A 63,975-nucleotide genomic window follows, 5' to 3' on the forward strand; every position below is an offset into this window, starting at 1 on the left:
AAACTTGGGAAAGAATTTGGGTGAGGAATGTTAAATTTACACAAGTGCAAAATATGAGAGAAAATTTTATAAGATGTTTTATAGATGGCATTTAGACCCCAAAAGTTGTCATGTATGTATCCTAATGTACAGGCTAAATGTTGAGATGCGATTGTGAAGATGCCACTTATTACCATATATGGTGGACTTGTAAAAAGTTAAAGCATTTTGGATTAAAGTATGGTGGATCATGCAGAACATTTTGAAAAAGAAGATTAAGTTTACCCACAGTTCTTTCTACTAGATTTCAATATCCATTCTTCTATTGTAGGTATCTCTTCTTCTTCCAGTATTGTCCAATCAACAGTCTTGCTGCTGTTATTAAGTTCAAAATCAATTTAGTCTCAATCCCTGTACAATCCATTATAATTCCCAAAAGGAAAAATTGTGGCAGGAACTTTATCTTCTTCTTCAGTACATTTTGAATAATCCACCAAATTCTTATCCAAAAGACCTTAATTTTCTTGCAAGTCCACCAAATATGAAAATATGTAGCATCATCACAATCACACCTCCAACATTTCGCTTGGATATTAGGATACATACATGATAATTTTTTGGGATCTAAATGCCATCTATAAAACATCTTATAAAAATTTTCCCTTAAATTCTGTGCTTGTGTAAACTTAACATTTCTAACCCAGATTTTCTCCCATGTTTCCAACATTATTGGTTCCTGAATATTCTGTGCCCATTTTATCATACAATCCTTTACCAAATCCTTTTCCGAATCTATTTCAAGCAACACATTATACAATCTCTTTATATGCTCCTGGGAGTATTCTGGATTTACTGAGCATCATCAGATGTTACAAAAATTCCCTTTTTATCTTGAATATTTGTGGCACTCTTAAAATATGGGTGACCTTGTAGATGAATGCATGAATATATGAATGAATGAATGAATGAATGAATGAATGAATGAATGAATGAATGAATGAATGCCTCCCTTTTTAAGTTAAACTATTGGGGAAATTAGAGGTAAATTAATTCTGGAGCTATGGATATTAATTATATTTATACAATCTGGATTTTTTTTTCTTTTTCCAGCAGCTGAAGCTCTTAACTGCAAGAAACGCAAAAAATTTAAGATAGAATCTAGCTTTATCAATGAGAAGCCGTCAAAAACCTGTATTGCTAAACTAGGTCAAAAGTGTAAAATTACCCGTTATCAAGGTATGTTTCTCTTGACTTAAAATCTAATATTACTCAGATAAAAATATTCCATTTGCACATGACACACTCTTGCTAGTTAAAAATATGGTAGAGTATTTACAAACCTCTAGTTTTCTGTGTTCTTAGTAGAGCTAAAATTAGAGAGTGGGTATGTAATTTGTAGTTTCAACCTATCAAATCGAATCCTTCCATTTTTTACAGATGATTCCAATCTTGGTGACCACCTGTAACTGAGGCTCTCACCTCTTAGAATTCCCACCTAATTTGGTGAATTGGATACTAATATCTTGGGAAGTGGGGTGTATCATGATGTTGAAAGCTGTTCTAAAGAGATTTCTTGGGTATGTTCTTCAGGATTTGTTGCACAACCAATGATATCAATCTGCTAATCTATTTTCTTCTTTTACAATAGGAAAATCCTCAGTTTTAATTGCACAAGCCTGCACGAAATCTATCGATGAATGTCATCTGACATTAGGTCTAGTAAAACTTGGCGTTCTGGATATAAAATGTTGCAATAATAGTGACTTCTGCAATGTACCCTAAACAAAGCAGGCATGGTGTTCCAATATCACCCTCAATTCAGGACAATTTGTTTTCTCCTACTTTCCACTGTTTTCTTCCTCCAGGCTTCCGAAGGCTATGCTGCAAAAAATGATCTGATGAGTCCATCGCTTTAAAGATGAGATGGTTTGTTTCAGGTTGTAATTATAGTCTTGTAGGCATTATTGAAAAGGGACACGGTGGCTCAGGGACTAGGACGTTGATCGAAAGGTCGGCAGCTCGGCGGTTCGAATCCCTAGTGCTGCTGTGTAACGGGGTGAGCTCCTGTTATTTGTCCCAGCTTCTGCCAACCTAGCAGTTTCGAAAGCACGTAAAAATGCAAGTAGAAAAAATAGGAACCATCTTTGGTGGGAAGGTAACAGCGTTCCGTGCGCCTTTGGTGTCGAGTCATGCCGGCCACATGACCACGGAGATGTCTTTGGACAGCGCTGGCTCTTTGGCTTTGAAATGGAGATGAGCACCACCCCCTAGAGTCAGCAACGACTAGCATGTATGTGCGAGGGGAACCTTTACCTTTACCTTTAGGCATTATTGATTCCCGTAAAGGAGCATGAGTCACTAAAGGAGGTGCAATCCTTCAGTCTCTTCTTGTACATTCTTCTAAAGACTCATTCTCTTTTTATCAGGAAGATGTGTATGTATTATTAAATCAAATGATGGAACTAATGACAAAAATATGTCACTTTTCCAGAATTCAAATATTTAATATAGATCGCATATGAATATACAATGCTGACAAATAAAAAATGCCAGTCACAGACATCTGTTTATCGATATATTTATTATCCAATGACCCCAATAAACAGCACTGAGCAGTCCAATTGTTGATCATCTCACCATCGATCATTTGCATCAGCTAGATCACAATAAGGAAGTCACCTCAATCCCCAAGATAGGGATGGCCAAGATGATGAGGTCTTATCCAAACAGAGAAGGAATCATGACATCCCAGGTGGTCCCAATCCAAATGCCATGAAACTCAACACAGATTATCTGGTGTTACTTTCTGGTACAAGTTTCCTATCTAGGAGCAAGCTGCAAGAAAATAACATCTTCAATTCCTAATCCACATGGTTGGAGTTTGAACATGGTGTGCATCTTAACTCAATGAGTCTTTCAAGCATATTTGAGATTCCCCCCTCCATTTATATAGTTTGTAAAATATGAGAAGAAAACAAATCCGCCTTAAAATTTCTCACGGCTCGTGGATCAAGGTCACTATATTTTTTCTGAATTTCAAAGTATTCAATGTAGTGCTTTTTTCCACCACTAGATGGCTCTCTCCAATCCGCAAGTTTCAAATCAAAAATTTAACAAAATATCCAGTTTTGTGTATTAAATCCACTTATCAGATATTTTCCTAATTCCTTCTTTCTCTTCTTAATTTTTATATATTCCAAATTCAAAGTTTACATTCCAATTCAAATCCAATTGAAATATCCTTTACGGGGGTTTTCTATTGTAAGTTTTTCTTTACTCTTCCTTTAAGATTCAATTTTTTTCTTAAAGTTTATATTCAATCCTGTTTCAAAAATATTTTCTTTCAGGTTTCTTTTTCTTGTAATACTTTTAATCGCTCCAAATCCAATTTCCAATTACAAATATCAAACTCCATTTTGGGCTTTAGTATTTCTACTTCTGCTTTGTTCTTCTCCTTCCATTAACATTCCCCAACACTAATTAGCTGCTATTTCCACACTGGGACTCCTTTTAAAAATTTCCAATTGTTTCTTTATTACCTGTGAGTTGGCCACTCACTCACCCGGTACCAATACTCCATCCAAAACTCTGCTCCTGCACAATTCTTATTCTGGTTGCCCCAGCTTTATGACAGTCGCAATAGCTGCCACCCTGCTACCGGATCGAAGAGTTTTCTCTGACTTTCCGAGGAACTTCCCTGTTCCTCTTAGTCATCCGAAATGCCTCTCCTTCTTCACCATCCCTACAAGACATTTCCGGTACGAAGACCTCCAGACTGCGGTTTTTCTGGCTGGATTTCGCCAGGCTCATCAGAGCCTGTTATTATCCAGCCAGTCTCGCCACGACGCTTCCAGTTCTCCCTCGATGCTTCCGGTTCTCCCAACCCAGTCGTCTTGTTGATAGTTTACATAACATCTGACCTATTGTTCCACCATGGCATTGGATGGTTCTGCAGATCTGTTGGTAGGTGGAGGGTTTCCCTGGTCTGGACTTCATGGTGGCATAGATTGCGCAGATCTTTATGTAGTCCTCTACATCGGTTTTCATCCTTGGCCATCAGAATTGTCTTCTAGTCAAATGGAGGGTTTTTAAAAATCCAAAGTGGCCCCCTAGTCAAGAATCATCACTACGCTTCAGCACCAGGAGTCATAATAAATCTTCCTCCCTTTCTAACCCAATCCCTCTAAAGTTAACTCTATCTGGTTTTCCTTAAACCACATATTGTTTGAGAGCGCCACTTTTAGCTCTGCTGTCAACTCATCTTTGGGGAGGTTGGAACTGTGCCACGTTTGTACTCTAGTGCGTGCTTGGGCTGCTGGTTGGGTATCAGAGATCATGGCATGTACTACCTCTTCTCACTGGCTGTCAAACTGGGGCTTTCTGGACAAAGCATCAGCCAATCGGTTCCCCCCCGCCCCGCCCCACCCCAGAAATGTATTCTAGGTTGAAGTTAAAGTGTTTAAAATACTGAGCCCAGTGAACTTGTTTGGGGGAAAGCTTCCAAGGGGTCTTCAATGCCTTGAGGTTTTTGTGGTCAATCCACACTTCCAAAGGCTCCTTTACCCCCTCTAGGAAGTGTCTCCAGGATAGGAGAGCCCATTGCACCGCAAAAGCCTCTTTCTCCCATACCGCCCATCTTCGCTGAGTCTTTGCTCCACCTTTTAAGTGATGACATCAGTCCCAGAATGCATGCAAAAATATAAATGTCTTTCTTGTAAATGAAGTTGTTGGCAATTTATCTGCATTTCATTCAGCAAATGACAAGATTTGTTTTTCACTCATGGTATCTATTCATTTATCTGTCTTTCAATAGCTTAACAGATTGGAAACACTGCTTCAATTCTACATACTCAGCTGCATCACAACATTCTGAGAGATGCAGAATAAGCAATGCACCAATAAGCAGAGAACATAATTTTCAAATAAATAGAAACACTTTGTATACTTATGCCGGCGCCCATTCATAACAGGTCAGATCACGTGTTCTTATGGATAATGACTATTTGTTCATTGTCCATAAGCTTAATGCACAAAGCAATCAAAATTTAAGATATGGGTCATTAATATATATTCTATTATTTGACTTCTAAACATTTACTCGAAACTGAGTACAGAATGATATGGACTTCCCTTGTCATTGACCCGTAATTATTAAGATTTGTGACCTCTGTTAAGAATCTCTGACTTGCTCCCAAAGGCATTATGTGGGCATCACTCACAATCCCTTCCCAATCATTACTGTCCCCAGGTTTGCTAACAAGGCCTTATTATTCCTATGTAACATCATGATTTAAGAAGACAGAAGGGGAAGAAAATTCTGCTTCTCACCATCTGTCTTCCATGGGTTAAGTAGACAAAGATAGACAACAAGCAAGGTGACAACCCTTTATGCAGTTTTTATAAGAAGTAGCGATATTCGCTAATTTATTTCTATTCCAGAATTCTGCCTGTCTAATATCTTTATTTTCTCTATTTTGGAGCAAATACAAGGAATTTCAAGGATGTTTCCATACACAATGGAAGTCACAATGAGGACCCAGATTGTTGGGGGGGCAATAAGTTGACTTTGTAAAAAATATACAAATAGAATGAGACTATTGCCTTATACATTGTAAGCCGCCCTGAGTCTTCGGAGAAGGGTGGGGTATAAATGTAAACAACAAAAAACAACAAACAACAACATAGGCTACAGGAAGGCATGAGGGCAAAAAACTGACATCACTTCAGTTATAGGCCACATTACCTAAAACCTACCTGTTGTCACAGTGGCCAACCTTCTGAAAAAGGAAGCCCACTGATCTCCCAGCAGGTGGCCTTCAGAGGCACTCAGGGTGCCATCATGGCTGATAGCTTCTATGACTTCCATTAATGATTGCAACCCATTTTGAAGCAAGTATAGTAGCCAGTACCAGATCTCACAACAAAGGCCACCATTTGAAGCAGCAGAATGTGGAATAATTAATATAATGGCATAGGGCCGGGTTACTTACGGGACCGCAAGCTGCAAGAAAATAACATCTTCAATTCCTAATCCACATGGTTGGAGTTTGAACATGGTGTGCATCTTAACTCAATGAGTCTTTCAAGCATATTTGGGATTCCCCCCTCCATTTATATAGTTTGTAAAATATGAGAAGAAAACAAATCCTCCTTAAAATTTCTCACGGCTTGTGGATCAAGGTCACTATATTTTTTCTGAATTTCAAAGTATTCAATGTAGTGCTTTTTTCCACCAGTAGATGGCTCTCTCCAATCCACAAGTTTCAAATCAAAAATTTAACAAAATATCCAGTTTTGTGTATTAAATCCACTTATCAGATATTTTCCTAATTCCTTCTTTCTCTTCTTAATTTTTATATATTCCAAATTCAAAGTTTACATTCCAATTCAAATCCAATTGAAATATCCTTTACGGGGGTTTTCTATTGTAAGTTTTTCTTTACTCTTCCTTTAAGATTCAATTTTTTTCTTAAAGTTTATATTCAATCCTGTTTCAAAAATATTTTCTTTCAGGTTTCTTTTTCTTGTAATACTTTTAATCGCTCCAAATCCAATTTCCAATTGTTTCTTTATTACCTGTGAGTTGGCCACTCACTCACCCGGTACCAATACTCCATCCAAAACTCTGCTCCTGCACAATTCTTATTCTGGTTGCCCCAGCTTTATGACAGTCGCAATAGCTGCCACCCTGCTACCGGATCGAAGAGTTTTCTCTGACTTTCCGAGGAACTTCCCTGTTCCTCTTAGTCATCCGAAATGCCTCTCCTTCTTCACCATCCCTACAAGACATTTCCGGTACGAAGACCCCCAGACTGCGGTTTTTCTGGCTGGATTTCGCCAGGCTCATCAGAGCCTGTTATTATCCAGCCAGTCTCGCCACGACGCTTCCAGTTCTCCCTCGATGCTTCCGGTTCTCCCAACCCAGTCGTCTTGTTGATAGTTTACATAACATCTGACGTATTGTTCCACCATGGCATTGGATGGTTCTGCAGATCTGTTGGTAGGTGGAGGGTTTCCCTGGTCTGGACTTCATGGTGGCATAGATTGCGCAGATCTTTATGTAGTCCTCTACATCGGTTTTCATCCTTGGCCACCAGAATTGTCTTCTAGTCAAATGGAGGGTTTTTAAAAATCCAAAGTGGCCCCCTAGTCAAGAATCATGACTACGCTTCAGCACCAGGAGTCATAATAAATCTTCCTCCCTTTCTAACCCAATCCCTCTAAAGTTAACTTTATCTGGTTTTCCTTAAACCACATATTGTTTGAGAGCGCCACTTTTAGCTCTGCTGCCAACTCATCTTTGGGGAGGTTGGAACTGTGCCACGTTTGTACTCTAGTGCGTGCTTGGGCTGCTGGTTGGGTATCAGAGATCATGGCATGTACTACCTCTTCTCACTGGCTGTCAAACTGGGGCTTTCTGGACAAAGCATCAGCCAATCGGTTCCCCCCCGCCCCGCCCCACCCCAGAAATGTATTCTAGGTTGAAGTGTTTAAAATACTGAGCCCAGTGAACTTGTTTGGGGGAAAGCTTCCAAGGGGTCTTCAATGCCTTGAGGTTTTTGTGGTCAATCCACACTTCCAAAGGCTCCTTTACCCCCTCTAGGAAGTGTCTCCAGGATAGGAGAGCCCATTGCACCGCAAAAGCCTCTTTCTCCCATACCGCCCATCTTCGCTGAGTCTTTGCTCCACCTTTTAAGTGATGACATCAGTCCCAGAATGCATGCAAAAATATAAATGTCTTTCTTGTGAATACTTTTAATCGCTCCAAATCCAATTTCCAATTACAAATATCAAACTCCATTTTGGGCTTTAGTATTTCTACTTCTGCTTTGTTCTTCTCCTTCCATTAACATTCCCCAACACTAATTAGCTGCTATTTCCACACTGGGACTCCTTTTAAAAATTTCCAATTGTTTCTTTATTACCTGTGAGTTGGCCACTCACTCACCCGGTACCAATACTCCATCCAAAACTCTGCTCCTGCACAATTCTTATTCTGGTTGCCCCAGCTTTATGACAGTCGCAATAGCTGCCACCCTGCTACCGGATCGAAGAGTTTTCTCTGACTTTCCGAGGAACTTCCCTGTTCCTCTTAGTCATCCGAAATGCCTCTCCTTCTTCACCATCCCTACAAGACATTTCCGGTACGAAGACCCCCAGACTGCGGTTTTTCTGGCTGGATTTCACCAGGCTCATGAGAGCCTGTTATTATCCAGCCAGTCTCGCCACGACGCTTCCAGTTCTCCCTCGATGCTTCCAGTTCTCCCAACCCAGTCGTCTTGTTGATAGTTTACATAACATCTGACGTATTGTTCCACCATGGCATTGGATGGTTCTGCAGATCTGTTGGTAGGTGGAGGGTTTCCCTGGTCTGGACTTCATGGTGGCATAGATTGCGCAGATCTTTATGTAGTCCTCTACATCGGTTTTCATCCTTGGCCACCAGAATTGTCTTCTAGTCAAATGGAGGGTTTTTAAAAATCCAAAGTGGCCCCCTAGTCAAGAATCATCACTACGCTTCAGCACCAGGAGTCATAATAAATCTTCCTCCCTTTCTAAGCCAATCCCTCTAAAGTTAACTCTATCTGGTTTTCCTTAAACCACATATTGTTTGAGAGCGCCACTTTTAGCTCTGCTGTCAACTCATCTTTGGGGAGGTTGGAACTGTGCCACGTTTGTACTCTAGTGCGTGCTTGGGCTGCTGGTTGGGTATCAGAGATCATGGCATGTACTACCTCTTCTCACTGGCTGTCAAACTGGGGCTTTCTGGACAAAGCATCAGCCAATCGGTTCCCCCCCGCCCACCCCAGAAATGTATTCTAGGTTGAAGTTAAAGTGTTTAAAATACTGAGCCCAGTGAACTTGTTTGGGGGAAAGCTTCCAAGGGGTCTTCAATGCCTTGAGGTTTTTGTGGTCAATCCACACTTCCAAAGGCTCCTTTACCCCCTCTAGGAAGTGTCTCCAGGATAGGAGAGCCCATTGCACCGCAAAAGCCTCTTTCTCCCATACCGCCCATCTTCGCTGAGTCTTTGCTCCACCTTTTAAGTGATGACATCAGTCCCAGAATGCATGCAAATATCAAACTCCATTTTGGGCTTTAGTATTTCTACTTCTGCTTTGTTCTTCTCCTTCCATTAACATTCCCCAACACTAATTAGCTGCTATTTCCACACTGGGACTCCTTTTAAAATTTCCAATTACAAATATCAAACTCCATTTTGGGCTTTAGTATTTCTACTTCTGCTTTGTTCTTCTCCTTCCATTAACATTCCCCAACACTAATTAGCTGCTATTTCCACACTGGGACTCCTTTTAAAATTTCCAATTACAAATATCAAACTCCATTTTGGGCTTTAGTATTTCTACTTCTGCTTTGTTCTTCTCCTTCCATTAACATTCCCCAACACTAATTAGCTGCTATTTCCACACTGGGACTCCTTTTAAAATTTCCAATTACAAATATCAAACTCCATTTTGGGCTTTAGTATTTCTACTTCTGCTTTGTTCTTCTCCTTCCATTAACATTCCCCAACACTAATTAGCTGCTATTTCCACACTGGGACTCCTTTTAAAATTTCCAATTACAAATATCAAACTCCATTTTGGGCTTTAGTATTTCTACTTCTGCTTTGTTCTTCTCCTTCCATTAACATTCCCCAACACTAATTAGCTGCTATTTCCACACTGGGACTCCTTTTAAAAATTTCCAATTGTTTCTTTATTACCTGTGAGTTGGCCACTCACTCACCCGGTACCAATACTCCATCCAAAACTCTGCTCCTGCACAATTCTTATTCTGGTTGCCCCAGCTTTATGACAGTCGCAATAGCTGCCACCCTGCTACCGGATCGAAGAGTTTTCTCTGACTTTCCGAGGAACTTCCCTGTTCCTCTTAGTCATCCGAAATGCCTCTCCTTCTTCACCATCCCTACAAGACATTTCCGGTACGAAGACCCCCAGACTGCGGTTTTTCTGGCTGGATTTCGCCAGGCTCATCAGAGCCTGTTATTATCCAGCCAGTCTCGCCACGACGCTTCCAGTTCTCCCTCGATGCTTCCGGTTCTCCCAACCCAGTCGTCTTGTTGATAGTTTACATAACATCTGACGTATTGTTCCACCATGGCATTGGATGGTTCTGCAGATCTGTTGGTAGGTGGAGGGTTTCCCTGGTCTGGACTTCATGGTGGCATAGATTGCGCAGATCTTTATGTAGTCCTCTACATCGGTTTTCATCCTTGGCCACCAGAATTGTCTTCTAGTCAAATGGAGGGTTTTTAAAAATCCAAAGTGGCCCCCTAGTCAAGAATCATGACTACGCTTCAGCACCAGGAGTCATAATAAATCTTCCTCCCTTTCTAAGCCAATCCCTCTAAAGTTAACTCTATCTGGTTTTCCTTAAACCACATATTGTTTGAGAGCGCCACTTTTAGCTCTGCTGTCAACTCATCTTTGGGGAGGTTGGAACTGTGCCACGTTTGTACTCTAGTGCGTGCTTGGGCTGCTGGTTGGGTATCAGAGATCATGGCATGTACTACCTCTTCTCACTGGCTGTCAAACTGGGGCTTTCTGGACAAAGCATCAGCCAATCGGTTCCCCCCCGCCCCGCCCCACCCCAGAAATGTATTCTAGGTTGAAGTTAAAGTGTTTAAAATACTGAGCCCAGTGAACTTGTTTGGGGGAAAGCTTCCAAGGGGTCTTCAATGCCTTGAGGTTTTTGTGGTCAATCCACACTTCCAAAGGCTCCTTTACCCCCTCTAGGAAGTGTCTCCAGGATAGGAGAGCCCATTGCACTGCAAAAGCCTCTTTCTCCCATACCGCCCATCTTCGCTGAGTCTTTGCTCCACCTTTTAAGTGATGACATCAGTCCCAGAATGCATGCAAAAATATAAATGTCTTTCTTGTAAATGAAGTTGTTGGCAATTTATCTGCATTTCATTCAGCAAATGACAAGATTTGTTTTTCACTCATGGTATCTATTCATTTATCTGTCTTTCAATAGCTTAACAGATTGGAAACACTGCTTCAATTCTACATACTCAGCTGCATCACAACATTCTGAGAGATGCAGAATAAGCAATGCACCAATAAGCAGAGAACATAATTTTCAAATAAATAGAAACACTTTGTATACTTATGCCGGCGCCCATTCATAACAGGTCAGATCACGTGTTCTTATGGATAATGACTATTTGTTCATTGTCCATAAGCTTAATGCACAAAGCAATCAAAATTTAAGATATGGGTCATTAATATATATTCTATTATTTGACTTCTAAACATTTACTCGAAACTGAGTACAGAATGATATGGACTTCCCTTGTCATTGACCCGTAATTATTAAGATTTGTGACCTCTGTTAAGAATCTCTGACTTGCTCCCAAAGGCATTATGTGGGCATCACTCACAATCCCTTCCCAATCATTACTGTCCCCAGGTTTGCTAACAAGGCCTTATTATTCCTATGTAACATCATGATTTAAGAAGACAGAAGGGGAAGAAAATTCTGCTTCTCACCATCTGTCTTCCATGGGTTAAGTAGACAAAGATAGACAACAAGCAAGGTGACAACCCTTTATGCAGTTTTTATAAGAAGTAGCAATATTCGCTAATTTATTTCTATTCCAGAATTCTGCCTGTCTAATATCTTTATTTTCTCTATTTTGGAGCAAATACAAGGAATTTCAAGGATGTTTCCATACACAATGGAAGTCATAGGCTACAGGAAGGCATGAGGGCAAAAAACTGACATCACTTCAGATATAGGCCACATTACCTAAAACCTACCTGTTGTCACAGTGGCCAACCTTCTGAAAAAGGAAGCCCACTGATCTCCCAGCAGATGGCCTTCAGAGGCACTCAGGCTGCCATCATGGCTGACAGCTTCTATGACTTCCATTAATGATTGCAACCCATTTTGAAGCAAGTAAAGTAGTAGCCAGTACCAGATCTCACAACAAAGGCCACCATTTGAAGCAGCAGAATGTGGAATAAAGAGATTTCCCCCCCCCCCAAATATTCTACTTTTCTGCCTCAGATTTTCTTTTAGCTGTTAATTTGGCAATTTCAAGGCATATGTTTGGCCCAAGACAGTCTTCAATACCTTTGGAAATACAGTATTACAAGTGTTTTCGTAAGATACACACATAGGTGGGAAGACGGGTCCTAAGAGAATGTCTACCAAAAGGCCAATAATGTCTACAGATGAATCTAATTTTAATGTGTTTCCAGTTGATTAAGAAAGTTTTCATAATAGCTTAATCAAGCATTCAGGTATAGCCTACAATGAGGCATAGAACATAATGCATCAGGCTATTGCAGATTCTTGGTCATAAGATTTTTATTGTAATTTTGGAGCATTTATAGCACCACCTTCATTATCCAGAAAACTCACATCCATCTGGGACTTGCTCTGAAAGTACATCTGTGTGAGTTATAATACTGACTTTGATAACAGGTCAGGATCACGTGTTCCTATGGATAATGACTATTTGTTCATTGTCCATAAGCTTAATGCACAAAGCAATCAAAATTTAAGATATGGGTCATTAATATATATTCTATTATTTGACTTCTAAACATTTACTCGAAACTGAGTACAGAATGATATGGACTTCCCTTGTCATTGACCCGTAATTATTAAGATTTGTGACCTCTGTTAAGAATCTCTGACTTGCTCCCAAAGGCATTATGTGGGCATCACTCACAATCCCTTCCCAATCATTACTGTCCCCAGGTTTGCTAACAAGGCCTTATTATTCCTATGTAACATCATGATTTAAGAAGACAGAAGGGGAAGAAAATTCTGCTTCTCACCATCTGTCTTCCATGGGTTAAGTAGACAAAGATAGACAACAAGCAAGGTGACAACCCTTTATGCAGTTTTTATAAGAAGTAGCAATATTCGCTAATTTATTTCTATTCCAGAATTCTGCCTGTCTAATATCTTTATTTTCTCTATTTTGGAGCAAATACAAGGAATTTCAAGGATGTTTCCATACACAATGGAAGTCATAGGCTACAGGAAGGCATGAGGGCAAAAAACTGACATCACTTCAGATATAGGCCACATTACCTAAAACCTACCTGTTGTCACAGTGGCCAACCTTCTGAAAAAGGAAGCCCACTGATCTCCCAGCAGATGGCCTTCAGAGGCACTCAGGCTGCCATCATGGCTGACAGCTTCTATGACTTCCATTAATGATTGCAACCCATTTTGAAGCAAGTAAAGTAGTAGCCAGTACCAGATCTCACAACAAAGGCCACCATTTGAAGCAGCAGAATGTGGAATAAAGAGATTCCCCCACACACAAATATTCTACTTTTCTGCCTCAGATTTTCTTTTAGCTGTTAATTTGGCAATTTCAAGGCATATGTTTGGCCCAAGACAGTCTTCAATACCTTTGGAAATACAGTATTACAAGTGTTTTCGTAAGATACACACATAGGTGGGAAGACGGGTCCTAAGAGAATGTCTACCAAAAGGCCAATAATGTCTACAGATGAATCTAATTTTAATGTGTTTCCAGTTGATTAAGAAAGTTTTCAAAATAGCTTAATCAAGCATTCAGGTATAGCCTACAATGAGGCACAGAACATACTGCATCAGGCTATTGCAGATTCTTGGTCATAAGATTTTTATTGTAATTTTGGAGCATTTATAGCACCACCTTCATTATCCAGAAAACTCACATCCATCTGGGACTTGCTCTGAAAGTACATCTGTGTGAGTTATAATACTGACTTTGATAACAGGTCAGGATCATCTTCATCAATACAAATCAAAGTTCCACCAGATTCTTCAATTTTATTTCAAAGCAACAAAGGCTGGAAGGAAAGAAAACATGAGCAAGGCTTTGTGGTTCTCGATTGCCATCCTTTTCTGCTCTACCTTGGGTGAGTAGCCAAAACTGGAGCTTTCAACTGTGTTGTTACAATGGGTATATTTTTGGATACTCATTTCCTTCATTTTGTCCATCTAGTTGTGCTATAGGAGATGCGGTGGCTCAGGGGCTAGGACGTTGAGCTTGTCGATCGAAAGGTCAGCAGCTCAGTGGTTCGAATCCCTAGTGCTGCCGTGTAATGGAGTGAGCTCCCATTACTTGTCCCAGCTTCTGCCAACCTAGCAGTTTTGAAAGCACATAAAAAATGCAAGTAGAAAATATAGGGACCACCTTTGGTGGGAAGGTAACAGCGTTCTGTGTGCCTTTTGCGTTGAATCATGCCGGCCACATGACCACGGAGACGTCTTCGGACAGCACTGGCTCTTTGGCTTTGAAATGGAGATGAGCACCGCCCCTTAGAGTCGGGAATGACTAGCACATATGTATGAGGGCAACCTTTACCTTTACCTTAGCTGTGCTATAAACCAAACCTCCTACTGGTTGGAAACCAGTAAAGTATTTTGAAGAGGGGTTTATGTCCCATAGTCTTTAATCTTTTGACAGCAGTGGTGTTGACCTAATTGATGGGCAATTTCAATTAGTTTTACAACCTAACAGTGGGTAGAAAAAAAATAGCTGAGATTAATACTTTACTCCAGCATTAGAAACAACAAAAATAAAATGCATTGAAACAAAACAAGAAAGTTTTAAAGTTGTGAGCCCAGAGCTCTTAAACTCTATGGAACCGATACAAGATTTCTGTGGAGACTTGTCTACTGCAAATCCTTTATTATATATACCAAGTTCAATATTACAGTTCCAGAAAATGAACCTGCACTTTAAATGTGATTGTCGCTTTAAATGCAGTAAACTGGCAACTCAGGCTATGACTAAACAAAGGGGATTAAAATATTGCAGATTCTTTACATTGTTTCACTAATGTGCACAATTCTTCATATCAGGACTGGTGGTGATATTTCCTTTGAGTATTTAAAAATCTACTGTATATTTATCATTTTTCATTTGTATCCTCCCTCCACACTATTCTGGTTCTGGGGAACTTCATCAGAATTGATTTTTTTACTTTGAACATTTGTTGCCTTTTTTACAGATGGGGATGAATGCTTCCCTCCCTCTCATTTTTCTCTGTTTCACTATTTTGCCTATAATTCTATTGATACCAACTACCAGTGGTGGGATTCAAGTAATTTAACAACTGGTTCTCTGCCCTAATGATTTCTTCCAACCACCAGTTTGCCAAACTGCTCACAAAGTTAACAACCGGTTTTCCCGAAGTGGTGCAAACTGGCTGAATCCCACCACTCCCAAGTACCCAGTTAAACTTTGGGGAAATGAACAGTATAGAAATTCTGGAGCTATCGAAATTATATATTTATATAACCTGGATCTTGCTTCTTTTTTCTAGTGGCTGAAACTCTTACTTGCATCAATTGTGAAAAAACTGAAGTGGGACAAAACTGGGTCATTAAGGAAGCATCAAAAACTTGTATTGCTCATCCAGGTCAACAGTGTCAGATTTCCAAATTTACTACAGGTATGTACGTTTCTACTTAAAATCCAACATTATTCAGATTAAAAACATTCCTTCTGCACACGACACACACTTGCCAATTAAAAATACAGTGGAGCAGTTACAGTGGAGTATTTATTTTTTGTGCTCCAGATAGAGAAGAAAGTAGAGAGGGGATATAAAGATTATAGTTTTTAGCTATCAAATCATGTGTGTTCTGTTTTATAGAGTCAGCTCAGGGGTAAAATGCTCCCAGTTCGGACTGGATCGCCTGATCCTGTAGCGATGGCGGCAGGTGGTTCAGAGAACCAGTAGCAAAAATCCCTGCCCCCACCATGCCCTGCTGACCCACACAATCATCAGAGGTTTTTTTTTTAACTTTTAAAAGTATTTTTTCTTCGGCCAAAAAAATGCTTTTAAAAGCATTTTTACAACCTCTTCAGCCAAAGAGGTTGTAGAAAAATGTTTTACAAGGTTCTGGTGATCAGGCAGCTCAGCTGGGACCATCAGAACCCTTTCAAAGCATTTTTCTACAACCTCTTCAGCCAAAGAGGTTGTAGAAAAAATGTTTTTACAAGGTTCTGGTGATCAGGCAGTTTTTTTTCCTCTGGCGATCCCAGCTGAGTTGCCTGATCACCACAGGCTTTTAAAAGCATTTTTTTACAACCTCTTCAACCGAAAAAAATGCTTTTAAAAGTAAAAAAAAAAGTTGGCCACGCCCATCCAGTCACATTACCCCACCACCAAGCCAAAGAACCAGTAGTAACAAATTTTACATTTCACCCCTGAGTCAACTCTCAGATTTTGGGAATGGATACCAATACGTTTGTAGGTACCAGGAAGGGAAAAGCTTTTCTAAGGAGGAGTATTGGATATGTTCCTCTGGGTTTATTGTACAACAATTGACCTAGAAGTGCTAATCTATTTTCATCTTTTTCAGATAGGGGTGTGAAAACTATATATTCTCAAGGTTGCCCTACACATGATGCAGGATGTGATATGACTATGGAAATATACGACGTGGGTATTTGGGAATTGACATGTTGTAAGGATCGGGACCTCTGCAACACACCATAAAAAATGGTGTATATGACGTAGTCTTCAGGTTTTTCTATACCTTAATCCACTTGTATGCTAGAAAAAAAATTCTCCCAAGTAGAAATAAAAAAAAAAGTAAAGCCAAAAAGAGCAGCAGCAAAAATAAAAAAAAAAAGTAAAGCCAAAAAGAGCAGCAGCAAAAATAAAAATAAAAAAAGAGAAAAAGAAACAAAAGAAAAGTTCTTCAGACTCTTGTATGTCTTAATCCAATTTTTGGACATGGTATTGACTTAGAGATATGGCAAAAACTGTGGCTGCAAAATTATAAAATGACAATGTCAACTGCCTATAAAGAGAGTTTGTATAAGATGTTTTACAGGTGGTATTTAGCCCCGACAAGAATAGCCAGAATGTTCAAGAATAAATCCGAAAAATGTTGGAAATGTCATCAGATACCCGGCTCATATTACCATATGTGGTGGATGTGCGTGGAAGCTAAAAGATACTGGACTAGAATCCAGAGGTTTTTTTTATTGGGGATCATACCTGAAACCTATAATAGATAATTGAGATATTTGATTGTGAATGTGGTAACAACGGCCAGGATTGTGTTTGCTAAAAATTGGAAAAATACCAATGCAAGATTTTTTTTTTAAATTTGAATTTATATCCCGCCCTTCTCCAAAGACTCAGGGCGGCTTACATTGTGTAAGGCAATAGTCTCATCCTATTTGTATATTTATATACAAAGTCAACTTATTGCCCCCCCAACAGTCTGGCTCCTCATTTTACCTACCTTATAAAGGATGGAAGGCTGAGTCAACCTTGGGCCTGGTGGGACTCGAGCCTGCAGTAATTGTAATTGCAGACAGCTGTGTGTTAATAACAGGCTGCATTAGCCTGGTGAGCCACTTCCCAGCCCTGAAATTATTAAGAAAATAATGGAATAATGGAATGTGCTGAAATGAGTAAATTGACATTTGAAATTAGAGAGCAGGAAGATAAACAATATTATAAGATATGGGACTTATTTTATCAATGGTTAGAGGGGAAAATATGATAAAGATGATTGGAGTTTTTTAATAAGGCAAGAACTATTGAATGACATAATGGATTTAAAATGATGGAATAAACAGGATAATAAGATAAAATATTGTTCTAGAATGACTATTAGATTATAGAATTATAGAACAAAATATAGCTGATTCAAGGATTAATTGATTAAAATATTCGATTACTAATTGGGTGATAAAATATATGGTTAAATAAATTAATGATAAGTAATTGTTTGCACAAAAGAATTGTAACCCACACACCGACACATTGAATTTGGTTCGAAGATGCTTCTATGTTTGTATGTCTTAAAAATAAAAAACTTTTTCAAAAAAAAAAACCTGGACTACAAATATTCTCTTCTACGTCATCAAAAAACCACAACAAGGAAGGTTCTTTCTGTGCCAACGCAGAAAGCTCAAACTGCCCAAGGAGCTGCTGGTACAATTCTACAGAGGAATTCTTGAGTCTGTCATCTGCACCTCTATAACTGTCTGGTTTGGTTCTGCAACCCAACAAGACAGATACAGACATCAGAGAATAATTAGAACTGCAGAAAAAACAATTGCTAACAACCTGCCTTCTATTGAGGACCTGTATACTGCACGAATCAAAAAGAGGGCTGTGAAAATATTTACAGACCCCTCGCATCATGGAAATAAACTGTTTCAACTCCTACCCTCAAAATGACACTATAGAGCACTGCACATCAGAACAACTAGACACAAGGACAGTTTCTTCCCGAACGCCATCACTCTGCTAAACAAATAATTCTCTCAACATTGTCAAATTATTTACTAAATTTGCACTTTTATTAATCTTCTCATCGTTCCTATCACCCATCTCCTTCCACTTACGACTGTAACTTTGTTGCTTGTATCCTTATGATTTATACTGTTATTGATTGTTTCCTGATTGCTTATTTGTAGCCTATGGCTATCATTAAGTATTGGAAGTGTTGTACCTTGATGAAGGTATCTTTTATTTTATGTGCACTGAGAGCATATGCACCAATACAAATTCCTTGTGTGTCCAGTCGCACTTGGCCAGTAAAATTCTATTCTATTCTATTCTATTCTATTCTATTCTATTCTATTCTATTCTATTCTATTCTATTCATCTGATTAAGACAATAGCTGTGACTCATGGAAGCAGCAGATAATTATGTTCAGCGAAGGCATTCAAAATATGCAAAGACATTATTAATAGGGTATGTAAGAGATGGTGGGACCCTGAACGTAACACGATCTCATATTCTTGTTTGACTTATTATCGTTTATTTCATGTCTAAAGACTCTTCCAGTAATGAAACTACTTCAATCCAGAATTCGTCCAGCAAGTGAATGGCAGCTCAAATCTATGAAGAAACAGCAGACACCCTGATATGCTGTGTGACCCCGTAACAAAGAAGAAATTGTGAGGTGCAAAACTGATTGTAGGGAGATCTGATGCCATGAATGTTGTTCAAAGCTGAAGAGGGCTAGAAACACAAAAATTAAAAAGCTAGTGTTTAAAGTCACTGAAGCAAACTCAGCTCTGAAACCAGAAGCTGCATTGAATCACAGAAATCACACACTTCAAAACAAACTTTATTTCTTTATTAAGTTAAAGGGTTGTCCATCTCACAAAGGAAGAGATTCTGGATGGTCTTCAATGAAACTAAAATGCAGGTAACCCTTGACTTACAACCACAATCAAGGCCAAAATTTAGGTTGCTAAGCGAGACAGTTCTTAAGTGAGTTTTGCCCCATTTTACGACCTTTCTTGCCACCGTTGTTAAGTGAATCCCTAGAGTGGAATTAAGGAGAAACTTCCTAACAGTGAGGACAATTAACCAGTGGAATAGCTTGGCTTCAGAAATTGTGGGTGCTTCATCACTAGAGGTTTTTAAGAAGAAATTAGACAACCACTTATCTGAAACTCTACAGGTTCTCCTGCATGAGCAGGGGGCTGGATTAGAAGACCTCCAAGGTCCCTTCCAGTTTATTCTATTCTATTCTATTCTATTCTATTCTATTCTATTCTATTCTATTCTATTCTATTCTATTCTATTCTATTCTATTCTATTCTATTCTATTCTATTCTATTCTACTCTACTCTACTCTACTCTACTCTACTCTACTCTACTCTACTCTAATCTATATTAGTCTATTCTAGTCTATACTAGTCTATTCTATTCTAGATCACATAACCCTTGGATAGTTCAACCGTCATAAGTACATGCCAGTTGCTAAATCTCTGACTGTTGGGCTCAGTTGTGGCTGTAAGTATAGGTAGCCCAGCCCCAGAGACGAGGCAGGTTCTGGGGGTCTTGACCTTCCAGAAGAGCATGAAGATTCAACTCTGCCGGCTGGTCTGGGGGTCCAAGGGGGCCCTGCAAGCCATGGGTGGTTGGTGGGACGAAGGAGCTTCTTCTGCCTTTCAACTCTGCAATTGTTCCTTTTAACTTTTTTTTTTTAAAAACTCTGGCTTTTTTCAAAAAAAACTTCGTTTTCAACTGCAGCTTTTATATCGTTGGAGGGTTTTACCAAAATTGCTAGAACACTCCAGCGATGATGGGCAGTGCAGAAATTTGAGGAAAAAAATGATCATATATACAGATAGTCCTCAACTTACAAACACAACTGAGCCCAATATCTTTATTGCTGTGAGACATTTGTTCAGTGAGTTTTCCTCCATTTTTTGAACTTTGTTTCCCCAGTTGTTAAGTGAATCACTGCAGTTCCTAAATTAGTAACATGGTTGTTAAGTGAATCGGGTTTCCCCCTTGACTTTGCTTGTCAGAAGGTCGCAAAAGGGAATCATGTGATTCCTGGGATACTGTGACTGTCATAAATGTGAGTCACTTGCCAAACGTCCAAATTTTGAACATATGACCGTGGAGATGCCACAACGGTCATAAGTGTGAAAAACGGTCATGTCACTTTGTTTAGTGTTGGTGTAGATTTGAAACATCAATAAAAGGACTGTTATAAGCCAAGGACTCCATAATACAATATAAACAATACAATGTCATGTCATATATCATGTAACAGGTATCAGGTATCAGATATCATGTATCATATCCCCTATATCATATCTCCTATGTCATATCCTATATCATATCCTATATCATACCATATATCATATCATACAATATCATTTTCAGATTTGGAAGCCATATTAGGCCAGAAGCTTCCATGCTGCCACCCTCTCCTGTGTGGAAAAGTAGGAGGAAGGATTTAGTAGAGGGGTTGTCTTTAGTCATAATAGCATTCTTCCTGTCGGTCAAGGTCAGGCCGATCCTCCATCTGGAGAAGGAATGGCCGGAGTGCTGTCTCGAGATGGGATGGATAGTGATTGGAGCGTGTGATTGACTGAGGAGTGAGGGGATGGTTCTGGGGGTTTTGATTTACTGAGGGAAAGATTCGGGTTTCCCAGATGTGCCAGTTTACCTATTCTAGTAAATAGAACTTTGAAAATGCTTGCTTCAGAGTTTTTACTTGGGGTTTTTTCTGGAATGCTGACATATCATATATCATAATAAAAATTAAAAAACCAAGCTCCGTGGCAGACTTAGCCAATCAACAAACAAAGCTGATCAGCCTTAATCTTGGTTAGGTTCTTTTGAGATCTAGCAGGTTGAGGGACACCATCACACTGGGTCATTCCACAGGTGACCCCTAGCTTTGCTTCCCATGATATCACGAATGTTATCAAGGGGAACCTCCATATCCCATCCCTGTTTTCTTGGGAAGTAAGAGGCCCCTTGGGTTATGACATCAGCTGTCCCCCATGAGAACATAATGCTGTGATGTCAAGGCCCTGGGACAGAGATATAAAGGTAAAAGGGATGAGAGGGGAGCTGTGGAGAGTTGAGGAGAGGAGAGTGGAGGATAGTTGAGTTGATTTATATTGAGCGGAGAAGAGTAGAACATAACGGAGTGGAGGAGATAAGAACAGAGCGGAGCTAAGAGCAGAGCGGAATAGAGGAGATAATAGCAGAGCATAGCAAAGTGGAGTGGGAGATATAAAAGCGGAGAAAGCAAAGCGGAGTGGAGGAGATAAAAGCAGAGTAGACCAAAGTGAAGTGGAGTAGAGGAGATAAAAGTGGAGGAAAGCAGAGTGGAGCTAAGACCAGAGCAGAGCAGAGTGGAGGAGATAAAAGTGGAGAAAACGAAGCGGAGTGGAGGAGATTAAAGCAGAGCAGAGCAGAGCAGAGCAGAGTGGAGGATATAAAAGTGGAGCAGAGCAGAGTGGAGGGTAAACAGGCGGAGCAGAGCTGAGTGGAGGATAAAAAAGCGAAGCAGAGCTGAGTGGAGGAGATAAAAGTGGAGAAGAGCAAAGAGGATTAGAGGAGATAAGAACGGAGAAAAGCGAGGCGGAGTCGAGATAAGAGCAGAGCAATTGTGGGTGAGATAAAAGCAGAGCCAAGCAAAGCGGAAAAGATAAAAGTGAAAGAGAGCGAATTTGATTGGAGGAGATAAAAGCAGAGTGAAGCAGATTGGAGGAGATAAAAGCAGAGGAGAGCAAAGCGGATTGGAGGTGATAGGAGTGGCAAAAAGCAAAGTGGAGTCGAGATAAAAGCGGAGCTGAACGAAGCAGATAGGAAGAGATAAGAGCAGAGAAAAGCAAAGAAGAGTCGAGATTAAAGTGCAGCAGAACAAAGTGGAGTGGAGGAGATAAAAGCAGAGCAGAGTCAAGAGGATTGGAGGAGATAAGAGTGGCAAAAAGCAAAGTGGAGTCGAGATAAGAGCAGAGCAAAGCTGAGTAAAGAAGATAAAAGCAGAGTGGAGGATAAAAAGCGAAGCAGAGGGAAGCGAAGTGGAGGTGATAAAAGCGGAGCAAAGTGGAGTGGAGGAGATAAAAGTGTAGCACACCGAAGTGGAGTGGAGGAGATAAAAGCGAAGCAGAGCCAAGAGGATTGGTGGAGATTAAAGTGGAGAAAAGCAAAGCGGTGGAGAGGAAAGTGGAGCAGAGCAAAGCAGAGTGGAAGAGATAAAAGTGAAGCAGAGAGAAGTGAAGTGGAGGTGATAAAAGTGAAGAAGAGCAGAGTGGAGGAAATAAAAGCAGAGCAGATCAGAGTAGAGCTAAGACCAGAGTAGAGCTAAGACCAGAGCAGAGCGGAGCGGAGGAGATAAAAGTGGAGCAGAGCAAAGCTGAGTAAAGAAGATAAAATCTGAGTGAAGCAGAGTGGAGGAGATACAATCGGATCAGAACAAAGCGGAGTAGAGGAATTAAAAGCACAGGAGAGCAAAGCGGAGTGGAGGAGATAAAACTTGTGCAGAGCAAAGTGGAGTGGAGGTGATAAGAACGGAGAAAAGCGAGGCAGAGCAGTGGAGATAAAAGCCAAGCAAAACAAAGCCGAGTGGAGGGGATAATAGCTGAGCAGAGCAAGTTTAAGTGGAGGAGATAAAAGTGGAGCAGAGTGAAAGATAAGAGTGGAGCAGAACGAATTTGAAACGAGTGAAGAGTAGACCCTTGCAAACTTTGGAATATTAGTATATCAGGTAAAGTTGCACCTTCATTCTGCAGGATGGGATGGGATGGGATGGGATGGGATGGGATGGGATGAGATGAGATGAGATGAGATGAGATGAGATGGAATGGAATAGAATAGAATAGAATAGAATAGAATAGAATAGAATAGAATAGAATAGAATTCTTTATTGGCCAGGTGTAATTGGACACACAAGGAATTTGTCTCTGCTGCATAAGCTTACAGTGTACATGCAAACAACAAAGTGATAGGTCATAGTTCATAAATCATAGTTACAATCGTTAATCATAAGATACAAACAACAATTTATAAATCATAAGATACCTAGGTTGTTGGCTATTCCTGCCGGCTTAGTATTATCTGCAAATTAGATAAGTTCCCCTTCTATTCCATGTAGATAAAAACCCATTAAAGATTACTTGTTGAGTATGGTTTGTTAGACAGTTACAAATTTAGCTGATGCTGATGCTATCTATCCCACTTGTTTCTAGCTTACCAGGAAGTAGGTTGTGGTCTACTTTGTCAAATGCCTTGCTGAAGTCTAAGTATAGTATGTCCACAGCATTTCGCTGGTCTACTAATTTAGTCACTTTGTCAAATCATGAAATAAGATGGCTTTGTCCTGATCTGTTTTTAACAAATCCACGCTGGCTTTTAGCTATAACTTTATTTATTTCTAGATATTGGCACCTCTATTTTGATTGCCTTTTCAAGTATTTTCCCATGTATTGATGTTAGGCTGATTGGTCTGTAATTTCCTGGGTCCCAACCCCCCCCTTTTTTGGGGAGATGGGAACCAAATCACTCTTTTCCAATCCTCTGGTAGTTCCCCAGTGCTCCAAGATTTTTGAAAGATATGGTACAATGGTTCTGAGATAACATCTGCCAGTTCCTTCAAAACTCTGGGATGTAATCCTTCAGGTCCTGATGGTTTATATTCCTCAAAATCAGATAGGTGTTCTCTCTCTCTCTCTCTCTCTCTCTCTCTTTCGTTGCTTACTTTAACTTTTATTTCTAGCCTGTCTTTTACAGTTACGTTTTTGGTAGGTTGGGCTATAGTTTCTTTTTGGGTGAAGACCAATGCAAAGAAGGAGTTAAGCAGCTCTGCTTTCTCTCTGCTGCCTTCAACTTCCTTGCTGTCTTCTCTCTTTAGTGGACTTTTACTTTGGTTGCTGTGCCAAACAAGACAGTTGTAGAGGTGCAAATGAGAGATTCCATAATTCCTCTGTAGAACTGGCTCAGCAGTTCCTTGGGCAATCTGAGCTTTCTGAGTTGACTCAGGAAGAACATGTGATAAATAGATAGATAGGAGATAGATAGATAGACAGACAGACAGACAGATAGATAGATAGATGATAGATAGAGAAGGAAATAGATAAATGATGTAGACAGACAGATAGATAGGTAGATGATAGATAGATGATAGATAGATAGATAGATGATAGATAGATGATAGATAGATAGATAGATAGATAGATAGATAGATAGATAGATAGATAGATAGATAGATAGATAGATAGATAGATAGATAGATGATACAGATAGGCAAAGAGATAGAAAGACAGACAGACGGAAAAACCATGGACCCCTCCTTTCAACCCTTAGTTACAAACCTTCTCCTTTATGGACAGGATCTCCTTCCAGTTTCAGCATAAGATGGATCATTCGTTGAGAAAGCTGCGCTTTCTGAAGAAGAAGGAGAGCAAGCAGATCACCAATAATGACCCACGGCCTTGGGACAACCAAGAAGCCCACTTCTCTGGCTCCCACCCATCCAGTTCCTCAGTCACTCAGAGAGCCACGCAGGTCTTGCCTCTGCTTTTGAAATCTTCCCCAGCTCCAACGGAGGTCAAGAAGAAGGTTCAGCCTTCAGTACTGGTGCTGCCTGATTTCACCCAGCGAACAACTTTCAGGACCCCTCCGAGGGCTCCTCAGGGGGAGATCAAGCCTGGCCTGAAAGAGCCCCCTCCCTTGCCAAGGGGCTTTCCCGAGAGGGAAAGGGCTCCGATGAGAAAAGGCTCTACAGATGCTGGCCGGCCTTTATATCCAGGTATAGATGCTACAGGGCTGGGCTATCTATGGAACCAGCCTTGTCCTATCACATCAGCCCATCCCACACAATCAATCAATCAATCAACAGAGCCAGAAAAGACCTTGGAGGTCTTCCAGTCCAACCTCCTGCTCAAGCAGGAGATGCTATACAATCCCAGACAAATGGCTATGCAATCTCTTCTTAAAAGCCTCCAGTGATGAAGCCCCCATGATTTCTGGTGGCAAGCTGTTCCATTGATTGATTGTCCTCACTGTTAGAAAGTTTCTCCTGAATTCCAGTTTGCTTGTCTCCTTGAGTAGCTTCCATCCATTGTTTCTCTTCCTGCCTTCTGGTGCTTTGGGAAATAAGTTGACTCCCTCCTCTTTGTGGCAACCCCTCAAATACTGGAAGACTGCTCTCTTGTCACATAGTCTTTTCTCTAGACTAGCCAAATCCAAATCCTGCAACCGTCCTTCCTTCGGCAGAGGAGTTATGGTGCAGACTCCATCAGTCAAAAGGTTTCGACTGGTGGGTCTAGGAAGAGGGTCTTCTCTACCACTGCCACTGTAAAAGGGAACATCTTGCCCTCAGAGGGGAGGAAAGACCTCCTCCCTCTTAGCCTTTTTCAAAGACTATAAATAAATTATAAAATTACAACACTGTGAAATTTCAAAGCAATAGAAAATTCCTATTCCATATATAAGATGGTTGTCTAAAAACATGAAGATCAGGAACTCGAGACTTATGACACATTTGACCCCTCCCTCTGGCTCAGCCTGGTGATCCACCATACACACCTTGTGTCTCTCTGCTTTGAGAAGGCTTGTCCCATCGAATTGCCCATCAATCTCAGTCTGTCTCTTTTTCTCAGAACTCTCCGATGAATGCTTTCGACATTTATGGGAGAGAAAGAAGCCACTAAGAGGGAGACCAGTCAAAGAACTCCTGGACTTGATGGATGAGAGAGAAATGTTGGAGACCATCTTGGACAATCTTCGTCCTTTCCAGGTAAGCAGCTTGATTTATGTTGCGGTTTGCCCAGAGGACCATCGTGGAGAGGTTGCAGAAGCTCGGCCTACCTCAGTGGCCGGTAGACAAAAGTAGACAAATCACATTTGTCTACTTTTATCCCAAAAGTAGACAAATGTGATTATCAAGAATTTGCTGAACTCTGTGGCCCTTGATGGAAGGATCATGGAATGACCATAGAATGATCACCTCAACCATTTCGGACTCCACCTCAACATCAAGACAACTGGGTACTTAGAGACTGTCACCACCCCTGGAATGCTTCAAATCAATGGAGAAAACCTGAAGAAGGTGGACAATTTTTGGTATCTGGGATCCCACCTTCAAAGCAATGGTGACATCAGTGGGGAGGTGTGAGCAAAGGTGAATGCAGCCAGGATGCGTTGGCAAGAGCTGTGTTACTGGACAGATGAATGCCAACCCATCTGAAATCTAAGATCTACAAAACAACCATCCACCCTGTTACACTGTATGGCACTGAATGCTGGGCGGCAACAACAAGGATCGAAAGCTATTGGCGTGACATGGAAATGCAAAGGATCCATTGGATATCAGACACCTCCCTTCTCGACCACATCACAAATGACACCATTCAAATAATTTCTGCTTATTTGAAAGACTATACACAAGAAAAATATATTTTAGAATGGAAAATGTGGATTGATTCTATTCAAAATAAGTATCAGATAAAAAAATATCGAATAGCATATGAGTAAATTTAGGAAATATTTTGTATTAGAGATATCTTTGAAAGAGAGGGGAATTGAGAGTGTGATTATGTGTGGAGTGACTAGAGATTATAATTTAAGATTTATTTTGGACTATGATTGTTAGTTTTGATACCCTGCATTTTGTTCGGGGAAGTCGGGGTGAGTGGGGGGTAAGGGGGAGGGGAACTGGGGGAGGGATGAGGGTAGAGGATGGAGTGATGGTTTAATGTACAGGGATTATTGAAGATGTATAAATATAATTAATGTAGGGTCGGGTCTGCCCAGGTACCATTTTAGAATGGTGGGGAGGAAGAAAGGAAGAGAGTAGGAGATAGGAAAGAGGAGAAGACGGGTAGAAGAGGGAGAAGAGGAAGGAAGAGGGTAGAAGAGGGAGGAGGAAGGTGTAGGGCGGGGGGGAGGAGAGGATGCAGATAAGAGAAGGGGAGGAAGGTCTGGAAAGTAGAAGAAGGTAGAAGAGGGAAGAGAGTTAAAAGGAGGGGGTGGTGACTGGGCAAGCCCGACTAATTGTATATAACTGTACATTGGATGAGTTGTTGGATATGAATGTAAAAATAAAACTTTTTTATTAAAAAAAATAAAACTGTTCCTTCCTTTGCTCCTTCACTTTCTCACAACTTCATTTTTGTTGTTCTTGTTGTTGTTGTCAAAGCAGATTCCTTCAGACCAAAAACTGCCCAGGAAGAAAACAACTAGATTGCCCCCCATTCAGCAAAGCACATCTCACTTGTCATCTCAAGACAAGGTAAATATGCTGAGGTTTTACACTTTTAGGGCCGCAATTGTCTTAGATGCAATGTCAGAAGAAGACAGCTTGCTGTGGCCGACTCACCGATGCCCACAAGCTATGGCAGACTCGCCATGAGTTAATTCAGCAATATCCTTCTTTCCAATAATGTTAAAAATCATTTTAACGTTTGTCATTCACATTTCATTTGGACCCTCCTATGGGAATGGGGGTTTAAAGTAGCTTTTTAAGAAGAAGAATGGCAATTCTTGACTTATTAGATTTATATGTTGCCCAATCAGGTCACCCGGAACCACTTTCCCTGTGCTTGACCGCAGGGAGTCCATTTTTGATTATAATTTATCCAATATTTCCTTTTCCTGGCCAATTGGTGGAGCTCCCTAGGACTCACAGACTCTTTTTCCCACCTTCAGATTATGCTGTATAAATACTACGGGGTGAAGCTGCAAAAATCAAGGCAGAAAGAGTTGGTTAGGGAGCAGCTCAGAAAACTGCTAAGTTTTTCACTGCAGGAGGAAAAAGACAGAGAGGTGAGTGGGAGTGGGATGCCTGCGGGGGCTGAGACTTCTATCTTTGTGGGGTCCTTAGTGCTCTCTGAGCTTGGATGTTTTCTTGCAGACGTTTAGTGACCCAACTAGGTCATGTCATCAGTGCTAGAAGGGAACAGATTTTGCAGAGTGGAGGTGAAGGGAGGAGGAGGAGGAGGAGGAGAAGGAGGAGGAGGAGGAGGAGAATTGTGGGGTCTTTGGTGCTCTCTTAACTTGATTGTTTTCTTGTAGATGTTTCATTACTCAAGTAGGTAACATCATCAGTGCTAGAAGATAATGGGGGTTACAGGGAAGAGGAGGAGGAGGAGGAGGAGGTGGTGGAGGAGGAGGAGGACTGTGGGGCCCTTGGTGGTCTCTGTGCTTGGTTGTTTTGTTGCAGACATTTCATTAGCCAGCTAGGTAATTTCATCAGTGCTAGATGGGCCTGGGATTTGCAGAGAGGAGGAGGAGCAAGAAGAGGTGCAGAAGGGAAGGAGAAAGCAGAAGATAAAGAAAAAGGAAATGTGCACATGTCCTAATTCACAAACATTGCTTTGCTTAGGGAATCTCAGAAAGCATAAACATCGTTGCCTATTGTCACCTGCCACAAATTTTAGAGGTCCTGGAGGAGGCTGGTCACTTCCGTCAGCCAAAGTCACCTTCTGAACTTAAAGCCCCGACTGAGGTAAGACCAGGGATGGTGTTGCAAGGTCTGAGACTCAGTACAGAAGGAGACTGGGGGATTCTGGGAAGGAAAGTCCAACGTGGTTAGAAGGACTTATGCACCAGGCTGTCTGGACTTCTCAGATTGGTCATAGATCTCAAAGACCTGAGATGTAGGTGGTGCTGGAAATTCTCCATCTCCATCTCCTGGAGAACTATTTTATAAGGCTAGAGAAGATGATGAGTAGCCCCAACAAACATCTCAAATAGTCCAAAGGTGCTTTTTCAAAAGGCCTGGATTTTGCTTTTCCTGAAGACATTTTGCTTCTCATCCAAAAAGCTTCTTCTGTATTGATCAAAATCAGAACTGAAGAAGCTTCTTGGATGAGAAGTGAAACCTCTTCAAGGAAAAACAAAGTCCAGTTTCCTTTGGAAAAAGCACCTTTGGGACAACCATGACTTGGGTGACTAAGAAGCTCCATCAGTTTCCATCCATTGCTTCTTCTCTTGTCTCCTGGCGCCTTGGGAAATAGTTTAACCGTCTCGTCTTTGTACTGACAGGACTTACAGACTCTCTCTGAAAGATGGATTCGGACAACGTTAATATTGTGTTATGGCCAAGCAGTCCTCGGAGCCCAAGCAAACGAGATGGTGCCTCTCCTGGACAACATTGTCTCTGAAATTCTTGGGCAGTATGGCACCATGAACAAGGTAGGCTGGTTTCCACCCTATACTTCTCTTAATGCTGAGTTTAATTACAAGAACCATTATAATCTGGAGTCCTTAGCTTGGTTGCTTTCTTACAGACATTTCATGACCCAACTAGCATGTTATGGGAGAGGGGAAGAAGGAGGAGGAGGAGGAGGAGGATCTATGGTCATGCTACATTTATTATACTCAAGGCAGTGCATGTGCCTTATACTCTTTCTTCCTTTCCATCCAACAACTCTGTGATATTGTGTGAGTCAACTCACCCAGCTGGTCTCATGCCTAAGGCGGAACTAGAACTCATCATCTCCTGGTGATTGGCCCAAAGTCTCTCAGCTGGCTTTCATCCTAAGGCGGGACTAGAACTCACAGTCTCCTAGTGATTGGATGAAAGACAGTTGGCCTTTGTGCCTTAGGACTAGGACTCACCATTTCCTGGTGATTGGCCCAAAGTCTCTCAGCTGGCTTTCATCCTAAGGTGGGACTAGAACTCACAGTCTCTTAGTGATTGGATGAAAGACAGTTGGCCTTTGTGCCTAAGGCAGGACTAGAACTCAAAGTCTCCTGGTGATTGGCCCAAAGTCTCTCAGCTGGTTTTCATCCTAAAGTGGGATTAGAACTCACTGTCTTTCTTTCTTTCACTTTCTGCCTCTCTGCTTTTATTTTGACAAGTCCGATTTATTTATCTTGTTTGTTTTAACGTATAAATCCAATACTTAAAACAAATTATTTGAAGAAAAGGTGGGGTTATAGTTCCAGCATCTTCATATGCCTTCTTAATATCACACCTTTTGTTTTGAGGATACAATTTTCAACTTAATTTTCTTTTTAAACTAATATTTACTTTTTAAATTTCCAACATGTTTTTTCATGATAATTGCACACCGCTGTAAAAAATTGTTCTAAAATGTTTTCCTCTTGAATTTTTCTTTTCGGGGGTAGGAGTGGGGTCAAGCTTAAGCAATAAATCTTCTCACCCAGACAACACACCGTTCACCATTTCTCTTCTCACAAACAATGGTTTCTGGCTTCATGGGAGAGGTTTTTGACTCCCGCTGCTCCTAGACTTCGGATGGGGGTGTGTGTGTTCCAAGTCAGGAATGGGAGATGTGGCTCCCCTCAACCTGCAAGGTGGTCCCCCTTTGCTTCACTACCCCTACAGGGTGGCTATGGCTTCGAATGAAGCCCCCGACAGGGAGAGCTAGAATTTCAACCAGAAGTCCTTCCTATTGGTGTTTCTGACTCCCCCACTCCCCACCCCGCATTCCCACTTGTGTTTCCCAGGACGAAGGGCTGAAGACTGCGTTCATGAGGTCAATTATCATGATCACGAAAGCTGTTGCCTACAGCAAGAGGCAAGACATCTATTTACCACGTAAACAGGAATTGGTCATGAACATCATTGTAAGTGGGGAGAGGGAGGGGAGGCGGGTGCTCGTGCGGCTATTTATTTTTAAAAGTGAATTGGAATCAAACTGAATACCAATCAATTGAGTCCAAAATATTTCTGTTGCTAAGTGGGACATTTGTTAAGTGAATTCTGCTTATTGTATGACCTGTCTTGCCACCGTTATTAGATGAATCATTTTCATTAAATTATTCACACGGTGGTTAAGTGAATCTGGCTTCCCAATTTTATATAGGTCATAAAGAGGCCACAGTTGCCCTTCCCTGACTTAAATCATGGTCACGGGACACTGCAAACTATCATAAATGCAAACTGGTTGCCTAGTGACCAAAGTATGGTCACATGTTTGCTGAGGAAGGGACGCCTCTCGGAACTTTGCATCTGGGTCATAAGTAGCCCTGGAGAGATCCATCATAAGTTTAAATGGTGGCTAAGCGACCAGTTGTAAGTTGTGGACTTCCTGTGCAACCAGAAAAAGCATAGGGATGGGAATAGGGGCAGCTGGATGGTGACCATATCTCAGGAGCTTTCTTAGGTGTATTTCCTTCTCCTTTCAGGAAGCCATTGAAGAGCATCCCGCAAGAGCCCTGTCTGTCGTCATTCTCCATAAAGCAATCGTCACCATCACCTGCATGAGGTATGTACCTGATCTGCCCTCATCTTCTCACCAGCTCGGTAGGAACTTGGAATTTATTTATTTATTTATTGTTCACATTTTTATACCGCCCTTCTCCGAAGACTCAGTTTGACCCAGTGATGAAATTTCCATGCCAAGTCCCCATGCTCTAAAGCAGGGGTGTGAAATTCAATTTCATTGAGGGCTGCATCAAGGCTGTGGCTGACCTCGGGAGTGGGCAAGCAGGGGTTGCCGAATGAGTGGATCTGGCTGACTGGGTAGGTGTGGACAACTGGATGGGCGTGGCCAGATTGACGCCACTCGCCAAACTGCTGGCATGTTTCCTCTTCGCATTGAGTAGACTGGTCGGAAGCCATGCTGGCCCGATCTTTCCTCTTTGCATTGGGTAGACCAGGATGGCTCCACGGGCCAGATCCGACCACATCGTGGGCTGCATCCATCCCAGGGGCCTTGAGTTTGATATCCCTGCTGTAGAGCATGCATTGAGTTAGCAGGTCAGCCCCAGAATTTGGAAGGGTGAAGAATTTGCATGCGGGCAATCTGGGCAGTTCAGATCTAGGAAAGGAGGTGAGCATGCTTGTTTAGATGTGTGGGGTCCTTGGTTTTCTTTCAGCAGGGTGGTTTTCTTGCAGACATTTCATGACCCAACTAGGAAACATCATCAGGGCTAGAAGGAAGCAGGGTTTGCTCTCACTTGAAATTCAAATTCATGGCTTGCCTTGTCAGTGTTGGTGGGAGTGTTTCTGGTGATCTGGTCTAGTAGATTAGATAGTTGATGGATGAGAGAGAAAGAGAAAGAGAGGGAGAGAGATCCTGTATCCAGGTTTGGTCATCACGATATAAAAAAGATGTTGAGACTCTAGAAAGAGTTTAGAGAAGAGCAACCAATATGATGAAGGAACTGGAGGCTCAAACAGATGATGAACATCTGTTGTTGCAGACATAATAGCAGAGTTCTGAAATTTGAGGGGCTCTCACAGAGAGGAGGTCAACCTCCTCCAAAGTACCTGAGAGCAAGCTAAGAAATGGTGTGTGGAAGCTTATCAAAGAGAGATCCAGGAGAAACTTCCTGACACCAAGAACAATCAATCAGTGGAATGGTTTTCCTCTAGAAGTTTGTGGGGCTCCATCACTTGAGGTTTTCAAGAAAAGAGTGGACAACCATATGACTGGGATGGTTTAAAGACCATCAAGCAAGGGTTGGAGTAGAATGTCCCTTTTGACCCAATGAGCCTGTGATCTTCTCACCAGCTCGGTAGGAACTTGGAATTTATTTATTGTTCACATTTTATACCGCCTTCTCCGAAGACTCAGTTTGACCCAGTGATGAAATTTCCATGCCAAGTCCCCATGCTCTAAAGCAGGGGTGTGAAATTCAATTTCATTGAGGGCTGCATCAAGGCTGTGGCTGACCTCGGGAGTGGGCAGGCAGGGGTTGCCGAATGAGTGGATCTGGCTGACTGGGTAGGTGTGGACAACTGGATGGGCGTGGCCAGATTGACGCCATTCGCCAAACTGCTGGCATGTTTCCTCTTCGCATTGAGTAGACTGGTCGGAAGCCATGCTGGCCCGATCTTTCCTCTTTGCATTGGGTAGACCAGGATGGCTCCACGGGCCAGATCCGACCACATCGTGGGCTGCATCCATCCCAGGGGCCTTGAGTTTGATATCCCTGCTGTAGAGCATGCATTGAGTTAGCAGGTCAGCCCCAGAATTTGGAAGGGTGAAGAATTTGCATGCTGGCAATCTGGGCAGTTCAGATCTAGGAAAGGAGGTGAGCACGCTTGTTTAGATGTGTGGGGTCCTTGGTTTTCTTTCAGCAGGGTGGTTTTCTTGCAGACATTTCATGACCCAACTAGGAAACATCATCAGGGCTAGAAGGAAGCAGGGTTTGCTCTCACTTGAAATTCAAATTCATGGCTTGCCTTGTCAGTGTTGGTGGGAGTGTTTCTGGTGATCTGGTCTAGTAGATTAGATAGTTGATGGATGAGAGAGAAAGAGAAAGAGGGAGAGAGATCCTGTATCCAGGTTTGGTCATCACGATATAAAAAAGATGTTGAGACTCTAGAAAGAGTTTAGAGAAGATCAACCAAGATGATGAAGGAACTGGAGGCTCAAACAGTTGATGAACATCTGTTGTTGCAGACATAATAGCAGAGTTCTGAAATTTGAGGGACTCTCACAGAGAGGAGGGGGTCAACCTCCTCTCCAAAGTACCTGAGAGCAAGCTAAGAAATGGTGTGTGGAAGCTTATCAAAGAGAGATCCAGAAAAAACTTCCTGACACCAAGAACAATCAATCAGTGGAATGGTTTTCCTCTAGAAGTTTGTGGGGCTCCATCACTTGAGGTTTTCAAGAAAAGAGTGGACAACCATATGACTGGGATGGTTTAAAGACCATCAAGCAAGGGTTGGAGTAGAATGTCCCTTTTAACCCAATGAGCCTGTGATCTTCTCACCTCATCCCTCCTCTTTTCTTGTCTTTCATCAGCCGTATGAAGCCTCCCTTGAACTCGGAGATGAGGGCAAAAGTGGCAAGTAAAAGCATCGAGAAGGTGTTTTCCTTGCCACCTTTGAAGATGACCACACTGCAAGCAAGCAGCCCAGCCCAATCAACTCAAACTCAGGTGAGCAGTCCAGATGGAGCAAAGCCATATGAGATCCACCTGGAAACAAGGATGTGGTAAACGTGATTCAAGATCTCCTCAAAAACTCTGGATCCATCCATCGAGCCCAATGGCATTTTGGCCTGTCCGTTCATCTTTGGTCTTGAAAGTATGCATCCACTTCTCATTCTACGTTTCTGGATCATAGGACTACCTATTTTTAAGTCCTAAACATCTCCATAGGGTTTTCCTGACCATCTTTTCTCTCTTCCTCCACTTCTCTTTTACATTCTGCTTGAAGTGTCTTCTCAAGACCAATTCCCACCTCCCCCCTTTGCCCCCCCAAAAAAGAAGGACCACGGTGGGGCAGAACAACCATGTTCTGCATGCACTAGCTATTATTCCTAGTCTCAGAGAACCCTCAGAATTCAGACACTTAGAAACCGGTTCAGATTTACGACGGTCGCACCAGTCAATGGGGAAGCCAGATTCACTTAAGAACCATGGATTAATTTAACAACCACAGTGATCTGCTTAACCACGGTGGCAAGAAAGGTCGTAAAACGAGGGCAAAATTCACTTCACTAATGTCTCGCTTAGCAATGGAAATTTTGGGCTCAATTGTGGTTGTAAGTTGAGGACTGCCTGTATTTGAATATTCCAGAACTGTTAAGGAAGACATTCAACCTTTTAGTCGTTCTTTTCTGAAATATAACAGGAAGGAAGTCCTTTTCTTCCTCGTGTTCAGACAAGAAAGCATTACCCCAAACTCTGGGAGAAAAATCAGTCCTGCTAGGTGGGCCACTCTGTTTCCTGCAGACTTGTGGACTTCAACTCCCAGAAGTCCATGACTGGCTAAGGATTGCTGGGAGTTGCAGTCCCCCAGTCGTACTAAAAGGGCCGTAAGTTCCTTGCCCCTGGATTTCTTCCTCTTTTAGGCGCTGTTCCTTCCTTTACGCCACTTCTTCCTTCAGATATTCTTTTTCTTTTTTAGGATTTTTATCACCAGACAGTGAACGCCTGCAACACCATGCTCACCAGCTTGCTGTCCGAGGCTCCCAATCTGGATGCCCTGCAGGATATCTTGATGGTAAAGAGTGATTCTTTCTTGGGGTTGTTCGCACGGTCAGCCAGGTGTTTAGGCTGGATTTGGTGATTCTGTCCAGCTGTTGAGTCCCTCCCAAGGAGCTGGGATAGGCAAATGTGGCTGTTAGATGGGAAAGGTATCATCGCAGCTGCCGAATGCTACAACTCATCACGGCCACCGGACAACTTGCTGTGGGAGAATTCAACAATTCAATTTAATTAATTTAAGTAGTTAAAAATGATTTTAAGTTTTGTTTTGTCCCTCCTCTGGCATCTTTTCATTAATGAGTCTATTCCACTATTTCTCTGAGATTCGTGTCCTAGACTCTGGCAGCTGTTCCAAGTAAAGCTGCCTTCTGCAATAGACCAATGCAGATTTTGTCAATGCCGATGGGATTCATCTTAGCAACAGAAATTTTGGACTCATTTGTGGTCGTAGGTCGAGGAGTAACTGTACTTGTGATGGTTGCAGCATCATGGGGCTCACCTGATTGCCATTGGTGAACTGCCCAACTGGCTTCCGACAAGCCAAAGTCTACAGGGAAAACGAGATTTGGCTAATGACCGCATTATTCACTTAAGGACCGCAGGGATTGGTTCAACCCTGGCAAAAAGAGGTCATAAAGCCAGTCACAAGTTGCTTAAGGTCCACCTTGCTAAGCACCCCAAATTCTGGTCGTAAGTCGAGGACTACCTATTTTTAAGTCCTAAACATCTCCATAGGGTTTTCCTGACCATCTTTTCTCTCTTCCTCCACTTCTCTTTTACATTCTGCTTGAAGTGTCTTCTCAAGACCAATTCCCACCTCCCCCCTTTGCCCCCCCAAAAAAGAAGGACCACGGTGGGGCAGAACAACCATGTGCTGCATGCACCAGCTTTGATTCCTAGTCTCAGAGAACCCTCAGAATTCAGACACTTAGAAACCGGTTCAGATTTACGACGGTCGCACCAGTCAATGGGGAAGCCAGATTCACTTAAGAACCATGGATTAATTTAACAACCACAGTGATCTGCTTAACCACGGTGGCAAGAAAGGTCGTAAAACGAGGGCAAAATTCACTTCACTAATGTCTCGCTTAGCAATGGAAATTTTGGGCTCAATTGTGGTTGTAAGTTGAGGACTGCCTGTATTTGAATATTCCAGAACTGTTAAGGAAGACGTTCAACCTTTTAGTCGTTCTTTTCTGAAATATAACAGGAAGGAAGTCCTTTTCTTCCTCGTGTTCAGACGAGAAAGCATTTCCTCCAACTCTGGAAGAAAAATCAGCCCTGCAAGGTGGGCCACTCTGTTTCCTGCAGACTTGTGGACTTCAACTCCCAGAAGTCCACGACTGGCTAAGGATTGCTGGGAGTTGCAGTCCCCCAGTCGTACTAAAAGGGCCGTAAGTTCCTTGCCCCTGGATTTCTTCCTCTTTTAGGCGCTGTTCCTTCCTTTACGCCACTTCTTCCTTCAGATATTCTTTTTCTTTTTTAGGATTTTTATCACCAGACAGTGAACGCCTGCAACACCATGCTCACCAGCTTGCTGTCCGAGGCTCCCAATCTGGATGCCCTGCAGGATATCTTGATGGTAAAGAGTGATTCTTTCTTGGGGTTGTTCGCACGGTCAGCCAGGTGTTTAGGCTGGATTTGGTGATTCTGTCCAGCTGTTGAGTCCCTCCCAAGGAGCTGGGATAGGCAAATGTGGCTGTTAGATGGGAAAGGTATCATCGCAGCTGCCGAATGCTACAACTCATCACGGCCACCGGACAACTTGCTGTGGGAGAATTCAACAATTCAATTTAATTAATTTAAGTAGTTAAAAATGATTTTAAGTTTTGTTTTGTCCCTCCTCTGGCATCTTTTCATTAATGAGTCTATTCCACTATTTCTCTGAGATTCGTGTCCTAGACTCTGGCAGCTGTTCCAAGTAAAGCTGCCTTCTGCAATAGACCAATGCAGATTTTGTCAATGCCGATGGGATTCATCTTAGCAACAGAAATTTTGGACTCATTTGTGGTCGTAGGTCGAGGACTAACTGTACTTGTGATGGTTGCAGCATCATGGGGCTCACCTGATTGCCATTGGTGAACTGCCCAACTGCCTTCCGACAAGCCAAAGTCTACGGGGAAAGCGAGATTTAGCTAATGACCGCATTATTCACTTAAGGACCGCAGGGATTCGTTCAACCCTGGCAAAAAGAGGTCATAAAGCCAGTCACAAGTTGCTTAAGGTCCACCTTGCTAAGCACCCCAAATTCTGGTCGTAAGTCGAGGACTACCTATACAGGAAGTCAACAACTTACAACCATTCATTTAGTGAGCGTTCAAACTTACATTGGCACCGAACAGTTTGTCAGATGGTCACAAAAGGTGATCCCACAACCTGGGATAGTACAACTGTCATAAAGATGAGGATTTGCCTAGTGTTCAAATTTTGATCACTTGACCATGGGGATGCTGCAACGGTCGTAAGTGTGAAGAATTGTCGTAAATCCCTTTTTCACTGCCATTGTAACTTTGAAGAGTCACTAAATACCAATAGCACTTAGACTTACATACCACTTCACCGTGCTTTGCAGCCCTCTCTAAATGAGGACCCGGAAGGCTGAGTCAACCTTGAGCTGGTCAGGATTGAACTGCCGTACTGCTGACAGTTGGCAGAATTAGCTTGCCAAACTGCAGTCTAACCACTGTGCCACCACGGCTCTAGATGAACTGTTGTAAGACTAGCTGTATTCCAGAAATCTTCCATTCCTACTCTAGTTTTGAATCTGGAATAGACCTAAATTGATCAATGTCTCAAATTTGTTTAGTTTCTTAGAGTTTCTCCCCAATCCTGGCAAATTCTGCGGCTCTTCCAAGTGTGAATCACAAATTCTTCCTTTCCTCCTTCTCCTTTGTTTCTCCTGGCAGCACACGAATCCCTGGATTGAATCTTCCAAGAGTCATGAGAAAAAGAGGGCCCTTAAGAGCACCAGGCACCTCCTGAAGTTTGTTTCAGAAAATGTAAATTTTGACGTAAGTCACCATTTGGGATGAGAATGAGAAATTTTCAAAGAGGAAAGAAAACAACCCCAAGAAAGTCCAGTTGCCTTTTGGAAAAAGCACCTTTGAGATGTGACCAGGAGGATACAAGGAGTCCTGCATGAGCAAGTGGCTGGAGGAGAAGACCTGCACAGCCCCTTCCAGCAACTGTGGTTCTTTGATTCTAAAGTTCTATTATTCTGTGATTCTAAAATTCTATAATTCTAAGGTACTATGGTTCACAGATTCTATGATTCAAAGATTTGAAGACTCAAAGATTAGGATTCAAAGATTCTATAATTCTGTGATTATGATTCTGTCATTCAAAGATTTTATGATTCAAGGAGTCATTGATTCAAAGATTCTAGGATTTTGATTCTAAGATTCTAGGAGTCTAAGGTTCAAATATTCGATAATTCTGATTCTAAAATTCTAAGATTCTATGTTTCTAAGATTCTGTGATTCTAGAATTCTAAAATGTATGATTCTAAGATTCTATGGTGCTATGGTTCATATTCTCTGATTTCAGCTGGCTGAAACCTTCATGAGCCACGCCCCTTCTCATCTTTCCCCTCCTTTTTTCTTCCTTTCATTAGATCACAGCTGAGTTTTTTTTGCTGGGACGGCTGGTGGCTTTGCTGGCCCTGCACATTGGCGATACCAGCAAAGAAGTTGGCCAGACGTCCGCAGAGGCTGCCTACTACCTCCACCACCTCCTCATGAGCAAAATGGGTGAGAAAGTTGGACTCCAAGGGTTGCAAGGAGCCCAGGGATGTTCACTGCCCAGGAGAGCGCTGGGTGGCACAGCCTGTGGCGTGACCAGGACCCCGGTCATTGGGCTGGGCAGAGATGCCTGGAATTTTCAGTTGATATTGGCACTTCTCAGGGCCAGGGGTCATTTGAAGACTAAGTTTCTTACGTTAAGTGGGCCAGGTAGGCTAAGCAGCTGCAATCAGCCAGCCTTGGCACATGGATCGGGTCTTAGCGTGTTTTGCAAAGTCACCTTTTAGTCATTGGAGGGCTGGAATCTGGATGTATTGCAGGAAGCCAGAAAATGGCTTAACAAAGATACGGGTTAAGGAAAGAGTTAAAGAGGGCTTATGAGTGTTCATTCCTTCATTCAGCCATTCAGCCATTCATTCATTCTCTCTTATGTAACCCTATTTTTTCCTTCCATTTACAGTCCCACCTAATGTGTTAACTTAGGAAAGGGGTACTTCAAAATCTCCATTCCCACCCACTCCAGGGGAAGGTTACTGCAAAAATCCCCATTCCCTCCTGATCAGCTTGGGAGGCAGAGAATAGATGGGGGCGGGGCCAGTCAGAATTTTTACTACCGGTTCCCTGAACTATTCAAATTTTCCGCTGCCGGTTCTCCAGAAGTGGTCAGAACCTGCTGAAACCCACCTCCAGTATGCACCACAAACACACATACACACGGCCTGATGATGGTGCCAGGTAATGAGAGCTGGGTGAGGTTCTTAGTGCTCTCTGAGGTTGGCTTATTGCTTGCAGATGTTTCATGACCCAGCTAGGTAACATCATCAGTGCTATGAGGGAGTGAGGTTGCAGATAAGAGGAGGAGGAGGGGGCAGGGAAAGAGGGAAAGAGAGAGATGGAGAGGAAGAGGGGAGGAGGAAAGAGTGAGAGGGCGATGGAGAGGGAGGAGAAAAAGGAGAAGAAGAGAGAGAGGAGAGAAAGAGGGAGGGAGGGAGGAGGAGGAGGAGGAGGAGGCCTGCGGAGTCCTTGGCGCTCTCTGAGCTTTGTTGTTTTCTTGTGAATGTTTCATGACCCAACTAGGCAATGTCCTCAGTTCTAGAAGGGAGGGAGCTTTTCTCTGGGTTTCTATACAAGAGTTTTGCCCTGTCAGGGTTGATGGTCATCATTACTGATGATGTTTCCTACTTGGGCAATGAAACATCTGCAAGAAAACCACCAAGCCCAGAGAGCACCAGGGACCCCTCAGGTCAGCCCAGAGCTACAGGGCTCTTCTATTGGAACGACTAAACTGGCCGTCAGACGAAGGATATTCAGAAGTTCCGAATGTCAAAATGTGACCTTCTCTTGTTTTCCTCCCACAAAAGCCAAAGAAATGGACCAGAAACCCAAGAACAAGAAGGGGAATATCGTTCGTTGGCTGAGGGAGGACTTCTTCATTTCGGGCCCAACAATATTTTATAATAACATCTCCAAAATGGCTAAGGTATGTTTTAGTGCAGCAATTTGCCTGGCTCCTTGTTGATCTTCCTTTCTCTCCTCCTCTTGAGTGGAGAAACTCAAAAAAGTCAATATCAGAGTGGGGACGGCATGCTCCAAAGGCAGGAGGGTGGATATCCATCCCCCACAATGTCTAGGAGCAGGCGATTGCAGCTGCCATGTTGGCTTCTTTCATCCACATCCTAACTTCACCTGATGGGTGACATGGAATAAGGCCTGCCTCTCTACATGGGGTGCTGTGCCCAAATCTGGGTCAAAGTCTCTGGCTTGTTGAGAGAAGGAGGGAGTCAAAACTCTGATGCATCTCTGCATGGTCTCCTTTTTTTCTTTCCCATAGGCCTTTGGTGAACATCTTGGCCCATCCCAATCAACAGAGGTGATTTTCAAAGCCCTGGAGGTCCTGACACACCAGGACAAGAACATGTCATACACTGCAGGACTAATGCTGAGTTCATTCTTGGAGGAATGTGGGATGGAAATGGAGGAGGTAAGAAAATTGTAGGGTTTGGAGCAGACGGGATCTAGAGATTTTGTAGAATACAAAGATTAGAATGGGTGAGACCTTGTTGGCTTAGTGACAACACTTCAGCTGGTTTTAAGAAGGCTGGGGCTGGATGGGAGACCACCAGCTGAGCTGAGGGCTATTGAGAAAGGTGGTCAACCCTTCCCGAAAGAAGATAAGGGCAAAACAGAATAGCCCTATTGTTTTCATGAAAACTAACATTTGGAGAGCCAGTTTGGCAGTGGTTAAGGCACCAGGCTAGAAAGCAAGATAAATTCAAGTCCTGTCTTAGCCATGAAAGCCACATGGGTGATTTTGGGCCAGTCTCTCTCTCTCTCTCAGCCCAACTCACTGCACAGGGTTGTTGTTGTGGGGGAAAGAGGAGGGAGAAGGTATGTGATGGATATGTTCTCCGCTTCGAATTATTCGTAAGAATAATTAAGGTGGGGTTAAATAAATAAATAAATAAAAATGTTGGCACCCAGGGTCACGAGATAAAATTCAGATGCTTAGCAAACTTGTTCCATACTATGACGGTTGCCGCCGGTCTCATCCCTCTGATCTCTCTTTTGCTCTAGCTGCCTATGATCGTCAAGGAGATGTGCCTCCTACTTTCTTAGATCCTACACAGATTCTCAATCATTTGCAATAGGGGCGAATACCTGTAGCTCGGGTGGAGGATGAGGGTGGAGGTTGGTTCTCTGAGCTTGTGGGTTGGTTGATGAAGGTCTTGTGGTGGGTCTTGTATTGGGGAGGTCGTGTGCTAATTGGGGGGAGGTTGCGGTTGGTTGGTTTAGGCCCATTGCAGTCGCTGGTTGGCTGTGCAGTTGATTTGAATTCTGAGGAGTTTGATGTTTAAATTTTAAATGTGGATGGTGAATTTGGAGAGACTAAATTTATTATAAGAAAAAGAAACCCCAAAGAAAATATTTTTGAAACAGGATTGGATATAAACTGCAAGAAAAATTTTGAACCTTAAAGGAAGGTTAAAGAATAAAGAAAAACTTACAATAGGTAGCCCTGTCAAAGATTTTAAATTGACTCTCAACTGGAATGTAAAGTTGGAAATTGGAAATATAAAAAAACTTGAAAGAGGAAGAAAGAAAGTTAATTGGACTTAATACACAAAACTGGATATATCATTTCATTGTTGATTTGGAACTTGTGGATTCTAGAGAGCCTTCTACTGGCAGAAAAAAAAATACTACATTGAACATTTTAAATATGGGAAATTTACTGTGTCCTTGAGGAATGAGCCGTGAGAATTTGTAAGGAGGGTTTGTTTGTCTTCTCAAGAACTGAACGTTGATAATACAAGAGGAGGAAAACAATAAACTTTAAATTGGACTTAAAAAGCAACTAACGTTAAAATGTGGCAAGAACTAACTGAGATGGTTAAAATGGTACGTTTATCGTTTGATGCGGACAGAACAAAATCAAGACTGTTTCCAGACCATATTCAACGGAATGAACAAGATATTAAAGAGAAGCAAGAAAATAATCCTGAAGATAAAAACACTGATGAAAAATTAAATGATTGCATTGGGAATAGCAATGGGGAAAAAAAGAGAGTGAATAACAGTTTTAATGATTACACTGGGATTAACAGCGAAAAAAATAGAAAGGTCAAAAAGAAGCAGAGAGGAAAAAAAGGGAATAGATTAGCTGAGAACAAAGGGCAATCTAGGCGAGAAGTGGGATTAAAAATGTGAAAAATAAAAAAATTCAGAGGGGAAAAATGGAATGATTGCATTGGGAAAACAATGGGGAAACAAGGAAGGTAAGAGGAGAAAAAGGGAATAGACCAGAAGAGAACTATAAAAAGAAGAAAAAGAGAAGAAAGAAAATGGGTGGTATATTATAGATGGACCAGGAGAAAATGGACAAGGGAATAATCAACAGATAGGAAGAAGGGTAATATGAAATGTAGATAAAGTGATAATTGTATTAAGAATGGTATTAAGATTAATATTGGTAATTATACTATTTGAAGAAGAGGAGATTTGGTAAATGAAATTGAAACAAACAAAATTTTACAGTGGGACTATAAAAATTAAATTATCCAAAATGAAGCATAAAAACAAATCTGAAGAGTTGAATTGTTTCTGATTAAGATGGAATAGATTTGGAATAAAATGATAGAAGAGATTAAAAGATTGAAATTTAAATGAAATGAATAAAATTAAAAATATTGGGATTGTTAAAATTGAACTTAAATGACAATATAACTGATTTGATATAAAATGATTTACTTAGAAGGGTAACTGTATACAAGTATAATAATCGTCTGATAAATAATTGTGATAGAAGTAATATTGATGATTATATTATCTGAAAGATGAAGTATATTTTGTAATCTTGAAAATGTAAAAGAATTGTATGAATCCTGGGACTGTAAAATTTGAATGATAAAAAAGAATGGAAATTAGTTTTAATGATTAAATTTTTAGATAAAATGATATAAAATAAATATCAAGAAATATATGCTTAAAAAGGTAAAATAATGGATAAAATAGTAAGATATGGGTCCAACTTTGGGAAAAATTGATACTAAAGAAATAATTGTGAAGAAGGAAATGATTGAATGATTGTGTTTAAAGTAAAGGGTTTCAATAGATTAAAAAAGTATGAAAAATATATATGATAAAGAGAGAAATGAAGAGAATAATTTGAAATAGGTGGAGATAAGGAGGTGAGGGCAGATGGTAATATTGATTATATGTTTTATAAAAAATACAAATAAAAGATAAAAGGGGGAAAGTAGAATATTTGGCAGAAATTGGAGTCTATATAGTAAATATGGAGAAAACAAGCTGCATGAATTTTGACTCGGTCAATACTCTATTCAGAAGATATGTATTGTATGTTTGTGTGTCTGAAAAAACATAAAAACTTTTAAAAAAGAAGGAAATGGGGAAAGAATGTGATTTTTTCCCCCAATCTATTTTTTCATCTGCGCAGAAGTGCCAGGGAGCTATGGAAGGCGCTGGCTGAAGACCCCTATGCCAATATGAAAATCATGAAGCCCCTCCTCAAAAGGCTTCAGGACGAAGACCCCAGCACCGAAGCCGTCGGGAGGAGAAACAGCAAGTCTCCCATGCCCATTGCGGTAAGCCCTCACCCGGCGCCTCTGCTTTCCTTTGATTTAAAGATGGGCCATGCCTGGGGGAAGGGGGAAGGGGCTGAGCAGAAGAGTCACCCTCGGGGGTCTCCCCATCCAGAGCAGGCATGCCCTGGATGGAGGGAGGTAGTGGGCAAACTGGTGGGGGCTGAAATTGGAGCAAACTATGGCGTATGGCATATGTCCCCCCCAAATGCCCCCACTGAAAAGAGAAGTATCTGTGGGCTTCCTCAACAGAACATCCATCCATCCATCCATCCATCCATCCATCCATCCATCCATCCATCGGTTCATCTATTCATTAATCCATTCATTCATGTATCCATTCATTTATTCATCCATTCATCCATTCCTTCATATATTCATTCCTTTATTCATCCATTCATTCATCTATTTATTGATTCATTTATTCATTTCTTAAGAAAACTCATATGGTTGCCCAACTCACTCATGGTGGTTTTGGGTGGCTTAAAAAGAGTTTGATTTAAGAAAGTACATGATAGGAACCAACAACGCGATACCCCACTGAGTACTGTGCATCATATCCTTTTAAAAATATTTTTAATCTGTGTTTTTATTATGTGTTATATTATATTATTACACTGTTGTAAACTGCCCAGGTCAGATAGCTCAGATGGCTGGTGTGGAAATTTAATTAATTAAGACCAATAGAAGAGAATATAGAATAGTGAGAATAATTAGAGCAATTTATGGAGAGCAAACAGCCCAGATAATAATTAATGGTAATTTAACAGAAGCCTTTAAGATTGCAAAAGGAACAAGACAGGGATGTCCTTTATCACCATTATTGTTTATTCTAACTCTGGAGCCATTATTGGATAAAATACGAGAATCAAAGGAGACAGAGAGAATTAAAGTTAGACAACATGAATATAAATTGAGAGCCTTTGCAGATGACTTGGTGATTACTCTAACAAATCCTATAAATTCAAGTGTATTTCTGTTGGAAATAATTGATCGATATGGAAAGGTTTCAGGGTTAAAGGTAAATTAGAATAAAACAAAAGTGATAATAAAAAATATGACCAGACAACAGAAAGAAAAATTAGAGGAAATAACAGGATTTGAGATTGTAAAAGAGGTTAAATATTTAGGGGTTTATATTACACCATCAAATGTGAAATTGTACAAGAATAATTTTGAGGTGTTATGGCAAAAAGTTCAGAAGGAGTTGACTGTTTGGAAAAAATTACAGTTATCGCTGTTGGGGAGATTAGCTGCTATTAAAATGAATGTTTTACCTAGATTTTTATCCCTGTTTCAGATGAGACCAATAATTAAGAAAGATAAAAATTTGGAGGAATGGCAGACTGGAATTAATAAATTTATATGGGAAGGTAAAAAAGCGAGGGTTAAAATGAAAATAAGTCAAGATTCACAGGAAAGAGGAGGCTTAAAAATGCCCAATTTTAAATTATATTATGAAGCAGCTGCTCTCTCTGCAATAAGTGATTGGTTTAATCTAACAGAGGAAAGAATCCTGAATATAGAAGGTTATGATTTACTATATGGATGGCATGCATATTTAATCTATGACAAAAAAGTGGATAAGGCTCTTAAAAATCATGTGTTAAGAACGGCTCTCTTGCGTGTCTGGAAAAAATATTCTTATCAACTAAATTATAAGGTTCCTATGTGGGCAAGTCCCAGACATACAATAGAGAATATAAATATAGAACAGAAACAGGAAAGGATTACATATAAAGATCTTTTGTATACTGAAAGAGGTAGTTTGCAATTAAAATCTCTGCACGTATTAAAAGAAGACGGGAAAAATTATACTTGGTTTCAATATGGGCAACTACATGCTAGATGGAAGGAAGATCAGAAAATTGGTATAGTGCAGAATGAGGAAAATTTGGCAAAGCAAATTAGAAACCAGTCTCAGGAGCATATAAAGATATAAAGTATAACGTGTTACTTGAAATAGATTCTGAAAGGGATTTGGTAAAGGACTGTATGATAAAGTGGGGACAAAATTTTCAGGAGCCAATATTGTTGGAAACTTGGGGAAAAATTATACTTGGTTTCAATATGGGCAACTACATGCTAGATGGAAGGAAGATCAGAAAACTGGTATAGTGCAGAATGAGGAAAATTTTACAAAATGTTTTATAGATGGCATTTAGATCCTAAGAAACTATTGTGTATGTATCCAGATATACAAGCAAAATGTTGGAGATGTAATTGTGATGATGCTACATATTTTCATATTTGGTAGACTTGCAAGAACATTAAGGCTTTTTGGATAAGAATTTGGTGGATTATACAAAATGTTTTGAAAAAGTTCCTACCGCAATTTTTTTTATTGGGAATTATCACGGACTGTACAGTAATTGAGATTAAATTGATTTTAAATTTAGTAACAGTGGCAAGACTACTGATAGGATAGTATTGGAAGAAAAAAGAATTACCTACAATAGAAGAATGGATATTGAAAGTTGCTAACTTGGCTGAGATGGCAAAAATCTCAACCTTTTTGAAAGACAATACACAAGAAAGATACTTAAATGAATGGAAAAAATGGATTGACTATATAGAATAGAATAGAATAGAATTTTATTGGCCAAGTGTGATTGGACACACAAGGAATTTGTCTTGGTGCATATGCTCTCAGTGTACATAAAAGAAAAGATACGTTCATCAAGGTACAACATTTACAACACAATTGATGATCAATATATCAATATAAATCATAAGGATTGCCAGCAACAAGTTATAGTCATACAGTCATAAGTGGAAAGAGATTGGTGATGGGAACTATGAAACAATTAATAGTAGTGCAGATTCAGTAAACAGTCTGACAGTGTTGAGGGAATTATTTGTTTAGCAGAGTGATAGCCTTCGGGAAAAAACTGTTCTTGTGTCTAGTTGTTCTGGTGTGCAGTGCTCTATAGCGTCGTTTTGAGGGTAGGAGTTGAAACAGTTTATGTCCAGGATGCGAGGGATCTGCAAATATTTTCACGGCCCTCTTCTTGATTCGTGCAGTATACAGGTCCTCAATGGAAGGCAAGTTGGTAGCAATTATTTTTTCATATCCAAAATAGATATCAGACTAAGATATATCAGACTGCCTTTGAATGATTAGGATGTATTATTTTTGATTGCTTTGAGGGAGGTTAGGATTTGATGAGAATTGCAGGAGTATAACTTAGTTAGGAGGGAAAATTTTTACATATGTTTGTTTTATTTTTAAACTATACCTTGTGTTTGTTCTGGGAAGTCAGGGGGGAGGGGAGGGGTTTTTTGAAGGAAGGGGAGAGGAGGGGAGAGGGCGGGAGAGGGGGAAAGCTTTTTTTATGTAAAACTTTTTCAATAAAAAAAATGAAGAGAATATAGAATAGATAGAATAGAATTTTTAAATGGCCAAGTGTGATTGGAAACACAAGGAATTTGTCTTGGTGCATATGCTCTCAGTGTACATAAAGAAAAGATACGTTCATCAAGAATTCTAAGGTACAACACTTAATGATGGTCATAGGGTACAAATAAGCAATCAGGAAACAATCAAGATCAATATAAATCGTAAGGATACAAGCAACAAAGTTACAGTCATACAGTCATAAGTGGAAGGAGATGGGTGATGGGAACGATGAGATGATTAATAGTAGTGCAGATTTAGTCATTAGTTTGACAGTGTTGAGGGAATGATTTGTTTAGCAGAGTGATGGTGTTTGGGAAGAGACTGCACTTGTGTCTAGTTATTCTGGTGTTCAGTGCTCTGTAGCGTCGTTTTGAAGGTAGGTTTTGAAACAGTTTATGTCCAGGGTGTGAGGGGTCTGTAAAAATTTTCACAGCCCTCTTTTTGACTCGTGCACTATACAGGTCCTCAATGGAAGGCAGGTTGGTAGCCATTGTTTTTTCTGCCGTTCTAATTATTCTCTGAAGTCTGTGTCTGTTTTGTTGGGTTGCAGAGGAACCAAATCAGACAATTATAGAGGTGCAGATGACAGACTCAAGAATTCCTCTGTAGAACTGTACCAGCAGCTCCTTGGGCAGTTTGAGCTTTTTGAGTTGGCGCAGAAAGAACATTCTTTGTTGTGGTTTTTTGATGACATAGAAGAGAATATTTGTAGTCCAGGTTTGAACTGTGGGGTCCTTGATGCTCTCTGAGCTTGGTGGTTTTATTGCAGGCGTCTCGTGACCCAACTAGGTAACATCATCAAGGCTAGAAGGAAGTGGGGTTTGTGGAGAGGAGGGGAAGAAGAGGAAGAGGGAGGAGGAGGACTGTGAGGTCCTGGTGCTGTATCAGCTTGGCTGCTTTCTTGCAGACATTTCATTACTCAACCAAGTAATATCAGGAGGAGGAGGAGGAGGAGGAGGAGGAGGGAGAGGAGGAGGAGGCTAACCCTAACCCTACTTCTAAGCCTAACTCTCCTAGCACTGATGATGTTACCTACTTGGGTCATGAAACATCTGCAACAAAAAGCCCCACACTCAGGCAGCACCAAGGACCCCTCCAATAACCTAATAGGTAGAGAGTGTATGCACCAAGACAAATTCCTTGTGTTTCCAATCACACTTGGCCAATAAAAAGTTCTGTTCTATTCTATTCTATTACCAAACTCTTTGTCCCCAGTTCTGTCTCACTTGTGCCACTCTTTGTCTCCCTTTTGTTCTGTATCTACACCCCGCTGGCCTATCAAAGTCTGAAGGGGGTGTAGAATCGGTGTTTCAGAAGTCCCACTTCTAGCCAAATTTTGCCCCGTGTCTCAGACATGGACATTCCTGGCTCAGTTTTTCTGGACATGAGGATTTTTTCCTCCTGATTGGCCCATATCAAAGGAGTTCCAGTTTTGGACACTGTAAGCTAAGTAACCTGTTTCACCTCACAATCTGGAGGCTCAATGCTAGACAGAGGTGGATATTTATCTCTCTGGGCACAATGAGAATGTATCTGCTGAACAAAACTCCGCATTAGTGACAGGAAGGGCATCCGGCCAGTAAACACTCAGCTCCATTCAGTTGCCCAGGCTCCACCCAGCAAGGAATTACCGGGTCGTTAAAAGAAGAAGATGATGATGATGAATCTAAGTAACTGGTGAGCAGAAGCTGACTCTCCTTTCATCCCATTTCTAGGCCACCAATGCTCTCTGTTTTCTTCTATCCCTTCCTAATGCGGCGAACACTCTGCAACACAAGTTCCCCAACCTGCTCATCGCCCTCGTAACCCAGCTTTATTTTCTCCTGGGAGCAAGCAAGAGCGGGTCCAGGAGATCCAGCAGAGTCATTGAGGTTTCAGAGCAAATCAACCTCTTGGGGTAAGGAATCTCCTCGGCCCAAGCTGGATCCTTTCTCCATTTCTACAAAGCTCGGTAGATGCCTACAGGTTTTCCCCAAGTTGACTTACGACCACAACGGAGTCCCAAATTTCTGTTGCTGAGTGAAACAGTCCTTAAGTGAACTTTGTCCCATTTTGCAACTTGTCTGGCCATAGTCATTAAGTGAATCGTTGGGTTGGTTAAGCTAGTCCCGTGGTTGTTAAGTGAATCTGGCTTCCCCACTGACTTTGCTTGCCAGAAAGTCACAAAAGGGAATCGCGTGACTCTCAGACACTGCAACCGTCATAAACATGGGTCAGTTGCCGAGCGTCTGAATTCTGATCACATGACCATAAGGATGCTGCAACGGTCGTAAGTGTGAAAAAGGGTCAGAAATCACTTTTTTGCATGGTGGGGTAACTTTGAACGGTCACTAAATGAGCTGCTGTCAGTCATAATAATCCAGCTCAGCCACAATTAACCTCTGATTGGCTCATAGACACTGCAAACCATCATGGTTTAATAGAATGCTTTCTGATCAGAGTAAGCCAACATCACCGTCATACCTCTCATAATCAACTCTATTACTTGAGGGAGAAGGAAAAAATGGGGGGGCTGTTTGTTATTGTTTTTGTTGTTTGTTTTGCATTGTGTTTTGTGGTTGCTGCACAAGCCCCAAAGTGAAACCTGGAGCTATCCTGCACAGCAGCGGGAGGCCGACTGGCGTCAGCGCAAGCCTGGGCTTTGCGGGGGGGTCGGCTGAATGATTGGCACCAACTTTGGTTCCTTGTTTTGATTTAGCAACACAGTGCAAACGATCAAAAACCTGATCATGTGTGCTGGCTATGAAGAGGAGTTCAATGATTTGGAGATGCTGGGATGTTGGGATATGCTGGTGACCCCTGATAGTTTCTTTGAAGGAATCTTCCATCTGATCCGGTAAGAGATTAAAAGTCAAAAGAGCTTGGCTACAAGTGGCAGTGGGTGAGAGAGGGAGGGGAGAGAGAGGGGAAGAAGAAGAAGAGGCAGAGAGAGAGAAAGAGAGAGGGGGGAGGGAGGGGAGAGAGAGAGAAAGAGGGAGGAAGACACAGAAGGTGAAAGTGAGAGAGAGGGAAGGTTACAGGGGAGGAGAGGGAGGGGAGAGTGAGAAAGAGAGAGGGAGGGTGAGACAGAGAGGGAGGGAGGGGGAGTCAGAGAAGGAGAGAGAAAGAAAGGGAGAGAAAGGGGAGAAGGAGCGAGAGAAAGACAGAGAAGGAGAAGGAGGGTGAGAAATTCTCTAAATGGAGTAATTCATTGAGTAATTCATTTATCGATAATTCAGATCATGATTTCTCTAGCTTGGTGATTTTCTTCTCCCTAACCAGCAGATCTTGTCTGATTTCTCCATATTTGTTTCTCCATATTTGTTTCTCCATATTTTAGGAACTTGTTCAGCTTGTCTAAAGTGGAGCTCAAGACCTTTTTTAGACAAGCCAACACCTACCTGCGCCGCCCCGATCTCCGGGAGAAGACTATCGGGATGGTTTTCTTTTCGGAGGTGAGGAGACCTTATTTTTTATTTATTTATTTATTTGTCACAACAATATATATAGGTATCATAAAAAAGATTATACAATATATAAACGTATATATGAGGAAATATAAGGAAGTATAGGCATATATATATATAAGAAGAAAAAGAAAAACAATAGGACAGGAACGGTAGGCACGTTTGTGCTCTTATGCATGCCCCTTATGGTCCTCTTAGGAATGGGGTGAGGTCAATAGTAGAAAGTTTTTGGTTAAAGTTTTTGGGATTATGGGAAGAGACCACAGAGTCAGGTAATGTGCTCCAAGCACTGATGATTCTGTTACAGAAGTCCTATTTTCTGCAATCTATATTAAAGCGGTTAACATTAAGTTTAAATCTCTTGGTTGCTCTTGTATTATTGCAATTAAAGCTGAAGTAGTCTTTAACAGGAAGGACATTACAATAGATGATTCTATGAGTTAAACGTAGGTCTTGTCGAAGGCGACGGAGTTCTAAGTTTTCTAAGCCTAGGATTTCAAATCTGGTGGGATAAGGTATTTTGTTGTTTTCAGAGGAGTGGAGAACTCCTCTGAACGTTGGGATGCACCCCAACATTCTGGAGCTCAAGGACAGTTGCTCAGGGTTCACCAGAACTTGATGATTAGAAACTTGAAGTTGTAGGTGCTCCATCACTGGAGCTCTTGAAGAAGAGACTGGACAGCCATCTGTCTGGCATAGTAAAGGGTCTCCTGCTTGAGCAGGGGGTTGGACTAAAAGACCTCCAAGGTCTTCTGGTATACTGTTCATTGGTGGAATGGCTTCCTCCAGAAGTCCTTGGTGGGGGAGGGAGGGAGGGAGGAAGACTCAATGACCCAAATTCCTTTTACTCTTTGCATTATAGGCAGTTTTGTATTCTTACAACTATCATTTACACTACCTTTTGTCATACTGTAGTCCTTGAGATATGACCGTCATAGAACCTCCAGTGGTCATTAAGTGATCGCAGCAGTCCTTAAGCCAATTCTTTGATCATATACTTAGGATAAATCAGATCTTTCAGTGATTTCCTTTTACAGGTTGTCCACGACTTATGACCACAACTTAGCTCCAAATTTCTGTTGCTAAGCGAAACAGTTCTTACGCAAGCTTTGCCCCACTGTACAACCTTCTTTGCCACAGTTGTTAAGTGAATGGCTGCAGTATAAGTTCTTATGTTTGTCACACGGTTGTTAAGTGAATCTGGTTTCCCCATTGACTTGGCTTATCAGACGGTCACAAAAAGGATCACGTAACCTCGAAACACTGTAACTGTCATAAAAATGGACCGGCAAGTCCCCAAATTTGATCACATGATCATGAGGATGGTACAATGGTCATAAGTCGGAAAAATGGACGAGTCCCTTTTGTTCGTGCCATTGTGACTTTCAGCGGTCACTAAACGAGGACATTATTTTCTTTTTCTCTCCCCGTAATGGCTGAAAATGGCATCTCTTAGTAGAGGCTCTCAGGAAAGTTCCCTTCCTTGGCTTTGCTAATGCTCCGTATCTCAACTCTTGTTCCTCAGCTTTTGTATCACCCGGAGGTTGGCAACTTCTTTATTATGCAAGATATTCTCCATGTTCTCATGGAATGGATGACTGAGCCGTATGCCCTCATACAATTCTTCAGCATCCGAGGTCTTGGATACCTTTTGCAGCGCCCTTTCGAGGTAAGAGATGGGGGGAAGGAAGTGAGTGGCTTCCAAGGTAGTAGCAGGTGTGACCTCACTCTCTGGAATATCTACAAGGCTGGGAAGAAGAAGAAGAAGAAGAAGGAGGAGGAGGAGGAGGAGGAGGAGGAGGAGGAGGAGGAGGAGGAGGAGGAGGAGGAGGAGGAAGAGGAGAAGAAGAAGACGACGACAACCAGCAGAAAGAGGACGGACTCAGCTAGAGTGGTGTCTCTTCTACAAAGATGGGTGTAGCCCTGAAAGATCTGAAAAATCAAGTAGATCTGAAAGCAGAACAAGAAGCAAAGGATGGAAACTAATCAAGGAGAAAAGCAACCTAGACCTAAGGACAAATTTCCTGACTGTGAGAACAATTAATCATTAATCATTATGCTGGATCGGGTCGCCATATCGGATGCATGCGCATGCTGGCCAGCTGATTTTCAGGCCTTCTGGGCCCACCAGCAGTAGGGAAACAGGCTGCATCCTACCTCCGGATGGCCTGGGGGGGTGGGAAAGGCCCATTGTTTGCTTTTCTCAGGCTCCTAGCCTTTCTAGGAGGCTGGTGAGGGTGAAAATGGCCTTCCCCATCACCCCTGGAGGCAATCCGGAGGTCAGAAACAGCCTGTTTGCCGACTTCCAGTAGGACTGGAAGTGCCGTTTTTCACCCTCCAGACCCTTTCTAGGAAGCTGGTGAGGGTGAAAATGATCTCCCCACCCCAGAGGCCCTCCAGAGGCTGGAAAAGGCCCTTTTGCTGACTTCCGAGCAAACCGGCCTTTTCCAGCCTCCGGAGGGCCTCCAGAGCAGGGGTGGGTTCTAAATTTTTTTACTACTGGTTCTGTGGGCGTGGCTTATTTTGTGGGTGTGGCTTGATGGTCATGTGACAGTGGGTGTGGCTTGATGGTCATGTGACTGGGTAGGTGTGGCCAACTCAATGTCTCTCATGTCAAGGGGTACCTCCCCTGGCCCCTCCCCTCCCAGCTATTCCTTGTCACACCCAGCCTCAACGTATCTATAATTCTGCAAAAATGTTGTTCACCTTTTTTCAACTTTATTATCTACATACTATAGATCGGGGTCTCCAAACTTGGCCACTTTAAGACTTATGGACTTCAATTCCCAGATTTCCTCAGCCAGCTTTGCTGTCTTAAAGTCTTAAAGTGGCCAAGGTTAGAGACCTCTGCTATAGATGCACTTTCATGGACCACTGAAAGGAGGAAATGGCTCACATGCTTTGCCCAACGGTGTGATAGGCAACAGTCTTTTAAGGGGCTGCTAGAAAGAAGGGGGGGGAGTATTTTCCAAAGCACCAGAAGGCAAAACAAGAAGCAATGGATGGAAACTCAACAACGAGAGAAGCAACCTAAAACTAAGGACAAACTTCCTGACAGTGTGAACCTATATAGGTTTCAGTCATAATTTCACATATAAAATAGCCATTCATGTAATACAACCTGCATATTGTTCAAAACAATCATTAGTATTATGGCTGATGATTGACAGCAAGCCTAAAATCCCCATTCCCTCTCCACTCCAGGGGAAGGTTACTTCAAAATCCCCATTTCCTCCCCACCCCACTAATCTGTTCTGGGAAGGAATCAAACTCCCCCCTCTTCATTTCCCAAATAAAATATCCCAGATAATTAAGGAATAATCAAGCTGCTAGCAAGGAACCTGCCTGCAATTCCACATTCCTGCCAGCTGCATAAAGGAAACTTTGTAAGCAGAGATCAAAGAAAGTGGAAGCCGGAAGTTCGGCTCCATTTACAAGCAGACAGAAAACTCATTCAAGACAGGATACTTCACAATGGAAATCACCCAAACCTTTTTAGAAACACAAAGCCCATGTTGCACAAACCCCAAAACTTCAAAAACATTGAATCATATAAGAATTCCTCCTCTTATCCAATTTGTTGTTCAGCTGACCGAGAAAGGAGCTTCTAGCCATTCTGTCCATTTAAAACGACAGCATTTCCCCCCACCTTCTTCTTTACCAAGCGATCTCCTGGCTGAGCAGTGAGCTGATCAGTTGGGAGGCTTCTTGGCTTCTCAATTTAAAGGGACGGTGTCTTTTTTTTTTCTCTTCTTTGACAAGTGAGTTATCAGTGTGGGACCTCCCCACTCCCCCCAATTTTCGGCACACGATGACAAAAAGGTTAGCTATCACTGGTCTAGAGTCTCCTGCTTGAGCAGGGGATTGGATTAGACCTCCAAATTCCCTTTCAAGCCAGTTATTCTATGTTCTGTGGGCTTCTATGTGTTTGTCATTATCGCTAGTAGACTCAGAGAACTCCAGTGACTATGTTTAATTGCTCGTTTCTTTCCTTGCTTCCTCCAGAAGAAGATGTTGGAGCCATTCTTAACACCATTGGTCAACTGTGCAGCCCATCAAAACAAGAATGTTGCAAAGGAAGCGCTGAGGACCCTCAATTTCCTCTTCCGTCATCTCAGTGTGACCACACATGGAGGCAGGGCTGCAAATCTAATTCCAATCCTTCCGAAATATTTCGCTGATGTAAGTCAACCAAATCGTGACGAAGTGGTTTCCTCTCTCTCCCTCCCTCCCTCCGTCGCTCTCTCTCTCTCTCTCTCTCTCTTTCTCTCTCTCCTCCCCTGCCCCCTGCCCATAAAGATGGCCTGGGTACAGTGGTGGAATTCAGCCAGTTCGCACCACTTTGGGAGAACCGGTTGTTAACTTTTTGACCAGTTTGATGAACTGGTTTTTGGAAGAAATCATTAGTGCAGAGAACCGGTTGTTAAATTATTTGAATCCCACCACTGCCTGGGTACCAAATGCAGAATACTAATTTTATCAAAAATCTTAGAAATAGTTCTGTGTTGTGCTCATCTAAAACAATGTGTAAGCTTGCAGATGGTTACTTTGTTCTTGAGTGGGTAACTGAGTCAGATCAGATTAAGGGGATTTTTCTTAATAGAAAATCAGTTTGGTGTGGAGGTTAAAGGCTAGAAACCAAGAAAGCATCTTTCATTAGCCTTGATGCCAGCTGGATGATCTTGGTCAGTCACACGCCCTCCCAGACTCCTAGGAAGCAAAAAACAGCAAACCGCTTCCAAAATATTCCTGGACAAAAGAAATCCCCGTGGGGGCTTTTGCAGACAGTTGCCAGGAGTCCAAAGTACCAAAGCAAACAAATTTAAAAATTCCCAAAAATGTCCATAATAGATTGTGGGAATGTGGTAGACATAACATATCTTGATTTCAGCAAAGCCTTTGACAAAGCACCCAATGATCAAGCTTGCTAAATGAAGACAGGACAGTATGATGATTAAACAGATATATCTGAAGAGATTCTCAGTCATCCAGCTCATGAGTGCCCCAAAGGTGCTTTTTCAAAAGGCAACTGGACTTTGTTTTTCCCCGAGGAGGTTTCTCTTCTCATCCAATAAGCTTCTTCAGTTCTGATTAGCAGATGTGAAGAAGCTTCTTGGATGAGAAGTGAAAGGTCTTCAAGGAAAAAGAAAGTCCGATTGCCTTTTTCAAAACTATCTTTGGGGCAACCACGACCTGGATGATTGACCATCTCCATGGACATTGAACTGGGAATAGGTGTGCTCTGAACTTGTGTGTTCTCCTGCAAACTTCAAGAAACTTCTGTATGGCAGCCACCAACCATCCCAAGAACCCAACAGTTCAGCATTGAGCTACATCCATTTACTCCTATTGGGGGGACTAACCTGTTTCTCTTCCTTCATAGGACGACATTGAATTGAAGAATGTCTCAATCAGAATATACGATCTTCTCCTGAAAGGAGTGAAGGATTTACCTAATAGTGATGTAATAAAGGGTTTGTGAAGGACAAACATTTAGTTTTATTCCAGATGCTTTTGGACAATCTTTTGAGATTACTACAACTACCTCGTTCAATTTTTAAATAATTTAACAGATTGAACAAATTAACAGAGTTGGAAGGGACCTAATAGGTCATCTAGTCCAACCCCCTGCTCAAGCAGGAGACCTTACCCCATTTCTGACAAATGGCAGTCCAATCTTTTCTTGAAAGTCTCAAGTGATGAAGGTCCCACAACTTCCGAAGGCAAACTGTTCCATTGGTTGATTGTTCTCACTGTCAGAAAGTTCCTCTCATTTCTAGGTTGAATCTCTCCTTAGTCAGTTTCCATCCATTATTTCTTGTCCGGCCTTCAGGTGCTTTGGAAAACAGTTTGACCCTCCTCTCTGTGACAGCCCCTCAAATATTGGAAGATGGCTATCATGTCTCCCCTGATCCTTCTCTTCACTAGACTAGCCATGCTATTGGATTTCTAATTCATTGTATTTTAAATCTAATTAATTAGTTGTCACAGCAAGGGATGGGAATGTTGCAAACCAAAGAACAGACAGCACCATGGGTCACATGTTAATGTATAGTCATTACATACTTACAAAGTAAAAACCCTTCCCAATCTGGTGGATCTCCTATATGTTAGGATCAAACTTGCAGAATTCCCAGCCAACAATATGCTAGCTACATATCCTAGAGATTGCAAACTGGATGCAATTGTATGCATGAATGACTTTGCCAGACAGGAGAAAGAGTAGCAGATTAGGCAATAGTTAGATAAGAGATAGCTGAATCTGCAGAAGGAATGGGTATGAGGCAGGGGTGAGTTCTACTTAGCTTTACTACCAGTTTGCAACGGGATCGCGTGTGAGTGCTCGCTTTGCTTGCACACACATGCTTCCTGATGACTTTGGGGTTGGTGGGCGGAGCCTCCCCCCCGGTTTTACTACCAGTTCTCAAGAACCGGTCCGAACCAGGGGCAACCCACCAATGGTGTGAGGCAAACATATCAAAAGGGACCCTCCTTAGCTTCTTGGATTATAAAGATGAGGGGGGTGGAAGAGAGGTATTTTCAGACTTGCAAGATTCTGTTAATGTAACCTTACAGTAAAGTTATATCTAGTTCATCGGAGGGTGCTGCTTGTCTGGTCTATTTTGCAAGGCTGACAACTGGAGACAGATTTGAATTTGAATTTAAAATCTGAATTAATCACAAAGTACCTTGGGTAACTTTGAACAATCGCCCTCCTGTCACTCATTCATTCCACCCATAAGAGCACTCCATCTTATTGCCAAATGACTCATCATAAGAAAAAAAGCTATGGTCAGAATCTAAACTTCCTAAAATGAAAGCTTGGATTGATACTGGATTGCTGTACAGGTGAACTGACTAATTCAAACCCTGGACTACCCAATCCTCTCTCGGGAATTCATTCTAGCCTAATAGAAAGTAAGCAGCTACAGGGTGGGGGTGGTACCCTGATTTCTACAGGAAAATAGATCCTTCCACTTAGAAAAAGGAAAGAGCTATTTTAGACAGAAAACGTGGCTTGAGTGAGACAATATAGCAATGCTCTACAGAAAAGGCACCGTTCATGATTAACTCAAGATATGTCTTCTGGAAAATACTGTTTAAAGGCAAATCAGGATCTATGATCAATTCTCTGCTTGGCTTTCACAATCCAGTGCTCTCCAAATGTGCCAGATTCCCATTATCACCCACAAGTGCTATCATATTGGTAAGAGAAGATGGGTCAAACATATCTGGTGGAGAGAAGGGGCTATTCCAGAAGGACAATCTGTTCTCTTCTTAAAACACTCTCTGAGACCAATCTAGGTTCATATATAAGAATTCTAGTCCAGTGGACACTGCGCAGGCCCACTGTTCTTCCAGTCTTTGGTATCACCTACAAAAATGTAGTTCTGTGGGAATTCATTTCTCTCACCTGGATGAGGGTCTGCTAATTAAACTGAAGAACTTGGTGCTGGAGCATAGTTTGATTAGGCCTACAAAAAGCAGCACCCCACAATCATTTTTGCACATCCCCAATACTTATTCACATGAAAAAAAAAGCCAAGGCAAATAATTAAATATTTCTTTTGGTAAAGATTTTCTCACATAGTAAAATCTGCAGAAACAAGTGGGCAATCCACTAAGCATCCCTCCAGCGCAAATTGATGGAAACTGCATGGGAGCAGTACTTGATGGGAAAATGCAGAGGGTTTTTCTTTTTCTTTTCTGAGTTCTCTGAAACACCAGCAGCAAGGATGGAAAAGGAAAGAGCTATTTTAGACAGAAAACGTGACTTGAGTGAGACAATATAGCAATGCTCTACAGAAAAGGCACCGTTCATGATTAACTCAAGATTTGTCTTCTGGGAAATACTGTTTAAAGGCAAATCAGGATCTATGATCAATTCTCTGCTTGGCTTTCACAATCCAGTGCTCTCCAAATGTGCCAGATTCCCATTATCACCCACAAGTGCTATCATATTGGTAAGAGAAGATGGGTCAAACATATCTGGTGGAGAGAAGGGGCTATTCCAGAAGGACAATCTGTTCTCTTCTTAAAACACTCTCTGAGACCAATCTAGGTTCATATATAAGAATTCTAGTCCAGTGGACACTGCGCAGGCCCACTGTTCTTCCAGTCTTTGGTATCACCTACAAAAATGTAGTTCTGTGGGAATTCATTTCTCTCACCTGGATGAGGGTCTGCTAATTAAACTGAAGAACTTGGTGCTGGAGCATAGTTTGATTAGGCCTACAAAAAGCAGCACCCCACAATCATTTTTGCACATCCCCAATACTTATTCACATGAAAAAAAAAGCCAAGGCAAATAATTAAATATTTCTTTTGGTAAAGATTTTCTCACATAGTAAAATCTGCAGAAACAAGTGGGCAATCCACTAAGCATCCCTCCAGCGCAAATTGATGGAAACTGCATGGGAGCAGTACTTGATGGGAAAATGCAGAGGTTTTTTTTTTTCTTTTCTGAGTTCTCTGAAACACCAGCAGCAAGGATGGAAAAAGGGGGAAACACAGGAGACTCTTATCTCATTGACAATTTTGCCTCACACCAAGTAACTGTTCACAATTAGACACTTCTGGCTCATATTTCCCTTGTCTCCCTCACTGTGGAGAAATTTGTGGGGATTATAATTGAACACATTAAATGCACGCACATTTTATTGTGTCTCCTACTTTCACACAGATTATCCCACTTCCTGACAAAAGGACATAGTTCCAGTGCTTCCTAGAAACAAATGCTGTTTGGTTAAGGACAGGAGAAAGGATAGACAAACCATAGCAGATTCTGTCTACTGAAACAGGAACAAAAGGCGGAGAGAACTCTGTGTGCTGATAAAACATAAAACAAAAAAAGGTAGAGCTGCAAGCATCTCATATCCATCTCTGTTGGTTGACAGCAGAAACGATGAGGAAAGGGCATGTCACCAGCCTCATCGTAGGAGTCTGGAGCCAAGGGAGGTCACTGTCCTGCAGATAGCCGGGTGTGAGTCTCTCTTTGTGAAGTGGGGCCTGGGGATGCAGGGTGCCGTCAATCAAACAATGTCAACTGGCGACCCCCAGGGGGAGGGCCTTCTCTGTGGGGGCTCCTGCCCTCTGGAATGAGCTGCCTCCGGGGATACGTCAACTCTTTGACCTCCGGACCTTTCGACGCAAGCTAAAGACTTTTTTGTTTCATCGCTCAGGGCTAGCTTAATGTAGTTGTAATGAGGGTTTTACTATAGTTTTAGTCTGTTTTGGCCTGATCGAATTAGCTTCTTAAAATGTTTCTTAATTTTTGTGATATTTGTTTTTATTTGACTGTAAACCACCCTGAGTCCTTCGGGAGAAGGGTGGTATATTTATTTAATTAAATAAATAAATAATTGATGCAAAAGGGGCCCAAAACAAGTATTGAGTACATATGCATGCTTATAATTTTCAGAAGTCCGATATTGTTCCATGTACAATCCTTGTTTTATTGATTTCATGTAATATTCTAATTTTTTGAGATTGTGAATTTGGGGTTTTCATGCGCTGTGAGCCATAATCATCAAAATTATGACAAATCAAGGCATGAACTATCTCGCTTTGCATGTAATGAGTCTATCTCATATATTAGTTTCACCTTTTAAGTTGCATTACTGAAATAAATGAATGCACAATAGTCTAATTTTTTGAGTTTCACCTGTATCATCTGTCTGTCTGTCTGTCTGTCTGTCTGTCTGTCTGTCTGTCTGTCTGTCTGTCTATCTATCTATCTATCTATCTATCTATCTATCTATCTATCTATCTATGTATCTATCTTTTAATATATATTAAATTATATACAGTTTAATCTAATACATGTGTGTGTACACACACATGCTCATATTAGATTAAATTAGAATACTAATGAAAAAATATGTCCCATTTTCTGCTATGAAATGTTTAATTTAGTTTTGTTGATAAATATTAAATGCTGACAAATCCAAAATGCAAATCACAAACAACTGTTGATCTGTCTGCCTCTTTGCCAGAGGTGGGTTTCAGCAGGTTCTGACCAGTTCTGAAGAACCGGTAGCGGAAATTTTGAGTATTTTGGAGAACCGGTAGTAAAAATTCTGACTGGCCCTGCTCCCATCTATTCTCTGCCTCCCAAGTCCCAGCTGATTGGGAGGGAATAGAGATTTTATAGTATCCTTCCCCTGCCATGCCCACCAAGCCATGCCCACAGAACCGGCAGTAAAAAAATTTGAAACCCACCACTGCTCTCTGCCATCCAATAACTCCAATTAACATCAGAAGTCAAATAGTTTATTATCCCACCATAAATCATTTCTATCACTTGGATCACAAGAAGACGGTCACTACTGTTCCCAAAATACATACAATGATATGTATTGTCTTTTCCAAATAGAGAAGGAATTGTGGCATCTCGGAGGATCCCAAGCCAAATGTCCACACACTTCAACACAAATTCTCTGCTACTTTCTGGTACCAGTTTTCTATCTTGGAGCAAAGCCAAGGCAGTAACATCTCCAAATCCTAATCCACATGGCTGGAGTTTGAACATGGACTATAGAAAGTCAACCTGTTCTCTGATTTATTTCTTGGTTTCTTCTAAGATCCTCGGAGGTCCCTCCACCCTTCTCAAATATAGCATATCACATAATAAGGTGCGTTCCACATAATTTGGAAAATTAGGTTTCATTCAGGAACTTATTATTTTAATTAGTCACAGTGGTGTCACATGCTCACATTCTTTAGGTAGCCACTTATTGAGAAAATATGAAAAGAGCGATTATATACATTCTGGAGCCTAAGTCACAATGGTCTACATACTACTATGTATTTTACTAAAATACATATTACTAACATTTTACTAAAAACATATGAGTAGGTTGATATTTCAGATTATATCCTTTGTATATCATAAAAGGAGTTATTTTATTGTGGTCTTAAAGATAGAAAAATTGCCAAGTAGTTCAAGATAATTTGGAAACAGTCTTACCATAAACCTGTGGAATAACCACCAACATTATTGTTATTTGTAACGAAGAAAAAGTGATAAAATAAAACATGTTCCAATGTAAAAAGTACAAGGCAATAACATTCTAATTTTCAACTGCTTCTGTTCTAGAATTAGCATTTCAGTGCATCTCTTTCATCTATCTAGAGAAAATGTTTGATTAATGGACCCAAAAATTGTTAATATTGTTGAAATTCATTAAAACTTTCTTCCTCAATTAAAAATGTTTTTATCTGAGTTTTTCCCTTCTCTTAATAGCACAAAACAATGCCGGCCCAGTATTTTCACATCCTATTTTACTTAGGATAAAAGAAGGAACACTACATAATAAGGCAATAGATTAAAAAAAGAGAACAGCAAATCATAACTGATCTGTATTAATCAACAACATAGTAGATATAAAGCTATATCAAGGAAAAGAAGTTTATGTTGTCTAACTAGTTAAGGAAGCTTTTAAGAAGAAATTGGATAACCCATTTGTCTGGAATGGTGTAGGGCTGTGTTAGCGAACCTTTTTGGCACTGACTGCCGAAATGGGAGCATGCATGTGCAAGTGTGCATGTCAGGGCTGAAATGTAAAATTTGTTACTACCGGTTCTGTGGGCGTGGCTTGGTGGGGCGGGGGTAATGTGACTGGGTGGGCATTGGCAACTTTTTTTTTTTACTTTTAAAAGTATTTTTTCTAAAACCTTTTTGGCCGAAGAGGTAAAAAATGCTTTTAAAAGCCTGTGATGATCAGGCAACTCAGCTGGGATCGCCAGAGGAAAAAAAAAACTTTTAAAAGGTTCTGACGATCCCACCTGAGTTGCCTGATTGCCACTTTTAAAAGCATTTTTTTACAACCTCTTCAGCTTATTCTTTTATTCTATGTCTGTAAAAATATGAATGTGTCTTACTTCCTTTATCCCACATGAAGGCGTGCCACCCCTTTTGTAAGTCATGGCCTTCCAATGCTATGATTCTTCTATTATTTAAATTGACCCATTCCCTTATCCAAACCAAAGATGCCGCCTTGTGGTAAAGTTCCCATGCTGGAAGTCCAAAGCCACCTCTATCTCTACTATCTTGAAGAATGGATAATTTAATTCTTGCCTTCTTTCCTGCCCAGACAAATTTTGTGGTAATTTTATTAAGTTCTCCAAAGAATTTTCTTTCAAATAATATGAAGAAACCTCTTGGATGAGAAATTAAACGTCATGAAGGAAAAACAAAGTCCAGTTGCCTCTTGAAAAAGCACCTTTGGGACAAACATGACCTGGATGACTGAGAATTTGCATAAACACCTGTTGTTAATGCATACACTCATAGGTGTTCAGGAATAAACTGAAATAGTGTTAGAATATTATTAGTTTGCAAGAATAAAGGGACGGTTGAATTTTAAAATGGAAGATAGCTGTTGGAGGCCACCATTTGGAGAGGAAAAGCAGTAGAATAGGGAATAAAAGAAAGAGAAATTTTCTTAAATATGCTCCTTTTGGCTTCAGAATATCTTTCTACTGTTAATCTGGCCATTTCAAGGCAAATGTTTGCCCCAAGAATACCTTCAATAAGTTTGGAAATGGTACAAGTGTTATCATAAGATACACACAGAATGAGGGAAAAACGGTTCTAACAGAATTTGAATCGTACCAATCTTGGTAAAATATCTTTGGGTGATGTTAAGTTTGGGCAATGAGGAGGCAGGAGAAAATCATTGGTGACAACAGCTCTTAAGTTTATTGTGAGAACCCAGCAACAGCAACTGGCAAACAGCCCTCTTTATATAGTCTTTTGGCTGAGGCACCAGCCAATCAGAAACGTGTTTTTTCCCGCCCAAATTTCCCTCCAAATATTCAAATACATAACAGGTGAATCTAATTTCAGTGTATTTGACAGTTGATTTAGAACGTGTTCATAATGACTTGCTCAAGCATTCAGGTGTGGCCTACAACAAGGCACAGAACATACTGCACTGGGCTATTGCTGATTCTTGGTCATAACATTTTTATTGTAATTTTGCAACATTTATAATACCACCTTTATTATCCAGAGAAGGTACATCCATCTGTGACTTGCTCAGAAAATACAGTACATGTTTGTAAGTTGTAATACTGAGTTTAATAACAGGTCAGGACAGTGGTGAAATCTCAACCGGTTTACTACTGGTTCGCTGGTTGCACATGTGCACTGTGCATGCATGTG

The 63,975-nt window shown here is 41.3% G+C and overlaps 2 protein-coding genes across 2 annotated transcripts; both read left to right on the forward strand.

The window, feature by feature from the left end:
* Positions 1–27,913: 27,913 nt before the first annotated feature.
* On the forward strand, positions 27,914–39,342 carry LOC131203951 (maestro heat-like repeat family member 5). Its single transcript, XM_058194684.1, has 11 exons — positions 27,914–28,027; positions 28,587–28,709; positions 29,249–29,398; positions 30,680–30,799; positions 31,361–31,440; positions 33,931–34,066; positions 35,040–35,135; positions 36,606–36,701; positions 38,026–38,130; positions 38,733–38,868; positions 39,320–39,342. The coding sequence occupies exons 1-11, from the start codon at positions 27,914–27,916 to the stop codon at positions 39,340–39,342; spliced, it is 1,179 nt and encodes a 392-aa protein (XP_058050667.1).
* Positions 39,343–43,832: 4,490 nt separating this feature from the next.
* LOC131203649 (maestro heat-like repeat-containing protein family member 6) lies at positions 43,833–56,297 on the forward strand. The gene is made up of 7 exons (XM_058194064.1): positions 43,833–43,964; positions 49,077–49,258; positions 50,060–50,197; positions 50,681–50,795; positions 52,333–52,476; positions 54,813–54,989; positions 56,191–56,297. Exons 1-7 carry the CDS (start codon positions 43,866–43,868, stop codon positions 56,287–56,289), a joined length of 954 nt encoding a protein of 317 aa, XP_058050047.1. The 5' UTR covers positions 43,833–43,865; the 3' UTR covers positions 56,290–56,297.
* The last annotated feature ends 7,678 nt before the right edge of the window (positions 56,298–63,975 follow it).

This window comes from Ahaetulla prasina, chromosome 9 (genome assembly GCF_028640845.1).
Source record: "Ahaetulla prasina isolate Xishuangbanna chromosome 9, ASM2864084v1, whole genome shotgun sequence".
NCBI lineage: Eukaryota > Metazoa > Chordata > Lepidosauria > Squamata > Colubridae > Ahaetulla > Ahaetulla prasina.

Excerpts from the sequence above, each read along its gene's own strand:
- LOC131203951 (XM_058194684.1), top strand. The coding sequence starts at position 27,914 with ATGCTGTATAAATACTACGGGGTGAAGCTGCAAAAATCAAGGCAGAAA. Across the intron at positions 35,136-36,605 it reads CCCTGCAGGATATCTTGATG|GATTTTTATCACCAGACAGT; the intron begins GTAAAGAGTGAT and ends TTTCTTTTTTAG. Across the intron at positions 38,869-39,319 it reads CCTCCTCATGAGCAAAATGG|TCCCACCTAATGTGTTAACT; the intron begins GTGAGAAAGTTG and ends TTCCATTTACAG.
- LOC131203649 (XM_058194064.1), top strand. The coding sequence starts at position 43,866 with ATGAAAATCATGAAGCCCCTCCTCAAAAGGCTTCAGGACGAAGACCCC. Across the intron at positions 43,965-49,076 it reads AGTCTCCCATGCCCATTGCG|GCCACCAATGCTCTCTGTTT; the intron begins GTAAGCCCTCAC and ends TCCCATTTCTAG. Across the intron at positions 50,796-52,332 it reads GGATGGTTTTCTTTTCGGAG|CTTTTGTATCACCCGGAGGT; the intron begins GTGAGGAGACCT and ends CTTGTTCCTCAG.